Source organism: Dryas octopetala, chromosome 3 (genome assembly GCF_963921425.1).
Source record: "Dryas octopetala chromosome 3, drDryOcto1.1, whole genome shotgun sequence".
Lineage (NCBI taxonomy): Eukaryota > Viridiplantae > Streptophyta > Magnoliopsida > Rosales > Rosaceae > Dryas > Dryas octopetala.
In genome coordinates this window covers 22,692,469-22,764,557 of record NC_141368.1, presented here as the reverse complement: position 1 = coordinate 22,764,557, position 72,089 = coordinate 22,692,469, and the positions used below count along the sequence as shown (strand labels likewise).

The window sequence follows — 72,089 nt, the reverse complement described above, 5'->3', positions numbered from 1 at the left end:
ATCTTAGAACAATTTTAACATGCTCAAATTTGTTTTCAATGATATGAACTGTCCATATTTTAGGACATCATTCAAAGATATTGAGAAAGTCCATGAAACCCAATAAACAAAACCAACATGCTATGCAACGTCACTCACATGTTTCTAATTGTACACTATTACAGAATTACCCATGCTTCATACGTTGGAGAAGTTCTTTTATGAAACATCAAAACATACTCTACGCAGTCTCCTATCACATTGACGTAAGTCACATAACTTGGTAAAAAGAGATGTACCATATAAAATATGTCCCATAAAAGAATTAGCCTACACGTTGATCCAAGTGATTAGTTGGAGTTCGCTAATGGGTTGTGATTTGGAAGAAAGGGCCAAGGTCACTTGCTAAGCACAAGACCCGAGAAGAACTTACCTGCATCCTAAGGGATGCCAGCTGCTATCCCCAGCCCCCCCTCTCTCCCTATCTCTCTCCTCTTTCTCTTTTTCTCTCTCTCTCTTTCTTTCTCTCTTTCTCTCTTCCTCTCTCTCTTGTGACACCACCTGTCCCCCTAACACGGGGGCAGGTAAGTTCTTCTCCACAAGACCCATGCCCTAACACCGAAACCCAATTCCAACAAACTTTAAGCACACATACAAATTCTTCCAAAAAGCCCATTTCCAAATCCTCCTTAAGAAGGATTTGTTTACATTAACAACTGAGAGGCAAAAAGTTATTTGGTATAACCGATATATCACCACCTGGTGTAACCAATCCAATATGTGAGGGTATTATTGGACAATATGTTTATATTTTTAGGGTATAGTATTAATAACGTACACTCATATTATAACACATAAGTTGGTTATACTACGTGACAGTGTATAAGTTATACATAATAATTTTTTTATGAAATGGCCTTGGTGATCATAAAACAAACAAAAACCAACAATGCAATCATCCATGTTTATGCGACTATAATTAAATAATATCCGACAAAGGGCAAATGCTAAACTGATTACTCTATTGAAATAAAATTATGAACCCATCCAGATTCTTATTACATACAAGTTTTGCGCAATTTTTATAACCAAACCTGTCTGTGTTCCACATTTTTATCTCCATCCTTCAAACCTACATGCATGCCTAACTATTTTATTATTAACCTTATAGTATATTCTCATCCATATCAATTAAGGCTGTAAATAAAATTTATAGAACAAATATTTAATTAATATGTACATTATTATATATATATATATATAGAAAAAAAGTTTGAAAGCAGGATCAAACGAGGATAGCTTTACCCTTTGCAACGACAAGGAGGACAAACAAGCACACTATGATGGTGGAAGCCTGTTTCATTTTCTTGGGTGTTGTGGCTTTCGATTAACTAAGACTTAATTGGGAATAGGGATGAATGCACGTTGTGGGCTGCATGGTGCAGCCCATGCTCTTTTTTTGTTTTTTTAGCTTACCTAGGTAGCTTAGCCCACCCAATTTCCATCCCAAGCTCAGTAGCCCACTGCCCACAGTTTTAAGTATGTTTTTTTTCTGCTGAGGAGCTGCAGCTACTGCCTCTTTGTTTAATGAAAAAAAATTACTTTTACTTACTTCAACTCCCCCCGAAAACAGCTCATAGATCCCCACTTGCTCCAACTTCTTTCCTCTGCAGCTCCAAAACTCATCTCCCCGGCCCCACACAAATAGCTCGACCCTCCAATCTCCAAAGGGTGCCAAGCCGCCAAGGTATTATATATGTATTTGCACCCAATCTCTATACTCTTTTTTTTTTTTTTTGCTCTACTATCTATTAAAATTAGAAATTTTTGTAATTTTAAAATTAGAGTTTTGATTATTTTTTATAATTAAATTAGGGTTTGATTCTTTTTTTGATTAAACTATAGCTTGATTATTGTGATGGTTAAATTAAAAATTGATTGGAAACATATAAAACAATATAAAATTCTAGATTGGGAACCTATCAAGTTGGGATTTGAAAAATTGGGAACATATAAACAATAGACATGCAATTCTAAATTTAAGTTGTATGTCTTTTATGTGCAGATATTCATTTTCAAGGTATTAACTAAGTGACTCATACTTATAGGTCTACAAGTTATTATTGTATGATCATCCACATTAAAAGAGAATTTTTCTAATAGTATCGATACTTAATGATTTTTGCTATTTGAAAAAACATATGGCCCAACTTAGATAGTGTTATATTGTATTTGTATTGCATGTTTAATTGTTGTATTGCTATCTTTTTTTTGTGCGATTTTTTTCCTTTATTTAGATATGCATTTTTAGGGTAATGCTCATTATGTTCCCCCTAACTAGATGTAACTCTTTTTGGCTAATGAAATTCATTCATACAGTCGAGTTTCATTCGTAAGCTAAGTTTAGCCCACCCGAAATTCTGGATTCGTCCCTAATTGGGAAGAGAGTATGTGGTAACTAACTATAATATTTATAGCAAAATTCAGCTCTCTTCGTGGTGCATGTTTAGTGACTCTAGAGGGCGATATTTATAGAATGATATCACAATGTTTCTTTTTTTTTTTTTTCTTCTTAATATGCATTACAATGGTCATACACAAATAATTAATTCAAAATATCATGCTAGGATAGTTTTCTAAATATATGCTGGTATGTGTCTATATATGATGGAATCAAATCCAGTTATGTATGCATATATATATACAAAGACGCTCTAAAACTAACTGGTTAGTAAGTTAATACAAAGCTAACCACCATGTTAGGCCCACCGAACAATGTAATCTCAAAATTCGAACCGTCTATTTTTTAGACCCTACTTTAAAGATCATCCTGTAAAAAATCTCTAAAATCGGAAGTCATTTAGTCATTTGATTATAACAATAACTATTTATATGTTTTTATCGAAAACACTGATCGTCTATTTATTTGATCACAATTAGATGACTAAATGATTTCTGATTTAGTTAATTTTTTGCAATGACGATCTTTAAAGTATGGCCTAAATAATTGACTGTTCGGATTATGAGATTAGTTATGTGGTAGTCCCAAAAGCATGATTAGCTTCATATTAACTTGCTAACCAGTTAGTTTTAGAACACTTATATATATATATATATATATATATATATACATGCATATGATGAATCGAATATGGTTTTCACATATATATATATATGGTAATATAGTATAGCTACTTCACATTGTGAAAATAAATCTGGACCTTTTAAGTTTGATCATCCAATTTCACCTACCTCTTAATCTAATCTTTTTATTTTTTAATTAATTACTCATAGGACCCTTCCAACTTCCAAATACTGAAAAGGATGATCAATTAATTGGTTTTGTACTATTTTTTAAAGGACAATTGGTCCGTAACTTTAAGAACAAAAATATGATATTTTTTTAATTTACTTAGAGTAGTTGGAAATATGCTTTTACTTTATTGTGTTATTATTATAATTGTTATTTTTCGTTGCAGTTGCAATTAAGTGGCTAAAAGGTATGATTTGAGCGTATTTCATATTGCTAGTTAATTTGTCCGAAACTTAACGTTAGTCTTTAGCTTATATTTCCCACATCAAAATTTGATCAAAGTAAAACAATTGGACTGAATAGAGAAAAAAAAAAAAAAACTAAAAAATTGGATATATGTACATTGTCTTCAAATGTTTTGGAAACTGTTAAACACGAAGCCTTAGCCTAGAGGGACTCCTCTTCCTTGTAGGACTATAAGTCTTTCCCTTGTATGTTCTGAATGTCTTGCACACCAAGTATTGGTTTCCTAGTTATCCTAGGCTTGTATCTGTATATATATTGGGTTAATCCCTCTTAATAGATCATCAAGTTATAAACTTCTACATGGTATCAGAGGTGCTCACGCACTAGGGTTTTTTCTTCTTCTCTCTTCCCTGTCCTCTCTTTCTTTTTGCCGTGCCTTCCCAGTGCAGCCATGGCCGCCTCTTCTTCCTCCTCTCTTCCTGGTCCCAACGTTGCCCATTTTCTCAAACTGACTGAGACCAATTATCTCCTTTGGGAGAGCCAGATGCGTCCGTTCCTTATCGGGCACAATTTGTTTCAGTTTGTTGATGGCTCTTCTCCTGCTCCTGCTGCTCAACTTCCCGCTTCGGGTGATCAACCGGCTCAGCCTAATCCGGCGTATATTTCCTGGTTTCAGGTGGATCAACTTGTGTGTAGTTATATTACATCTACACTCTCCGAATCTGTTCTTGCTCTTGCTGTTGGGAAATCTTCTGCTGCTTCTATCTGGGAATGCTTGCGACAGCACTTCTCTCAAATTTCTCTAGCGAATGCTACGAACATTCGTTTTCAACTTCTGGGTATGCAGAAAGGCTCCAAGACTGTCACTGAATACCTTCAGGCTGCCAAGTCTCTGTCCGATGCTCTCTCTGCTATTGGTCAACCCGTGTCTAATGATGACTTGGTCTCCGCCGTTCTTCGTGGCTTGGGTTCGGAGTATGCCATGTTTGTGACTGCCGTTCTCAACTCTTCTTCTCTTCCCACCTTCACTGATCTGCGTGCTCGGCTTTTGTCTGCGGAGGCTCAGAATGCCCGTCTACACTCTGACCAGGCTAGCCACGCTTTTGTTGCCACTCAACAACCCCGCCCCATCTCTGGTGGTTCGCATGGTGGTGGCAGCTCCTCTTCGCATTCCCGCTATCACAGCAGTGGCGGCTCTTCCTCGTCTCGCGGTGGCAACGGCCGTGGTCGTCGCGGCTCCGGTCGCGGCTGGGGTCGTGGTCGTGGCTCCGGTCGCAGCTATCCCTGGCTTCCTTGGCATCAACCTTGGCAGTCCCAGTCCTTTTCCGGTGGTCCTCCTGCTGTGCCGCCACCTCCTTCTGCTGCGGCTGGTCTCCTTGGGTCTGCTCCAGCCATTTATTGGTGCTCTTTCTGCCAGGCTCCGGGTCACCATGCCACCATGTGTCCTCAACGCCCTGTCCCTGCTGACTCTCCTTTTGCTGGCTTTCATGGTGCTCCTTCGGTGCCTTTTCCGGTGCCTTCTTCGGCTGCTTCCATGGACCACACTTGGTATTCTGACACCGGTGCTACTCATCATATGACTAATAACGGTGGTGCTCTACAGGATCCCGCTCCTTACTCTGGTACTTCTGGTGTTATGGTTGGTAATGGTGACACTCTTCCTGTCCATCATACTGGTACTGTTCCTTTTCCTCTTGGGTCTCGTTCTTGTTCTCTCCGTCATGTCTTTCATGTTCCTACTCTCACTAAAAATCTTTTGTCTGTTGCCCGCTTTACTCGTGACAATTCTGTCCGTTTTTGTTTTGATCCGACTGGCTTTACTATCTCTGACTTGTCTTCTGGCAAATGCTTGTTTCAGGGCCCATGTAAGAATGGACTTTATCCTATTTCCGCTTCCATCCCTCAAGCTTTAGTTGCGTCTTCGTCAGAGTTATGGCACAATCGTCTTGGTCATCCTTCGGCGGATGTCATTGCTCGCTTAGGTTCTCAGTTGTCTTTCGGTTCTAAATTTAGGAAAACTTCGTCTTTTTGTAAGCCGTGTGCTCTTGGGAAATCTCACAAATTGCCTTTTGTTTCTAATAAAGTTTCTGCTCCTTTTCCGTTTTATCTTATTCATTCTGATGTGTGGATGGCTTCTACTTCTAGTAGTTCTGGTTTTCGTTATTATCTTCTTCTTACTGATGATTATTCTCGTTTTACCTGGATTTATCCCATGCGCCGTAAATCTGAAGTCTTTTCTATTTTTGTTTCGTTTTGTGCTATGGTTGCCAATCTCTTTCGTACCCAAATCAAATTTTTCCAGAGTGATGGTGGCACTGAGTATACAAACCATGCTTTTTCCTCTTTTTGCAAATTGCATGGCATTGTTCATCGGTTCTCTTGTCCTCACACGCCCCAACAGAATGGGCTTGCTGAGCGCAAGCATCGCCATATCGCAACTGTTACTCGTATTTTACTTCACACCGCCAAGGCTCCTCTTTCCCTTTGGGTTGAGGCTGCCTTGACTGCTGTTGCCTTAATTAATATCTTGCCCTCTTCGGTCCTTTCTTGGTCCACTCCCCATGAACGGTTATATGGTCGTGTCCCCTCTTACTCTCATTTGCGTACTTTTGGTTGTGCATGCTTTCCTTATCTCGGTGCATATGTTTCTAACAAACTTCAGCCTCGATCTTTCGAGTGTGTCTTTTTGGGATATAGCCTGCAACACAAAGGGTACCGGTGCCTGGATCCTGTCACCAACCGTGTTTATATCTCTCAGCATGTTATTTTTGATGAGACTTCTTTCCCTTTTGCTCGACAGGTCTCGTCTCCACACTCTGAATATGTGGAAATAGTGTTCCAGCCGGCTACTATGCCTCTTTTGCTGCCGCAGCCACCTCTCCTACAGCCGGCACAGCCCACCCCCCCAGTATCTCCGCCGCCTTCACCTCCTTCCTCTCCAAGCTCCTCCACAGGCTCTCTCTCTGCCCCGGATTCTCCTGAGCTTCCCCCACCTCGGCACTCCATGACTACTCGGCTCCAGGCTGGTATTGTCAAGCCCAAAGTCCACACGGATGGTACCATTCGCTATCCTCTTCCTGTTGCACTCGCCGCTGCTCTCTCTTCCACTGATGTGGAGCCCACTTGCTTCACCCAGGCTTCTAAGTCACCCGAGTGGCGTCATGCTATGTCTGAGGAATTTAACGCACTCTTGAAGAATCAAACTTGGTCCCTTGTGCCTCCGTCCCCATCTCGCTCTCCCGTTGGGTGCAAGTGGGTCTTCAAAATTAAGCGCCGTTCCGATGGTTCCATTGAGCGGTACAAGGCCCGTCTTGTGGCCAAGGGCTTTCATCAACAACATGGTTTTGACTACGACGAGACCTTTAGTCCGGTGGTTAAACCTGCTACCATTCGCACTGTTCTTAGTCTTGCTGTTAACAATGGGTGGTCTCTTCGTCAATTGGATGTCAAGAATGCTTTCTTGCATGGGTTTTTAGATGAAGAGGTCTATATGCAGCAGCCTCCTGGGTTCATTGATCCCTCTCATCCCACCTTTGTGTGTAAACTTCGCAAGGCCATCTATGGGCTCAAACAAGCACCCCGTGCTTGGTTTCACCGGTTCAGCTCCTTCCTTGTTACCCATGGCTTTCGGCAAAGCTTGGCTGATCCCTCCTTGTTTATCTATGCTCATGCTAATCATTTCATGGTATTGCTACTTTATGTTGATGATATTGTGCTTACAGGTAGTGATTCATCTTTTGTCTCCTCCTTCATCGATCGGCTTGGTCGCGAGTTTGAGATCAAGGATCTTGGTCCCTTACGCTATTTTCTAGGGGTTGAAGTTCTTGATCTCCAGCCGGGTCTTCATCTTTCTCAAGCCAAGTATGCCATTGATCTTCTTCGCCGCAATGACATGCTTAACTGCAAGCCGTGTGGTACTCCTATTGCCGCAAAGCGCCAATTGTCAAATCACGATGGTCCATTGCTGGCAAATCCTACGGAGTTTCGTCATTTAGTTGGATCCCTCCAATATCTCACTCTCACCCGTCCCGATATTGCTTATGCCGTTAACCATGTTGCTCAATTCATGGCCTCTCCTACCCACGCTCATCTTATTGCAGTCAAGCGCATTCTTCGATACCTCAAAGTTTCTCTTGACCTTGGCATTGTTTTTCGCCCTTCTCCAGGTGTGTTGACTCTTCGCGGCTACTCTGATGCTGACTGGGCAGGTTGTCCTGACACGCGTCGTTCCACTTCCGGCTATCTTGTGTTTCATGGTGCTAATCTCATCTCCTGGTGCTCCACTAAGCAACGCACGGTTTCTCGTTCCAGTGCTGAGTCTGAGTATCGGGCTCTTGCTCATGTGTGTGCCGAGACCATGTGGCTGTCCTATTTGCTTCGTGAGCTCCGTCAGCCCTTGTCTTGTGGTATTACTCTATATTGTGACAATCTTAGCACCACCTATATGGCCGCCAACCCTGTTTTTCATGCGCGCACTAAGCATATTGAGTTGGACTATCACTTTGTTCGCGAACGTGTCAATCTTGGTACTCATCATGTACAGTTCTTACCTTCTGTCGATCAACCTGCTGACATTCTCACTAAAGGACTTCATAAGGCTCGGTTTCTATTCTTAAGGTCCAAACTTGTCTTCCCCCGGCCGCCAAGTTTGCGGGGGGCTGTTAAACACGAAGCCTTAGCCTAGAGGGACTCCTCTTCCTTGTAGGACTATAAGTCTTTCCCTTGTATGTTCTGAATGTCTTGCACACCAAGTATTGGTTTCCTAGTTATCCTAGGCTTGTATCTGTATATATATTGGGTTTATCCCTCTTAATAGATCATCAAGTTATAAACTTCTACAGAAACTCTACTACTAAGCTACAATTAATTTATTTTGTTGATGAACTACTAAGTTATAATTAGATTAGCAGTTGTTAGGTAGCCCAGTTGAAAGGGCCGTAGAATTACCTATCATGCACCTAAGTTCGATCCCCTCTCTACCCAATTTAAAAAAAAAAAAAAAAAGCTACAATAAGTGTATAAGACTATGCTAATTAACATAGTAAAAAAAAAAAAAAAGACTGCTAATTAATGAATCAATTAACAATTCTTCTACTTCTATCACATTGTGGGTTGTGTTCTAATTAGTCGGCCATGTGGCTGTAGCCCTGTGTCTAAGCTTACTATATTCAAGTGTAAAGCAAAAACATGAGTGAGCCCTCATTAATTGGGTCCTAATGGCTTCTTTTAAATATTGACCACCAAATGAACTTATGCTGCACAGGCTGAAATCAATCTCCATAAAGCATTTCCAGCCATTTTCTAAATTTTTCCTTAAATTTAAATTTGGAAAAAAAAAATATATAAAATACAGGTTCAACCATTTCTTAGAATATCCTCAAATTTTAGATTTCTCTAAAATTTTCCTCAAATCAAGATGAATAAATGAGGCTCCCAAAACTGTCCCCAAACCACCAATAGTCATATTTTAAACTAAACACCCAAACAAAAATAGATTTAGGAAAAATTTTAACTTTAGCATTAGAGAGCTCTTCCCTATATCTAACTTTTTTCCCTAACTTATCATTACTTCAAAAAAAAAAAATATAGGGAAAAGATTGGAGATGCTAAATAAAAAAAAAATAATAATAAAAAAAACCTTTTTGGTTCCTATGTTTTACCCTAAAAACATATTTGGTCCATGTGGTTTCCACATGTGATCCCTGTGTTTGATATATTTTTCAATCTTAGAACAACTTTAACATGTTCAAATTTGTTTTCAATGATCGAAACCGTCCATGTTTTTTGACATAATTCAAAGATCATCCTTGCAAAAAATTAGGAAAATCGAAAACTGTTTAACCAGTATATTACTGTCAACATCATTTTAACCTTTTTTGACGAACTGTATTTGTCCGCAAATGTTAAAAAACTAAACAATTACCAATTTGGCTGAATTTTTACTAGAACGACCCTTAATGATGGACTTAAAAAATGAACGATTCCGATCATTGAATTCCCCACTATGTGGTGAGTGGGAATTCCCTGCTCGATCTATGGTTTTGGTCCAAAAAATGGCCAAAGTGTCATAAAAGTAAGTTTTAAAAAAAAAGTTATAAAAATAATGTGCTCTAAAAAATGGGTTATTTAGTTCAATTTTCCAAAGAATTTCTGCATATTTTATTTTGGCAAAAATTTCATGACTTTTTATTTCATTTCAAGAGGCATCTAATTTTGCAAACTTAGGGAATTTTGATGAATAATGTGAAAAAAATAATTCAAATTGGTGGCACTTCTCTGTAAATGGTCATTCATACTAACACATTCAGAATTTTCTCTCTCCCAAAATTTTGTCCATTTTCTCTGTTTATATTTCGCTTACAAATTTTTCATTATTTTAACCTCCTTCCCAAAAGTCCATTGATTTTAACTACTAAATTTTAATAACTTTTTGGTTTAGGTACCAAAATTAAATACCATTTTAAATTAGATACTAGTTGAATAGTCAAACCTCAATGAAATTAAAAAGCCTTCAACAATTTTATATTTACTTGCTATGCCATTGTGAAAAGTACAAATCTACCCTTCCCTCATCAGCAACATGAATGACCTCCGGCCACTGTTTTTCGGCCAACCTCCGACCACCGTCTTCCGGCCACCGTCCTCCGGCCGACCTCCAGCTACCGTCCTCCGGCCAAGCTCTACTCATTACACAAAAAATTAAATTAACATTTAACATGGAGGGGATTCGAACCCCTCTCATTCAAGAGGAATGAAATATCTTCCACCATTACAGTAAGTTAACTACTATGCAAAAGTATTGCTTTAACCTAATTTATACTAGACTATTGTATATTTTTTTTTTTAAATAATTAATCCAATTAGTCACAACTAATCTAAAGTTGTGACTATCACAATTAAGTTATGACTGTCTTTTAGATTTAATTGTGACTGATTTAAGATGTGATTATCTCACAACTAAATCTAAAGTGTGACTGATTTAGTTGTGATCGAATGATATTCATAACTAAAAAATCCCTAAACTCTAACATGAAAACTAAAGACAATGCACCTAAAGCACCCCCAAAATTCATATAACAACCAATTAACAAAATTTGAAGTTGTGAATGATATTCATAAAAAAATAAGTTTAACATTAAACACCTACATGTTTAATTAACATAAAAGCTAACATAAAAAATCAAACGGATTAATACATAACACCTAAAAATAATAAAAAATTAACTGTGACTGTCACAATTTAGTTGTGACTGTTTGGTAGTCACAACTGCATCTGAAATTGTGACTGCATTATTATGCAATTGCTGAAGCCTTAAAGCATATAATTCCCATTTTTATAAGGCATTATTATGGGGGCCCAATAATTTGGAAACCCATTAGACAAGGCCCACAGATCTGCAAAAATACCAAAAGCACATTCACTGAGTGAGTTTTGTGTCAAATCTCATCACCCGCATTCCATAAATTTCCATTCATGCATTGCAGACTTTGCAGTCACATCTCTCAGCAAACATAACTCATTACAAGGCTTTCTTTCTTCTGCTCAAGGCTGTGGACAGAGCTGGGTACAAGAAACCCTCTCCCATTCATATGGCAGCTATTCTGCTCGGGTTGCAACAGTGGGACGTCATTGGCATTGCCGAGACGGGTTCTGGTAAGACTGCTGCCTGTGTTCTTCCTATGTTGACTTACATTTCGAGGCTGCCTCCCATTAGTGAGGAGAATGAGGCTGAGGGGCAAGATCGGAAAAATAAAAAGGCCTAAATGATTTGTGACCTAATCTAAAATATAACCATATAAATTAGTAGCTCAAATGAAAAATTATAGAGCCTTACTGATTTTCTAAAAGATTATTGGAATTAGATATTTAATCCAAATTTTCTCCCTTCCCAAATATATATATAAAAGAGTCAATAGAAACTAATACATATTAGTTTTAACTTTTAAGAGCGTTGAGTCATCTTGTGTTTAGGACAAAAAAGTGATGATCCATTATAATATGACATAAATTTTCTTCCCTTTTTTTTTATCAAGGCACCTCATAATTTGTGAATATAAAAGACAATATCCGTAAGAACAAAAAAGGTTTGATAACTCAGACAAAAAAAATGTCCGAAAACTTAGACAAAAAAAAGGTCTTTCAAAACGATGGGAAAACTTATTCTGGATGTTTTCCCAATCAATATGAGCATAATTAGCAGCAAAATTAGAAGTAAACTAGTTAATCTCATAAGCTTTTACAAATAAGCAAATAAAAATAAACGAAAAATGAAAAATAGAGAGTCAGAGAGGCCTCAGATCTTGGTGGATAAAAATGATCAGATGGGAGATGTTTCAGATCCCATCAATAGTAGCAAATACTGATCTTGCATCAGCGGCCTCAAATTTAATAAAAATAAATAAATAATCGATTAATATGTATATCAATATGGAATTAATTATATCAATATCAAATAAAAGCAGAAAGAACACAGACATATCTATATCAATTAATACTACCATATATGGAGGGACATTATATTTCCCATTATCTAAAGTAGCCATATATAGTAGATTCCTCATTTCTTGATCCATATGATCAAAGAATCGCAATATTAGGCATCAATCAATCAAGCTCATGCCTTATTACGACACCAAAAAAAAACTAAAAAAGGAAGGAAAAAAAAAAAAAAAAGCTTATGGTGCGGAGAAGAAGAAGACTCCAGCAGCCAAAGAAAAATTAGGTTTCGAGGGTTGTGGTATTTTGCCATTTATATAGAATCGATTACAAGGATAGAGGGTCAGAGGCAGTTCTCTACTGTTCTGTGTGGAACCCCAACTTACAATTTAGCCCAGGCCCAGCCCCCTCTATGTAGGACACCAGAATAGAACCTTAACTAACTGTTTGAAATTTAAAAGAAATTCTGAAGACACCCGAAAATTATCTTTGGACACCCATGTTTTAATTTTTTGAAGATTAGGGGGTAAGTCTAATTTTGGATTGTCATTCAAACTAGAACTAGTAATTGTTTAGATTTTTATTCAAATTCAATTTTTTAGGCTGAGGTTCAAAAACCCATAACACATTACAAATAATTTATTTAAAATAGAAAAAAAAACATAATTAGGTAATATATATATATATTAACCCTCACGTGTCACGTTATTTTTCGATTTTAGCTCATATTATCTCCAAAAATTGAGGTAATTAAAATCAAGGAGGAAAATTTCGTTTTTTAGGGAGGGGGAGATTTTATCAAAATACCAAATAATTTTCGTTTAGATTTCGAAATATTTCGCCGAAATTTCTAAAATTTCTCAAAAAACCTCGAAATTTCGGCAAAATTTTCAAAGGTAGAGAGGCAAAGACTGGAGGGAGAGAGGGGAGGAAGTGGCAAAGCCACCGTCGCCGGAGGGAGAGAAGAGATCAGGGAGGAAAAGGCAGCCCCGCCGTCACCAGAGGAAGGGAAGAGATTTGGCAAGGGAAAGGAGGGAGAGAGGGAGATCGGGCGAGGGAGAGGGAGAGGGAGGAGAGAGAAGAGATCAAGGAGGGACTAGGAGAGAGAAAGAGAAGGTGAGATTTTGAGAACTGAGAAAGAGGGAAGACTGGATGAAGGAAAGAAAGAGGGAAGACTGGAGGAAAAGAAAAGGAAGGAAAGAAAAAAAAGATGTTTATTGACAAAGATTTCTATCATTATGGGCCGATTCAACAAGCTTGGTCCAGAAGTTGATGCCATTGCAAGAAAATAGTGAAGTGTTGGCTGAACCATTTCAAAGCCCAAGCCATAACCAATAAGTTTGATTGGTCCAATCAAGTAAACCACTACGTTATTTAGGGAGGTTGTTTATTTGATATTGCAAAATAATTTACTGTGGTAAATTCAACATTTAATTATGTTGCCCCTTATTTTAAGTCACTTAGGGACTAGGGAGGTTGTTGTGTATTTGATATTGCTCAATAATTTATTGAAGTAAATTCAACATTTAATTATGTTGCCCCCTCATCTTAAGTCACTTAGGGATTAAGGAGATTGTTGTTTATTTGATATTGCTCAATAATTTATTAAAGTAAATTCAACCTTTAACTATATTATTCCTCATATTAAGTCATTTAAGTGAAAAGTTCTACTCAATAGTAAATTGAACCTCATAAGTATATTTTCGTTGTGTTTGATCTGATGGACTACATCATGACTAGCAAACTCATAGAATCAAGTTGCAAACCTTAGTACTTTTTGGAGAGATCATGAACCCCTAGTTAAGTCAACAAACTTTCACTTTATTGGAAGAGGTTTTAAGTTCCAAGTCCTACTAACAAAATCTTTGTGTAGAAATATTTTTCAATAAATCTTTGTCCTACTAAAAAATATTAATTCCCATCTTTTTAACAGTATTTGCTTCTAACGCGCATTATATTCACCTTATATCATATGAAATCTATTATATAATTTAATTTTTCAATGTTTTTTATCAATGTAGTAGATAATATGTTAAATAAACATATGGTCAAGTTTCATTCAAAATTTCCGTATTTTGATAGCAATTTCCATCATTTTAGTCTAATTTTGTCGAAATCAAAATTTCCGTAAACATTTCCGTTGAAATTTCCATTGAAAATTTCCTCGAAATCGAAATTTTACTCCTTGATTAAAATGAATTAATTTAGAATATTATTGAAGATAATGTCCGTTTTGGCTCATATTATCTTCTAAAATTAAGTTAAATAATATGAAATTACTTAAGCATTATTGAACATAATATTTGTTTTTTTAGGCGTAAAGTCACTTTTGGTCCCTGTACTTTGAGGTAAGTCGCACTTTGGTCCTATCATTTCAATTTGCACTGTGTTTCCCTTTCGATGTTGTTTCAATCCAAAAACCAATATGAATAAGAATGGATTAGGTTGTTTCCAAAGAAGGAGATTGACCTGGTTTAGGAATTGATAACACGAGGCTCGGTAGAAATACTTGAAATGACCAAACTATCCTTATGACCTAACTGAAGGTCTAGGGTCCAATCAAATGTCGATCTAGCTTAGATCGGTTAAACTTTAACGGAAAGAATACGGATACCCTTGTTGGTTATATCAAATCATGGTTTCGGGTTCGACGATTAGAATGGCTTTGGGTTTAAGATTCTTGAGCCGACACAACTTGTTAATTAACAACAGACATTCGCAAATGGGCACAGAGTCACAAACAAGATCACATGACCCTAAAGGATTGTTGGAAATTGATCATATAAACGCAACGTAAATAAAATTCATATGATCATGCTTCATATTGAAATATGATGCAATAAAACATGATTTAACGAAGGAGGATTCATACCTTGTTTTCTTGATTGGAAGTTCATCAAAGTGCGAATCCACAAGCTATCCATCATTTGGTTCTTCTAGTCACACAAAGATGTATGACCTCTAATTAGTCCACGCTAGAAGGAAATGGAGGGATTGAACTTTCTGAAGAATGGGAGTGCTAGCTCCCTTTATCAAGAATGGACTTTTGATAGAAAGAACGTAAAGTGAATTCTCTGGAGTATCACCTAGTCAAACATCTTGACTATAAGCCCATCTAAATAGATTTGAGTGGAAAACTATTATTCCACAAAGGGGGGGCCGGCCACCTAGTCTTATGAACCAAGTTAGTTGGTCCATTTGACTACGTAATTAACCATTTAATTAATTAATTATTTAATTAATAAGCCCAAAAGCCTATCCTTTTAGGATCAGGATCCTCTCCTAAGCACTCTAATCTCCTAACCTTCATAACCTTTTAATTATAGAGTGTCATGTGTCTTTTCTAACATCCTATGGTTCACACTAATTTAAAGCTACAATTACCAAATTAAAATAATTAAAAATAAGAAACTTAATTATGTAATCTAACCACATAATTAACCAATGTTAATTCCTTGACCCCCCCCCCCCCCCAAAAAAAAAAAAGAACGATGTTAATCCTTGACTTCGCTCTTCCAAAATCCTCCTCTCATGGTTTCTCTGTACTATCATGGTGAAATTTCCTTCAACTGCAAATTAGTGGTTAGATTGACATAAAAGAGTGGAAAATATTGGTAATTCTCTCTCTCCTTTGCAATTTATATTTTGTATTAGCCCTAATCCTTATTTCTTCATACTTCAATACCCAAGTATTTTGGGGAAAGATTATATTGTAAACTCTAAAAAGGTTGCAGGACAATGATTGTATATATATTTTTCTGTTATTTGTTTCCCTGCTAGTTTGATATTTGGTTGCCCCTATGAGCTTTGATATTTTGTCTTTTCTCTGTCTAACATGATTTGGCCAGCAACATTGATTTTTCTGTGTAAGGATTTATGCTCTTTAGTTTTTTCTTTTGGTTTTAAAAATTAATTTAATTCTAGAAAAGAAATATATTATATAAGATGATGGCAGTCATTGCCCTATGATAGTCTGCTTTACTTTCTACAAAGTTTGATTTATTTTTCCCTCTCAGATATCTGCAAAGTGCCAAAGTCCTTTGCTTTTTCCTTGTCTTAATTACTTTACAATTTCCTTTTTGATAGTTTGGTAGTGCATGCGCAGTTGATATGTACTTATTAGAATAATTTTTGAGAAACAACAAGCATGAAATATCTTTGCAAATTTATATTGAAGTGTAAAATATCGCAGGAGATTATATGTTTAAACATACTTTATTCAGTGCAATAGTTTAAACATCCAGTGAGAAGATATAGTGGGATTGAATATGTTTCATTACTTTTACATGATTTTTTCTTGTTCTGTGAGTTATATGGCATAATATATAATTAAGTGTTTGTATACTTAATTTTGCTTTTTGCCAAGAAGTGTTTGTATACTTTATCATGATAACTTGTATATTGCAGTTGGGTTTATAATCAAATTTCAGTATTGGTTGAAAATGGATGATTCAGCGGCTAGAACAAAAATTAATATAGATGCTTTGGGTGATATAGATTGGAAACCTAGACATGGAATGGAATTTGATTTCGAACAAGCAGCATTCGACTTTTACAATGAGTATGGACGAAAAATGGGATTTAGTATTAGAAGAGAAAGTTATGGCAACAATAAGTGTACAGGAGAAATGACTTCAAGAATAATTGTTTGTAATAAAGAGGGAGTTCGATCCAAAGATAGATCGAAGGGATCGATCATTTGACCGTTAAATGTAGAGCAGAGACAAGAACTGGTTGTCGTGCTGAACTATGTATTAAGTTGAATAGGAACAATAAAAATTATTTTGTCAACAATTTTCTGGAAGAGCACAACCATGACCTTGTGATGGGCGAGTGTGCCCATATGCTACCATCTCAACGGAAAATAGCAGCCTCGCAAGCAATTGAAGCAGAATTAGTGGCACAAGAATCTGGAATTGCTCTTAAGTCTTCATATGAGTTAATGGGTAAGCATTAAAGCACGTACATAGTATTTTTAAAGGTCGTAGTGGGGTACATAATGCTTAACTTTATCAAGGTTCATGGATTATATTGAAGGGGAAGATGAGTTTATATCTGGTTGGGATGATATGCTTGACAAATATAGTGCTCGTGATAATACTTGGTTGAGTAGCATATATGAGTTGAGAGAAAAATGGGCTTATGCATATGCTAAGCGAACATGGACTGGTGGAATGAAAACAACTCAACTTAGTGAAAGCTTTAATGCTTCCTTAAAACAATATTTGCAATCAGACTCTAACATGCCACAATTTTTTACACAGTTTGAACGAATGGTCAATGATAAACGGTACAAAGAGTTAGAAGCGGAGTATGATTTGTGTTATAGGTTTGCTATTGTGAATTAAAGAAATTCCTGACCAATATATCTTAAGAAGGTGGACAAGAAAAGCTAGAGCTGAAAATGTGCAAGATATACATGGGTGTGAAATTCAAGCTGATCCTAAGTTGCAACAAACTTCTTGGTACAGATCTTTGTGTTCAACATATACCAGGATATCAAGTCGGGCTTCTGAGAGTGAAAAAGCATATAATTTAGCAATTGAAAATGCGGATAAATTAGCAAAACAAATTGAAGACTTGTTACGATTAGAAGTACATGAGGTGTGCAAGAAAAGGACCGTGAAAATGCTTCCAATTCTATTGAACATGCACCTAATATTGAAGTGAATGATGTTGTGCATACTAATATTGTCAAAGCAAAAGGGTTGAAAAAAAGGGAGACATCTCGAGGAAGATGCCGATACAAGAGTGGTTTAGATATAGCCTTGGGCAAAAAAAAAGAAGAGACAATCCAATCCACACTCAGCTGGGGTAAAACTGTTTTATTGAACCTATTTTTTTTTTCTTTCATTGTTTGTTTTTTTTTTTCCTTTTTTCATTCAAAATTTCATGTACAGGTTATTCCTAATCCAACAAATAATGAAGAAATAGATGTTTGTAAACCATGCCCTCCACAACATGGTCAGCCTTCTCAGGTGATATAATTTTTTATATGATTGAAACATTCAATTAGTTTACAAAGATAGTTTAACTATATTGTTGGTATTATAGGTTCCGACCCATTCTCTTCATATGGTTGACAATTCTTCAATTATGTCAAGAGGGAACCATCTTTATCATGTGAGTGACTATGAACTTATATATATAATTCTGTTGTAAAAGTATGTAGAAAATAGGGTTTGTGAAAAAGAGAGGCAGAGAGAATATGATCTGTCTATTTCATTCATCTTATAAATATCTTTATATAGAGGTAGGGTTTACTAGGGTTTTGAACATTTACTAGTATACCCCTACAACTAATTACAGGAATAGCCACACATAATAATATATTTACAACACTCCACCTTGGATATTCCATGTCATTAGTGTTGTCTCTGCTATGCGCTTCTAAGTTGCCTCGTTAAAACCTTGCCAGGTAATAAAAACCCTGTGGGAACAAAAACAACCCTGGTCGAAGGAAAAAGAGTGCAACGCGCGTGAGTGTGGAGTAGTCGCATCAGAACCTCAAAAGTAGGTGAAGTCATATCTTCTAGATCATGAGCAGATAGTATGTCAATGGGAGTGGGGTGCATTAGAATTGCTACACCAAAACCTTGCCCGGTAAACCCAATGGGAAAAACCCCTGGTCGAAGGGAAAAGATGAGCAAATGCATATATATCAGATCAATACATCTTCAGGATGTAGTATGAGTAGAGTGACCATGCCAAGATGTGCCTCATTAAAACCTTACCAGGTAACAAAACCCAGTGGGACAAAATAACCCTGTACGAAGGACAAAAGAGTACACGATGGTTAAGCGAGTATGCTTCGGGATACTTCCCCTGATGTCGACTCCCCCTGAAGACTACATACTAGGTAAATCAGCCAATCTACGCAAACCAATACCTCGAATATGCATCAAGAACGTGGACTTTGGCAGTGACTTGGTGAAGAGGTCTGTATGGTTGTCTTGAGATCGGATCTGCTTGACTTCAATCATCTGATGCTCTTGTTGCTGCTGATTGAAGAAGAACTTCGGTGCAATATACTTGGTGTTGTCTCATTTGATGAAACTCGTCTTCATTTGCTGGATGCAAGTGGCATTATCCTCATAGATAATCGTTGGTTCATCAGTGGTGGAATGCAGCCCACACGTAGTTCGAACATGCTTGAAAACTGCTCTTAGCCATATACATTCACGAACTGCTTCGTGAAGGGCTAGAATCTCAGCATGATTCGAAGAGGTAGCAACAAGAGTCTGTTTCGTAGACCTCCAAGATATTGTTGTATTCCCAATGGTAAAGACATAATCAGTTTAGGAATGCGCTTTGTGCGGGTCTGATAGATACCCTACGTCAGCATATCCAACAAGGCGGGCATCATTCCGAGGATCGAGGGGGTTCGATCCATTAATTCCTTGATGCATAGGGATATAATAAGCCCATATCCATCGTACCTCTAAGGTAGCGGAAAATGTCTTTTATGCCATTCCAGTGGCGGCGTGCTGGCGCAGAGCCACATCTAGCTAACAAGTTCACAGCAAATGAGATGTTTGGTCTAGTACATTGAGCCAAGTACAATAATGCGCCTATTGCACTTAAATATGAGACTTCTGGTGCCAATATCTCTTCGTTATCATCTGCGGGACGAAACAGATCTTTCTTAGGATCTAGACTACGGACGATCATAGGCGTGCTAGAAGGCTTTGCTTTATCCTTATTAAAGCGCCTTAACATCTTCTGGATGTAATTCAATTGATGGACTAGAATTCCATCTACACGGTGCTCGAGCTCCAGGCTGAGACAGAAATTCGTTCTCCCAAAATCTTTCATTTCGAATTCCAACTTCAGGTGTTTAGTTGTTTCCTTGATCTCTTCAGGAGTACCAATTAGATTCATGTCATCGACATAAACAGCTACAATAGCAAAACCGGAACTTGTTCTCTTAATAAACAAGCAAGGGCATAGATCATTATTCACATATCCCATCCCGATCAAATACTCACTTAGACGGTTATACCACCTCCGTCCGGATTGTTTCAATCCATAAAGTGAACGCTTCAAACTAATGGAGAGCATGTTCCGTGGTCTGGAACTATTTGCATCTGGTGTCTTAAGTTATTCGGAAACTTTCATATATATCTCTGTATCAAAATCCCCATAGAGATAAGCAGTGACCACATCTATAAGCTGCATACTCAGTTTTTCGGAAACTACCAAACTGATAAGGTAGCGGAATGTTATGACGTCCATTACGGGGGAATACACTTCCTCGTAATCAATCCCAGGGCGTTGAGAAAATCCTTGCGCCACTAGACGAGCCTTGTATCTCACAATCTCGTTTTTCTCATTACGCTTCCTTACAAATACCCATTTAAATTCTACAGGTTTAACATGGGGAAGGTATAGGAACGACATGCCCAAACACCTTTCTCTTTGTCAAGGAATCTAATTAGACCTTGATTGCTTCTTTCCATTTTGGCCAGTCGTCTCGACGTTGACATTCATCAACGGAGCGAGGTTCGATGTCATCGCTAGTTATAATTTCGGTAGCTACCGCAAATACAAATTTATCATCGATGATAATCTCTTTTCGATTCCAGAGCTCACTTAAGCATGCATAATTTATAGAGATCTCTATGTTCTCGGGAGTAGGTTCAAACGTTGGAGCGTCCCCCAACGCCGTCTTTTCTGGGACGAACCCATAATCCAGAACTATTTCGTGAGATGGATCGATTAAGATTGCGATGTCAAGGGGACTCGTTTGTGCCAAATTAATCCTCTTCAGGGGATAAGAGTCCATCGAACCTAGTGGTCAACCTCACTTCTGGGCAGGGACATATGACTGGTTAGCCGCTATGCACTACACCAAAACTGAGCTTTCACCGCATGCGTTGCACGCCGTAAATTGATATTTACGGCGTATAGTTGCACGTCGTTGAAGCGCATGCCGTAAAAAGTATACCTATCACGACGTGCAATGCAAGTCGTAAATACAAATAAACACGCTATAATTGGTGATCTTGCATGTTTTATATTACTATATATGGCATGATCTGCACGCCGTAATTAGTCTACATTTACGACTTACTTTGCACGCCTTTAAAGGTCATCATGCATCCTGTTTAAGGCTTGTCTTGCACGCCGTCTTTGAGTTTTTTTATATATTTATATTTATTCAATTAACTTTCTATATAGCTTCATATTGTTTATACACCTGCCATTTAATTTCATAAAATAAAACAATGCATCAAAGTAAACGTAAGAGAAAGAAACACTTCATTGAAATTATGGTAACCAATTCCAAATACAAAGTCACATTTTTAAGAGTTATAGAAAAGGTAAATAACAAAATGCAAGCCAAAACAAGATATGTTTCATGGGTACCAAAAGTTCCTAACTAAATGCTGCCCTCAAGAATTTGGCACCTCTTTACTTGACAGCTGCAATAGAGAAAAGATAAAAAAAAATGTTAGATATTCTTGAAAAGGCAGAGATACAACTCCAACATGGTAACTCTAAAGTTTAATCAAATCCATTCATCACAAGGGGAAAAGAAAATTTTAAAAAAATCCAAAACACATGCAATTCCTTGTTGGAATTCAATCAAATCCAATACAAATGCATAAACAGTAATAAGCAAAAGCTAATTCGAATGTAGTTGGTATCATATATGCATGTCATGGTATTTCAACTTGCACCAATATTTTCCTTTGGATATTTTTTCATAAAATCCACCTTGAGAATACACAAGAACCAACATGTATGCACAAATACCCAATGCTCACTCAAATGGTTAATCCCTCATGTATACCTACCTATCAGGCTTATAATCTTTGACTCTCTTAAAATAAATTCCTTGTTGGAATTCAATCAAATCCAATACACATGCAATTTCATTCTTAAGAGAATTACAAATTTCAGTGAGTACAATATGCAATATATAAAACGTAAAGATGGAAGACAAATTTTTTACCTCGATAAAATCAGTGAGAAAACAACAAGTACATAACAAGTGGGAACCAAATCAAACCAAACTTTCCATCATTCCATAAAGCCATTAAGTAAAATTAAGTAAAGGAAAATGAATGTACCTCGAAATTGTGAGACTAATATATATACTTTGATATACTTTATCGACCATGCAATTGTACTTCCTAATGCTTCACGAAGAAGAAAGAACTCACGTCTTGGTCGATAAAGAGCCACACTATCATCTAACACATCATGCACCCAAACTTTTCAACACCCAAAATTTATCTGTATTTCCTTAGTACTGCTCTCTAATTAATGTCTAGACAACATTTGCAATTTAAAATTATACAAATGTATTTGTCAATAAAAGAATTAAATGATTCTTACAAAAAAAAGAAAAAAAATGAAAACAGTAATAAAGTAGCGCTTCAAAAGTTTCATACATGTATAAATGCACACACAGAGCTATGTATGCATCACTCCATAAACCAAAGCATACTTGCTCAATATGTAAAATCATACCATGATGCTCAGGGATTGAACTGTCATAGTTAACATCTATATGACTATGTACTCTCTGCAAGCATTCCTTCTGATAGAATTCAAGCAAGAAAAAAGGCATAACAATCATACCATGGACATGCATGTAATTGATTCCCAACAAGCATTTGTTTGAGTACAGATATAGGTAATCATTTATATATATCATAAGGACTTTGCTTTGCTGAAAGTATGGCAGGGAATTACTAAACAATCAACAAACTCTATATTACTTGTCCAGCTTCACAGCTCTATTTTAAGTATAAGGTTACAATATATATGCCACTTCATAGTCGTAATCCACTTGTGGGCTCTGAAAAATACAAGTCCTAAAAACAAGTATCCCTCCATAAACACATTAGATAATGGGTTCACTTCATGACTCTGCATCTTCTGTTTATATATTCTGGTATTACCTCCATTGTTTACTGTTATGTGAAACAAATACCTAGGAAGCATTCAAACTAGAACATACACAAACACCACACACATACACTTCTTAGCTTTACCTTCTTTATCCTACTTTGTATTGATTCTTTAATACTAGACTTGAGAAAGTCAACATGATGATCTTCTTCTAGCAGATAAAAAAATGATTCCACACTACTAAGATTATCAAGTAGCAAATTTCATATAAAATTATGGCTTCCAATCATTAGCACAAAAAATTTCTATAAAAGTAGATAAAATATTCAAAGCTTATGTTTTGTTTTACCTGATTGAAGTACCCAAAAGCTTGGAAGTGAATCTAAGAAAAACATGGCAAATCCATCTAAGTTGAATCTTTGCAAGGAGAAAATTTAAAAAAAAGTTGTCAGTATAACATTCCCGAAATATTGAAAGGAATCAATACAAAAATCGTTAAAATCTAAGCTCCAAAGCAATACAAAACACAAACTGATGTCCAAGCAACCATAAAAGAAGAGAATTATCTAATACCCATTTTCAAGCGGTCACCCAAAAGAATTTTCTGAAATTTACCTAGGAACCAAGTACATACACACAGAAACACATATATAAAGTATTAAAGATGCACATGAATTCAAGAAAGTAAAATAAATGAAACCCAGGTACCAATGAGTTCCAACTTATTCATTATACAATAGGATCATCAAGATTATGACTTAAAATCAAAAGTAACACAAGAATAAAGACTACGTTTACACGTTAATAAGGCCGGTTACCTAGATTCTTTAAGTTGAATCTCTGAAAGGAGAAAAAAAAAAAAAAGGCAGTAAACATTCCCAAAATATTGAATGGAATCAAGATTGTTTATCATGATTTACAAAATGCAATAGAACCCATTAAATTGGCAGAACATAAACGACCCACAAACCCCATAAATTGACAAAATAGAAAAATACCCATAAAATGTATAAAATTTGAATAACAAGAGATAACTCATAACCCATAAAATTAGAGCAGCAGAAAACGAAATTAGTGAAGAAAAGTAAACAATGAACATTGTATGAGCCCTAATCGAGCAAATTACAAAAAGAGAATACCATTATACCAGTACCTTACCCGATTTGGGTGTTTCTTCTAAAAATTCAGCACCCACGCCCAGAAAAGAGTGGGCAAGAGAGAGAGGATGGATAGGCTGAGTGTTTTGGCGAGGGAGACAGAGGCAGAAAGAGTGGGCAAGAGAGAAAGAGAGAGTGATTGAGCCAAGTTCCAGAAACTAAAGAGCCAAAATAAATAAAAACGCGAGGGAACTTTAATTTTTCACGTCTTTTCTTAATTTCGCGGGTAGAAGAGAAAAAAATAATCAGTTTTAATTATGGCATAAACTATGCACGCCATTAATAATAAAATTGCACGCCGTAAAATCTCTCTTATTTAACGACGCACAATTTGTTCGCCGTAATTTTTATACCATTACAGCGTGCTGACAATACATGCCGTAAATTGATGGTTATAAATAAAATATATGGCGCACTACCATAGCACGCCATAAAAAATAACTATTTACGGCGATCACTAAATGCACGCCGTAAATTGCACGCTGTTGAATCTCAGTTTTGGTGTAGTGATGGTTGTACCTCGTCCATCTGGGACAACAAGTCCTCCTGGAACGACACGTCCTTCGGGGACGGATATCCTTGCAAGCACGTTTGCAGCAGGTATATGTGATCTCGTCACTTTCCCTAGATCAGAGAATGCGTCTGGCATATTATGGGCTATAATCTATAGATCTAGAATTCTTCGCACTTTGCTATCACATTGTGCGGTTCGAGGATCGAGATGAGACGTAGTGGGGACATTCCACGTCAATTCACGTCGTTCTTCAGGAACGGTGACATTTTTATCTCCCCCTAACGGCGGGAATACTGTCTCATCAAAGTGACAATCCGCAAATCTGGCGGTAAAGAGATCGCCTGTCAAGGGCTCTAAAAAGCGTATAATGGATGGAGATTCATAATCGACATATATGTCCATCGTTCGTTGAGGACCCATTTTGGTACGTTGTAGTGGCGCAATTGGCACGTAAACTGCATACCCAAATACGCATAAGTACGAAACGTCAGGTTCGTAGCCAGTCACCAGCTGTAACGCGGAGTAAGGTTGGCTAGCAGTGGGCCTCAACCGGACCAACATGGTTGCATGCAAGATTGCATAGCCCCACGCAGAAATTGGAAGCTTGGTGTGCATAACCAAGGTTCGTGCAATCATTTGTAATCTTTTAATGAACGCTTCTGCGAGACCATTCTGGGTGTGAACATGGGGAACTAGATGTTCAACATCAATCCCAAGGGACATGCAATAATCATCAAAAGTTTTCGATGTAAACTCTCTGGTATTATCAAGTCTTTTGGACTTTATAGGATAATCTGTGTGGTGAGCCTTCTGGGCGAGAAGTTTAGCAAAAGCAGCGTTTCTTGTGGACAATAGTGTAACATGTGATCACTTTGTCGATGCATCAACCAAAACCATGAAATATTTAAATGGTTCGCATGGTGGTTGGATAGGTCCACAAATATTACCTTGTATCCTTTGCAGGAAAAGGATGGAGTCTTTACTAGTCTTTGCATATGATGGTCTAGTATTCAACTTTCTGAGCGAACAAGTTTGACATAGTGTGTCACTAAACACAAGATCCTTCTTAGTAAGGGGATGCTCGTGTGATGAATTGAGGATACGGCGGTTTGATGAATTGTGTCACCCTTGAATATTACAGGTACGTGTTTATTTTCAATGGAAAGAAATAATAGTCTTTTTGTAGTGTACGTGGATAAATATGTAGTTGTACATCATATATACCTAATTGTTTTGATTGGTTTTTTTTTTTACTAGGTCATAAATCTAGCATTCTATGATTAAAGATTTTCTAAGAATGAGTGAGAAAAATGAATCAAGATGCTTCTTGTGCACTACTGAAGTTCTTATGGGAGACAACTCAATGACATGTTGTGTATCGAAAATTTAAGTGCAATTGATAGTAGTAATTACAATATTGATATATTCTTGTTCAAGTGCTAAACAAAAGAGTTCTTTTTTTTTTTAATTACATATTTATGTGATTTTGGGTTCTGATTCGTTGGGCTAAAGTGATTATGATTAATGGTTGAATTTTACTATCATCAGAATTTTTTTCAAAGCAATTTCATGATATTGTAGAAGTTTGCATTTGTATGCTTTGGATTTTGTCCTTCATTTGTGATGCTTTTATTTACTCTGTTAATTAAGTTTGATATCAAGCTTATTCCGGGGCAGAAGTTAATTCCCATGTTCGCACATAGTGCTGAGTGATCAGTAGTGTATAATTTTTCGGCGTTGAGTGTTCGGGCCTAGTTTTTCGGCTTTTATTTTAGGGTTTAACTTTGAAATTTTGAGTTTAAACCCTAATATAATGCATCCACAAAGGCCATTCTACACTCTAGAAGGGTTTGGGGTGAACCAGTCGACCTATACCCTAAAAAACAGGCTGAGAAAGTAGCATCGAGCACTGCAAGAAATGATCTCCTATTTTTAAAAAATTTCACCGAGCTCTCGGCGGTGTTATTGAATGCTCGGTATCAGTTTTTTACGAACGTGCACTCATTTGCACCTAAATGGCTTCGAGTTTGATCTTTCTTTAATCTAATATAAGACCAAAATGGTCTGTCATAATGATGACAATAACGATAGGACAATCCCATGCATAATGATGACAATGGATGCTTTGATATATATTTGAAGTTCATTTTAAGAAATTCCTTGCAATTTGAGCATTTGAGAGAATAAATTGTATAGTTGTGGGATATGAAATTGTTTAACATTCATGTAACAGAAAATATGAAAGATACACAAGTGTACAAAAGATTTGTAAATAACATCACCAATAAAATGTATATTAAGGCATAATTTATGTCTATACAATAATGAAAGCACAAAATCCACCTAAAAGAATCATGCTACCCCCACAAAGGCAGAAACAAAACAAAAAAGATGACATGTATTGCAATCCAATATCTTTCTCTGTGCAAAACTTGGTAAACTTTTGTGAATTAATTTGTTGTAGGGTACAAAAAATTTTACACTGGAGATAATCATCATCCCTCAAATGAGGAACTCAGTTCCTTATAGTTACTATAAATATAACAAATAGCACATCCATCCTCATGAAATAAAGAGTCCTAGATGCATATGCGCGAAGGAGATAAAGGATCAAAGTTTCTAAATCTTTCTTTGAGGTCAAACAACCTATAAAATAGTTAACTGAGATCAATGTTAGAGATAATGATAAAATCAAAACAATGATTGAGAACTATGAAAGTAGAAAAAATAAATAATAAAAAATAAAAAATAATGACAATTTGTGTGTGTGTGTGTGTTCTATACCTTACCGATTCCACATTCAACAACTTAAAATCTACCAGCAACACTAGCTTGTGACACCCTCCCAAAAAACTTGAGAGTTGAAATGTGCCCTTATGTTTCTATTTGGAGCAAACTTAAACCCATCATTTTGATGGTGCATTTGTATGATCAATCATCTTAAATATTCATATAATCTCCTACAATATTTTACAGTACTTCAAATATAAATTTGCAAAGATATTTCATGCTTTTTCTAAAAAATTATTCTAATAAGTATATATCAACTGCGCATGCACTACCAAACTATCAAAAGGGAAATTGTAAAGTAATTATGACGAGGAAAAAGCAACGGACTTTGGCACTTTGCAAATATCTGAGAGGAAAAAAAAATCAAACTTTGTAAAAAGAAAAGCAGACTATCATAGGGCAATGACTGATATCATCTTATATAATATATTTCTTTTCTAGAATTAAATTAATTTTTAAAACCAAAAGAAAAATCAATGTTGCTGGCGAAATCATGTTAGACAGAGAAAAGACAAAATATCAAAGCTCATAGGGGCAACCAAATATCAAACTAGCAGGGAAACAAATAACAGAAAAATAAAAAATACAATCATTGTCTTGCAACCTTTTTAGAGTTTGCAACATAATCTTTCCCCAAAATACTCGGGTATTGAAGTATGAATAAATAAGGATTAGGGCTAATACAAAATATAAATTGCAAAGGAGAGAGAGAATTACCAATATTTCCACTCTTTTATGTCAATCTAACCACTAATTTGCAGTAGAAGGAAATTTCACCATGATAGTACAGAGAAACCATGAGAGAAGGGTTTTGGAAGAGCGAAGTCAAGGATTAAAATCGTTCTTTTTTTTTTGGGGGGGTCAAGGAATTAACATTGTTTAATTATGTGGTTAGATTACATAATTAAGTTTCTTATTTTTAATTCTTTTAAATTGGTAATTGTAGCTTTAAATTAGTGTGAACCATAGGATGTTAGAAAAGACACATGACACTCTATAATTAAAAGGTTAGAAAGATTAGGAGATTAGAATGCTTAGGAGAAGATCCGGATCCATCATTTTAATATTATTTTTATTATCATTTAGGCTCAATAATTAACCTATTAATTAATTCTTTCCAAACCCATTTCTAATACCATCTCACACATATTAGCGTGTGACCTCTTAGGTTTTAATTGAATCCGGCAGTAGATTGAGACACGTTCTCAAAATAACCCAATCTGGGTAAAATACCATTTTACCCTTAGGTCTCCACAAGTCAAGATTGACGCCTAGCAGAGTGTCATGGCTATCCGGATTAACCGAAAGAGAGAAGAACCTATTTAGTCTTCAATTGCAATACAATATAGTCTCTTTATTATCCTATGTTCTTGAATCATGGTCAAGTATGGAATTTCGTTAACCCTAGCATGATCCTTGAGGTCCAACACTTATGTATAGATTACATTTGATCATGGAAGCTTGTTTCCATGATCGAGTACTCTGACCAGAGATTCCTGCATCTAGACATATGTTGCCTCTTGAAACATCTCTCCTATTACCAGGAGTGATAGAATTTTTGTTGAACACACATATGCCCCAGTACGTCAGTGACTATGCCCAATCCGTACCTTTAACTAAACTCTAGGAGCCTAGCCTTATGATACGATCAAAGCATAGCGACCGAACGCACATGACAACCATGGTGTCTCAAGTCCAAGGACCAATGGTATTATCAAGACTTAACGGATTCCTATTGACGGGTGTGTAATACTCCATGACATGTATTCGTTACTTTGGTCAGGTTCAGTGAACCATATACTGGCACCCATGATCTTCTTCTAGTGTCTCTATACTGATAATCTGAGGCTGATTATCCTAGACGTTAAGCAGAGATAAATCATGCTGGTTTTACTGGATTTGATATTGTCCAAATATCAATCCTGCAACTAGGAACAGTTTAGACTTCAAGTACTAAAGAATATAAGTCTCATTATCCTAACTTCTTTAGGACATTATTCCTTTAACTTGAAATCATAGACCTCTTTTATGCATACAGACATATACTAGGATATAGTATATATATGAAGGATGGAACATAAAAGACAAGTTTGCTTGTGATGTTAGAAATATACACAATACATTTATTAAAACGATTTGCATTAGGGCATATTCCAACAAGGACACCCTTGCACTCGCCGTGAGGAGAAGAACAAAATGGCGGTGGTCCACCACACTATCGTCGCCGGAAAAGGGGATTCGTCGCCGAGAGGGTTTCAAATAGTTTTGGTTTCGATCTGGATTTTTGGATGGAAATCTAGGCGAGTGATCCACTCACTGAGGTAGAGGAGAGTGAGACGAAGACATAGAGACCAAGAACTCCGGCAACCATCGCTGGACTGCAACACGCGCGCTAGCAAAGCCGCGCGGGAGAAGAGAGAAGAGAAAGAAAGAGAGAAAGTTGGGGGCGGCTAGGTCACTATTAGGTTTTTGAAAAATGAGAGGATTACTTCTGTAACTTGGGTATATACCCATAAACCCTAAGAGTCTAAAATTACAAGTATGCCCCTAGACTTCGCACGTTCATAACTCTCAAATCGTAACTCTGATTCACGCGTTTTTCGAGTCTACGCGCTCGTAGAGTCGAGCACTACGCAACAAGACCAAGATCAAAGTCAAAATCCAAATATTTCAATTTGGTCAAATTCGGGTCAAAAATATTTCCCAAAAATATTTGAAATAAAAACACCAATGATTTGAAAATGATAGAAAACATTTTATTTCTCAAAAAAATTCTAGAAATCTCAAAATAAAATTCTAATAAAATTTGAAAAATTTACGGGCTCTCACAGTACTCCTGCTCTCTAGATTGTATAATTCACAGTAGGCCTTATAACTATCACATAGAATATATTTTATGTTGCATTCAATAGATTATCATGAACACAACATATCTAAAAGAATAAAAATTTCAGTCAATTTCCTGGGTTTTCTCATAAGAACAAAGATTACTCCTAATTCCAATACAATGGGAGGACCAAAAATCTCAAGCTTCAATTCCTAGAATAAATGAGAAAGAACATCAAAAGCTGAGTGCTTGAGTGCCTAAAGGGGGTGTCCCCAACTTGGATTTCATTGGATTTTAAAAGTTCAATGAAATTTAGGTGTCGCCAACTCAGATTTTAATGGACTCCAAATAAATCAAAGTATCTCCAACTCAAATTTTAATGGATTCCAATGAAATCAGGTGTCCTCAAAAAGTCATGGATTTCGTTAAGTGAATGATTTTAATGGATTTTGATGCATTTTTACACATAACAAATTACATGAGAATTTCAGCTAATTCCCTTAGATTTTGATGGATTATATGGATTTTAAAATCTATTAAAATCTGAGTTGCGGATACCCCTTAAGAGAGAGAGAGAGAGAGAGAGAGAGAGAGAGAGGTATAAGTTACTCTCAAAAGGAGTGCCACAAACCCAACACCTTATCAATTAGAAAGAAAGAAAGAAAGGAAAAAAAAAAGACATCACCCAACTAGTAATGTCCTTCAGTTGAAAAGTCAAAACATTAAGTGCGAAATTGAAATTAAATAAGTGGTGCTACTGTTACATACCTGACTTTAAAATTCGGCTCCAGATTTATAGTTTCCCCCGGCCAACACACCAAACTACAAGTCTTGGGCGACCAAGAAGCTAGCCCATAGCTCATTCATACGGTCAAGTTGAGGACCCTCGGTAGGCAAGCCAAGGGATAAATCCAGAACAAGGAAAGTTGGAGTGGAACGGAAGAGACAAAGATGAAATTGGTCCTCTTTTAGGTCAGATAACTCATAGAAAAAGTTGAAACAATCATCTACCGAATGACTGGGGATCTCGGTTGTTGCCAACGAATGGCCGAGAATCCAGTTAACTGGTAAAAGATCAACCAATCGACGTTCGGGAAAGTAGACTTGGAGCCAGAATTGAAAACGCCAAAATGGACAGGCAATATGGGGATCCATGTCTCCAGTCACAATATCACGAAGGCACCTATAAAGATAGGACAAAATAAATGGCGTGAGCGCCAAAGGCTCCTTGGCTTAAGCTAATCTATTGGCCAACCAAGCGAATTCCAAAAGACCTTTCCCAAACTTGCTAACAAAAATAAATTTGCAAAGCCAATAAAAGAAGAAGGCATAATGCTCATACTCTTTGGGCGGTTGCCATTGTCCGGTAGCGAGCTCGGCTGCAACAACTTGATGGCCGTAGTTCTTAGCCAAGGTGCTATAGTTGCAAGCGCCTTTTTGAGGGTTCTTGGCTAGCCCATTTAGGTGTGCTCTGAACTTAGCCTCAGTAGGATGGCTTTAAAGTTGAGCACTTACTTCGACCCTGGTTGCTGGTAGACAAAGGATCGCGCATACATCCAAAACCGTAAGGGGTCATGGACCGAACCTAAGGTCCATAGTATTGTTGGCTAAGTTCCAGAAGCACAGAGCTTCGGCTAGCTATAAGACTACGGTCAATTGGGAATTCATCCTTACAAAGCATTATGGCATCATAGATGCCTAACATCTTCCAGTGAGCACTGAAGAAGTGCTCCATTCTCGGGAGCCACCAGCTCCACTCCTCGGTCACAGTTGGCCATTTCTGTTGAGGCCAGACCGAGTTCCATCGAGGCCAGCTGGCCTTGTACCCATAGCAGGACTGATCTCCGCCTTGCATCTTTAGCGCCACCGCCAAATTAGCAGGTGGCACATCTATGAAACATCTATGAAACATGGTCCGAGAGTCAGTTGATTCTCTCCAAAAACGGTTTGTCTGATTGACCACTGGAGGATTGGTAGAATAGAGGACTCGCTGCACCTTCTCAAAGTAAGCACTGGCAATATCTCCTTCAACATTCGTTGATGACATTATGAAAGAAGAATTGAGAAAATGGAATAAGAGGGGGAGATGGAGATTAGAGGCAGAAAAAAGGGAGAACCAAGAGTAAAGGAAAGTTGTAGAAGGAAGTTAGAGACGGAGAGAAGGTTTTAGGGTTTCTGGAGCAGGAAAAAGCAAGTGAGAGGGAAGAGAGAGAAAAGAGATATTTATAGGAGAGAGAGGGAAGACAAAAGGTTTCAAAAGTTGTTGAAATTAATGTTTAATAATTGGGAACTGAAAAGACATTCCCCTTTTGGGATAAGCGATCAATCAGATACGAGGAACGAGAAACCAATCGCCTCAAATTCTGTGCAAACGGCAGTTTGAAACCTCAAGGGTCTTATCACACATGATAAGTGCATTTAATGCTTGAAAATTGGTAATTGTGCTTCCTCAACCACTCGGTTTATTGGACTGAGGCTCTAGGAAGTAGAAGAGCAATGTTTAGGCCTAATTTTGCACTTTTTAGTAAATGGGTCAGGATTGGACATAAAGTTGGGTCACTGCAAGGTCGACCCAATAAATTGAAGAAACAACCAAAATAGAAAAGCCTAATAAAAAATGGGCTGAAAATAAGATAAAGGCTCACAATAAGAAGCAACGTAAGGTAGCACGGGCCGAGCCCAGTCACGAAGATCAAATCAAAAGACGACAATTCCTATCAGAACAAGGAATCGAAATATCCTCAAAAGATCAAGAGTCATAAGCATTCACGATTCTTGCCGTTTACAACCCCTTGAAGAATCGTGACTCTTTGGATCCAAGGCACCCGTTAGGGTTTTACCACTATAAATAAAAGCCTTAAGTGACCAAGAACACAACTTTGACCCCCAAAAAATTCCAAGAGATCACAAGCATCAATAACCTTAGTTCTTCATTCGTCAATCGTCCTAGGTTTTTATTATGTTTTTTTAGTTTTTCTTTTCAATTTTTTAGTGTTCTAGAGAAAATTTTATGGTTTCTCTCAAGAACTTAGGATCAAAACCATTGTTTTCTTCAGTTTTTGTTGGAATTAATATGAGTATGTCTTTTTGATTCGCATATTGATAATTTAGTTTTACATTCTTGTTCTTTAAATTCTACATAAGTAGGTTTATTGCTTTCTTATATTAGATTAGTGATAGATTATGCATTTTACAGTTCATACTTGTATTATTACAATTAATTTCGAAGATTGTTTGTGTTTTGATTTTGTTTTTATAGTTAATTGTTATTTGTTTGATTTTGATTTTGTACCCATCACTCGCACATTCACTTTCACTCACCATATCACCGTCACACCAACCTCGGCCACACTACCTTAAGTCCTTGCAGCTAAGGCATCAAAACCTTTGTGACCGAGATGTGTTCTTTCTCGGTACACAGTCGCCTGATCAGAAGTCAGTTTCGTGCAACATCATCATTTGTATGCTTGGCCATCGATTGCGTACTGGCACGCCCAACACAAATTTGAAGAATGTGGTTTATTTGATCCGTTGCCTAGACAACAAGTGCTAATAGAGATTTTGAGGCAAACAATCTACCAACACACATTGCCACCTCTACTTGAAGAAACATGAAACTGCCAATAAGACAAAACAAAAGTGGGTAAAACCAAAAGTACTATTTTGCATCAATTATAATCGGACAATGTAATGCAATGTAAAAAGCAAAAAGGAAATCCCTAATATTATTAAAAAAATAAAACCACTGGCCTGTACTAGTTGGTGGTATAAAAGGTCACTCCCGCTCCAAACCGAAAAGGACAGAAAGGACGGACTCCGAACCACACAACACCAACTTTGTCAAATCGACAAATCCATTTCTTTATTCTCTTCTCTGATCCAAAAACCCGTCTTCCACACTCTCTCTCCCCCTGTGCGCACGTCAAGGTCGTCCTTCTCACACACACTTTCTTTCTCTGTATCTGATCTCCAAAACCCATATTCTTTCAGCTTTATGCTTTACTAACTGACACGAATCCTACATTTATTTAGTTCTTCAATCTTTGTCTGATTATTTTTTCTAGGTTTTTATTTTTATTTTTTTTATTTGGTTTTCAATGGTATGACTATGAACTGTGTATTTGGTTTCTCAATTCTATGTACATTGGATATCTAAATTTTTATGTTCTGGTTTGACTTAATAGAATATGTTTAACTTTCTTATAATAAAATTTTACAATAGCTTAGAGTTTTGAGTGTGTTTGATCTATGTTTCTGACTATTCAATGTTTTTGAATTCAATAATTCACATTGTTATGCAAGTAATCCATTGCAGTTTTCTTGTTAGAGTTGAATTTTTGTATGTATGTTTGTCTTGAATTGTGGATGCTGCTTTTTCCCCCTCTTTTTCGTAAGGATGTTGTGCTAAATTATGCTTTGGACTGGTGGAAAGGAGCGATTTGAATGGGTTATATAAGTTTACTGATTCACTTTGAGTGTCCTTAATATTCAAATATGACAATTATCATCATACTTGTTTGAAATTTGATTCAAAGTGGACCGCATGTGCTCTTTTTTTACATAATTAACTTTGATATACTGTCCTTAATTTGGTGTAAATTGCTTATTAATGCTTACACTTTGTCGGTGTTTCCTGAAAAGTTATCTTGAAATTCTGTAATAGAAAGTGTTCATTGCTTCTATATCATGTGCGCAACCTATGAACTATGAACTGAAATGGGTTTGATAGATTAAGAGTTTCTTAAATGTGTCTGGGTCAAGTCATATTCCATTTCCTGTAGATCTTTTGTAAACCTTTGACCTGTGAAGTCTTGAATTTTCTTTTGGGCTAATTTGTGTGGAGTTTCTTATTGGAGTTTGCAACTTTGTAGGTATCTCTGAATACATTTCTGGAAGTTGTACAAGATAAAAGAAGAGTTTAATGCTGCTGCTGCTGCTGCTGCTACATTATGTTCTGAAAAGCTGAAATATTTTCTTTTTTAGCTGTTATGGAATAGGAAATTTTCTGTGTTATGAGTCTGGGAAATCAGAGATTATTTTTCATTTGTAATAAACAATGATTGGGAGAAAAAACATGGGACGAGCTTCACCATTACTTCTAGTTCTTTTGGCTTTTGGGTTTTTCTTTGCCACATATAATTTGTTAACTATGGTAATCCACTATAGATCTGTTGGGAAGTGGGTAGATGGTAATTCGAATGGTGGGTTACTGCCTGACCCCATTATTGAGATGCCTGAGAATGTGAAGAAATTCAAGAATTCCAAGTCACCATTCCATGTTGCCTTAACAGCAACCGATGCTCCTTACAGCAAATGGCAGTGTCGCATTATGTACTATTGGTATAAGAAAAATAAGGACTTGCCTGGATCAGAGATGGGAGGATTTACTCGAATTTTGCATTCGGGAAGTCCCGACAACTTGATGGATGAGATTCCCACTGTGGTGGTTGATCCTCTACCTGCGGGTCTTGATCGGGTTAGGCTTCTTGCCTTTTCACTTATTGGCTACTTATATTCGATTTCTTTTTATATTTTTCATTCATGCTTTTTCTACTTTTTACTTGGGAATTCTTATTTCCTTCCTAAGGGAGCACCTTCATTATACCAATCGGCTGTGATGTTCTCTATTTGAACCATTCTATGTTTTCATCTAAGTCAAAACAAGGGATCTTGGCAATATGAGATACCTGGACTGCTCCAGGAGTTGAGGGTTATTTGAGAATTGACTGAAAATAGAGAGAAAAAAGGAAAAAAGACAAACAAAATGAAAAGAAAAATAAAAAGTTAAGAATGACATTGAGTGGAGAAAAGCAATATATTGGAGAAGAATAACGTGAGTTATCATTTGAAGGATTGAAGCTGATCCAGGTTATCAACATTTTTAACGGTTTTCTGTTCATTGGATGATGGCATGCGAAGTTGCTGATATCAACATTATTTTATGTTTTGCATCTAATACTTAGATCCTTTGTGCAAAGTTGCTGATATTGTATATGCAGAATTTCAAAGTTGCTAATAATCACATATTAGTTATTTCTTATGAATTATGATAAATGAGTTTAACTGTAGGTTGATCCATGTCCAAAGCTCAGACCTTGCATGGATATAGTTGAAGTTATTGTTAATCATACGTAAACTTTTATGATATTGTTTTTGTTAATGGCTGAAACTTTTCCTTACCTCCAACCTCAATGTGTCCATATAATGTTGATTGGGCTCTGTCGATTTAGCAAGCAATCAAATGTGTTTAAGGGTATAAGTAGAACCCACTGAGGGCTTTTTCAGTAACTTTTATTTAATTATAAAAAAAGTTTGTTTACGTAATCATTGCCATTCTGAAAAATGATAGTATGTGTTTTGTAATTTTTTATATAATTACTTTCTCTGACATGATTGCAAATTTTGTATGCAGGGATATATTGTCTTAAATAGACCATGGGCTTTTGTGCAATGGCTGGAAAAGGCTACAATTGAGGAAGAGTGAGCTTGTGCATATTTGATGATCTTGAATTTTTCTATGTTTTACCTTCCACTTGAGTATTGAAACCTTTTCGTTCTTCTGTTGTTGCAGATATATTTTGATGGCAGAGCCTGATCACGTATTTGTAAATCCTCTTCCTAATTTGGGACAGGGAGGATATCCAGCTGCTTTCCCATTTTTCTACATTAAACCTGCTCAGAATGAGAAGATCTTAAGAAAGTATTATCCTGAGGAGAATGGCCCAGTCACAAATATTGATCCAATTGGCAATTCCCCTGTAATTATCAAGAAGGTAATTTCTTTTGGACTACTATGCTTTGTTTGACTTTATCTAGTTTCGTGATGGCCTTTATTATGTTTGAGATTTAAATGTTGATGTGCCAATTTATTTTTGGGTTTTCTAAATTTTAATGGTATTGCTAGTTTTCTGTGCTTGTGTCTTCTTCACCATTTGTCATTTCATCATATATGAATTTTGGAGCTATTATTGATGATTTATATATTTATATATATATATATATATATATAGATATGTCTTGTTTCTGTTGGGAAAAATTGAGTCGTGATGAATAAATGCAATTATTCAGGATTTGCTAGAAAAGATTGCCCCTACATGGATGAATGTTTCTTTGAGGATGAAAGAAGACACAGAGACTGATAAAGCTTTTGGATGGGTGCTAGAAATGTAAGTTTGACTGTGACTTTAATTTTTTGAATTTAATTTATTCCAGCAGTTAGAGGTATCAGCATTAACGTGTCTGTCTGCTTCTGATTTTCTTTGATGAGCTAAGGTATGCGTATGCTGTAGCATCTGCTTTGCATGGTGTGCAGCATGTTCTTCGGAAGGACTTCATGCTGCAGGTTTGGCATCTTACCTTGTGAAGCTCTTCATATGAAAGTTGATTTGCATTTTGGAGTTCATTAGGTTCAATTACAACATTGATATATATATAAATTGTGGGTGGTTAACAAAATCTCGTTGTCTTCAAATTTTCAGCCTCCATGGGATTTGGAAATCGGTAAAAAGTTTATTATTCATTATACTTATGGATGTGACTACAATTTAAAGGCATGTATCATCCCCTCCCTTTTTGTCTATTCCTGTTATTATTTTCTGCATTTAAATGCATTGGTAAAGTTTGGACATGTTTTGAGGTTACTAAGTCAGTACTACAACCACCTTCTTGCTCTTCTGTTTCTGGTTTTGTACTAAACAGCTGGACTTGGAAAAATGTTTTAATCTATTAACATATAAATACTATCTAAAGTTGCTAACTCTTTAGGGTGAGCTAACATATGGCAAAATTGGGGAGTGGAGATTCGACAAGAGATCATATCTTCGTGGACCTCCACCAAGAAACCTTCCCTTACCCCCTCCTGGGGTTCCTGAGAGTGTGGTACGTCTAAGAAATGTTGTTATTGTTACAATTGCCATCTTTTGTTTTGGGGCATCTTGTATTTTGGATGATAGTTGGTGTACCTTTATATTTTTATGTATTTGTCTGCACTACTTCTCTCCATTTATAATTTATGTGAAGTTTCATTAGTTTCAAATGCTTGTACTGGCAATATGCTTTCTTAATGTTATAGCTCTTTGAGACTTAAGGTTGGTAGCATTTTGTTTCTTTTAGTGTTGCACTCAGATAAAGGTTAACTTGAGGGGGGGGGGGGGGGGGGGTGGGGTGTAAGTTCTAAGGTTCTATTCATGGTGGGTGCATGTTAAAAGACAGAGGAATATTGGGGTTACCTAGAGTATGAGCTCAAAATGGTAATTGTCCTTGGCATCTTTATCCAGTTTCTCTTTGCTAAAGCTCTATGTAGGATGCAGCATGTGGTTGTGTTAGCTTATTGATCATACTAAGACCTATGAAATTGAAAATGAATTTATTAAAAAAAAAAAAAAAGAGATGCTGAAAGCTGTATTTTAGGATTAGTTTGTCGGTAAAGACGTTGGGCCTGTATCAATATCAAAGTTATAGTTGTTTAATCAATCTCTTCTTTGTTTTTCAAGTTTCCAATTAGAAGCAGCCTCCAAGTTGTTTAATTTGGTTAAATAATTGGAAGTTTTTGCAACCAATTAACTTTTCAGACTGACTGACTCTTTGTTCATCTATAAGAGTTCGGGTATATTATTGACACCCTCCAACTCTCCAACAAAATATCTGTAATTTGCCACTTTCAAATTTGGTCCTCTCTGGTGGGAGCAATGTAGTCCCATGGGGAGATGTATTGTACTAGTCAATTACAAAAATTATTGGATTGAAGTTTACATGGTTTGTCATGTTGTATTAATAAAAGTGATCTCTCTCTCTCTCTCTCTCTCTCTCTCTCTCTCTCTCTCTCTCTCTCTCTCTCTCTCTCTCTCTCTCTCTCTGTGTCAATTTGTGACTAGGTCGTTTTGTCTGCAGGCTACCCTTGTAAAGATGGTGAACGAAGCTACTGCTAACATTCCTAATTGGGACACAATAGAAATTGGCGGCACTCAAGATATTACTGCTTTATAATGGTACACTGATATATTTAGAGAAAGAAAATTCTGATTGAAGTGTAGCCTCCTAGAAATAGTAATGTACACAAATCTCTGATCGTAAGTAGATTATAAGAATGTTGTGATGTCTCGAATGAAGAAGATTCTGGGTTACACTTGGACTTCAGGGAAACTCAGTGTGTTTGGAGGTTAAAGGTTCACGTAAGAGCAACATGGTTGGAATGTTGGCTTTTGTAATTGCTGCAATTTGGATTGTATCGATTATATGCAATCAGTCAGTGTAATCCATGAGCCAACAGCATACAGCTCAGGGTCATTTGGCATAAATTTTGGATAAATGAGGGCCTTCCATTTTGCTGAGATTGTGTTTATTTCTTGGGAAGAAAACGATTTCTGTTTTCTTTTTCTCGTTTGAAAACATCTGAACAGATGGTTCTTTAAAATGTGGATGTAGACTCTATTATGTACTATTTATGTGGGATATATTTTTTGGTTTTGGTCAATTTATGTGGGATATTTGAACATATGCATTAGCGTGGGACGTAAATACAATGATTGACTGAAAACGAAGACTTAATTGAAATCATTTTCATCTAACAAAATTGGAAATTTTTTAATAAAAGGACTCCAAGTCTCCAACTATACCCTTATTTTTTGTTAAAAATTATGTTTTCATTTTGATCCAATTAAGGACTATATAATTAATGTTAGTCTCAATCAAAAAATTTTCGTTAACACTTGTTATAACTTCCATTAAAAATTGATTATGTCAAGCACACGATAATTTTAAAAATAAAAGTGTCTATTCCTTTTAAAACTAATTAAAAAATAATAAAATTAAATAATTACAAAAATAATAAACTAAGACAATTAAAAAAATATAACTAAAATCATTATAAAAAGCAAGGCTTCCGAGATTGGAGCCAAAACACCTTGTCAAGAGTAAACAGCAAGGTTTCTGAGACTATTCAAAAAATGGTCGAAAAGAAGGAACTCGAGTTTCCAACTAAAGATAAGGGACCAATGCCGATCAAGAAAGCTCCTTTTGGCGTAAGCGCTCATATGGCTGCCCTAGATTTCCCTGAAAAGCGACTAGGACCAAATGAGAAAGGAAAGACGAAATGATTGTGATTCTCTATAGCTGTTGCAAATGTTTAGTCAAGCTCGAACATTTGGTTCAGGGGAAGCTAGTTGAAATGATTGTGCTCACAAAGGAAGATAGTAAGGGCAATCAAGAGAATAACGTAGAAATTTTTCGGCCAAAAGAAAAGGTCGAAAATAAGGAACAATAGAAAGAAGAAAAGGAATTCTTGGCACCCGAAAAGTGGAAAAGAGAAGCACTCAGAAGGGTCCCACAATGGGTACCTAAGAATAAAGATAGTTACAGGTCTCTAAGTCGGGATAAAGAAATAGAGGCTGCAGAAGGCTCAAGTCGAGGTCGTTTTTTTGAACGATTATGACGGTCGCCAGAACGTATGCATGTGCGCCGAAGGATCGGACCCATTAACCAACCACTTGAGTATGGAGGCCTAAAGAACCAAAAGGACCAAGGACCGAGAAAGTTGGGTGGCATCCGAACCTGGACCGAATCCCAAAGACCTACAAGCCACCAGTTCCCGAAGACGACCGATGGTACCATCATCGGCCGGGGATGATTCAACCAATGTGTAACTCACAGAAAAGAAGGCAATAGAGACGGGCACAATATGCTAGAGAAGCTGCGGCAGGGATCGATAGTCAGACAAAAGAAAGTGAAGAAAGACAACGTTGAATCACCAGCACTTGGGAGGCAAGGCGAAGGGAATCCTGAAGAAGGGGACGAAAAGTAGCCCCATGAATCATCAACCTCGGCCGTTTCGACACCAAGAGTTAGAAACATCTTGAATAAAGGTTTAATCGTTGAAGAGAAGCTTAAGGCAAAGGTTAGGGAAGTAAAAGTACCAGAAAGGGGAGTGACGGCCATGATTTCGACCGAAGAAACTCCCATCAAGAGAGGTTTGCCGAAGTATCTCTTGACTAAGGATGGACCACGGTCGATCGAACGTAAAGAATCAGAGCCCATAACTCAGCCACTAAAGAAAGCCTAGAATATCCAGTTCGGCTCGTTCACCGAAGCTGAATGTGGAATGGTGTTCACCTTGCCTCTAAAGTTCGCAGCACCTCTAAACCAGCCAAGTTATTTGGATGGGGATGAGTGGGACGAGGAGTCTCCGACCATACAAATTGTAGATGACCAAAACATAAACGAGGAAGTAGTCGAAAGGTCGGGGACCGTAGCTGTAACCCGATCGAGAAAGGTGGTGATTGAAAAACCTCCGGCCCACGTAGCTAATCATCTTGGGCCGATGTATATTACGGCCCACCTTAACGGTGTCTCGGTCAACCGAGTTTTTATCGACACTGGTGCAACGATCAACATCTTGCCTCAAAAAGTCATGGAAAAGCTCGGAAAGAGTGATGATGATCTAATTAAGACCGAAATGAATATAACTGATTATATGGGTCATCCTCACAAGGCAGATGGATGCCTTCTGGTCGATCTTAAAGATGGAAGGAAGACCCAGAGGACTCCATTTTATGTCACAGATACAAAGTCTCCATACAATGCCCTTTTAGGCTGAGACTAGATTAATTCTAACCTATGCTTCCCGTCCACATTACTTTAATTGGTCATGTGGAATGGGTATAAGGTTGAAGTCATTGAAGCCGATCTCAAGCCTTTCCAAGTTTTTGTGAATTTTTCCTAAGCCAGAGCCTATGACTCTGATGTTGGGGTTACTCGTTTCAGAGGCTGTGACAAGAATGGTTGGCCAACTGGGGTGATGAACACCAAGGCCGAAGATTTCTCTTCGGCCTACGAAGAGCTCTTCAAAGAACCTTTTGATGATTGATACAACCGAAGAAAAGGCGACCGGGAGAGTTCCGTGTTCGATTTAGGTATAGCAGTCATAAGGGCATCATCAGAAAATTGATTGATGATAACCCAAGGGTTTGGCATGAGAAGCTTTATGAAGCACTTTGGGCTATGAGAACCATCAAAAGGACGGCCACCGAAACTACCCCATATGCATTGGCCTACAGTCACGATGCAGTTCTCTCTGTTGAGCTTAAAGTTAAGTAAGCAAGAGTAGCATTCCAGCACGGCCTAAAGACGGCCTAGTATGATGAAGCAATGTTCCTTGAATTAGAACAACTTGATGAAGAAAGAATGAGGCTTTAGATTAGATCAAAGTAAAAAAGTTGCAAGCCGCAAGAGCCTATAACAAGTCAATTAATTACAAGGCTTTCACCGAAGAAGAATTGGTCTGGAGGTAAGTTTTGCCTGGCCGCAAGCAATGAAACAAGTTTGGAAAATAGAGGCCAAATTGAGAAGGTCCTTTTGTTATACATAAGATTTTAAATGATGGGACTTATCAACTTAAAGATTTAGATAAGGACATTCATCACCACCTCATCAATGGCCGTTATCTTAAGAAATATTATGAATGGTTACCATATTAAAAATCAAATATAATTCATAATTGTGACTCATAATCATTTTCAATACAGTTCTCTCGGCCTGAAAATTACGGCCGAGACTTCCTAAATATAAAAAAAAAACCCTACAAAAAATGTTAATCTAATTCATTCATGTGATGATTCTCTTCTCAGTTGTCTTTGTTATCTTCGCCTACGACATCCTCTTCTTGGTGGTCCTCTTCATTAGCCTCGTCTGGAACGGTCTTCACTCCCATTTGAATACCCACGAAGGCACATAACGCTTCCCAATCAGCTTCAACAGAAATCAATGATGCGTATAGATTCGGTTGGACTTTTAGAAAGTCTTCATATTCTTTCTTCAGGGCATGAAAACTTTTGACTGGAGTTGCTTTCTCCTTGATCACTGCCGAAAGACGGTTGACTTTGGCTTCAGCCTCTTTCTATTGAGCTTGAAGACGAAGGATTTCACCATAAATAAAGTTACGTTGTTTCCGGGCATTTAAGAGTCTAGACTTCATCTTTACGAGGGAATACTTCTCGTTGACAGGCTATAAGACGTTGGCTTAACTCTTAACCTTGAACCCATTTTCTATAATTCTCTAGCAGCTCAGGACGGCTGGCAAGAACCATATATTTCCATTTAGTTATTTGAGTTATTGCTGCTGGGAGGAAGATGCGTCTGGACAAAAGGAAATCCATTACCGAAAGGAAATGCGCGAAGACTTCATCCGAAAGAATGTCTGTATAACCCGTCTGAATGGTTCTCGCTACAACTTCCTAAGCATGCTCTTCATCATCATCGTTCAATCGAGGCACTGGAGAAGGTCTGAATGAATCGGCCCTTCGTATTTGAACGGTGCGAACGGCTGAAATCAGCTTTAGTTCTTCATGAAGTTCAAGATCAGACTGCATTAAGAAAATGGGGAGGGATAAGAGTTTAGCAATGAAATCTTCAGCAAAAAATATTTCTAAGTGTAAAACTTACATCAGGCGAAGAAGGTGGAGGCATTTGGATGGTCAAAATTTTGGGGATGGGCTGGTGATGTCTTCGGCATTGGCCATTGGAGGTTTCCCTCAGTTGGTCGCCTCGGTTGGGATAGGTACAGTGTTTGCAGTTTCTGTTGTTCCCACTACTACAAAAAACGTAATACACAACGGATTTTATCCGTTGTGTAAGTTGCCAAAATACCGTCGTCTAATCGACCGACGTCTATTGGGGTACCATTACACAACGGTTATTTTCCGTTGTCTTGATTACATTAACACAATGGTAATGACAGAAACACCGTTGTATATACATCCTAAAAATCCCATGGTTTAAAGGCTACTGTTGTTGAGTATATATCTACACAACGGTTTTCTCCTCAAACCCATTGTTTTATGCTCTTAAGACAACGGTTACGTTTACTAATACATGTATTGTACAACTATTTTAGTTATAAACACGAGTTGAAATACTCATTCACACAACGGTGTTTGGATCCTAACCGTGGTATAGGCCATTCTAAAAATAGGTGTTTGAGATGTGTATATGTCTTTCATACTACGGTGTTTATATGAAACCGTTATCTTCATTACATTAACACAATGGTAATGACAAAAATACCGTTGTATATACATTCTAAAAATCTCATGATTTAAAGGCTACTGTTGTTGAGTATATATATACACAATGGTTACGTTTACTAATACATGTATTTTACAACTATTTTAGTTATAAACACGAGGTGAAATACTCCTTAAAACAACTGTTTTTGGATCCTAACCGTGGTATAGGTCATTCTAAAAATAGGTGTTTGAGATGTGTATATGTCTTTCATACTATGGTGTTTATATGAAACCGTTGTATTATGAATTTAAGAACATCGGATTTTAACTATATAACCGTTGTGTAAGATACAAATTTTTCAAGTTTAATTAGATGTCTATAGGTATTAGATACATCGGCTTTCTAAGGTTTGTGTGGTATTGTTATGGATTATACAACGGTTTTTGATATTGAACCATTGTAAGTTAATGTTACAGACCACGATTTCGTCAGAAAAATTGTTGTAAAATGTTTCTGTTTACATTTGGTTCACATAGGCACGTAGTACCTGAAATAGCTAACTAGGTGTTTTTGTTACAACATCATTGTTCCAAATAGCATGTTTCCCTTTATAATGTTAACATTCTTAATAAATTATACATTAATTCACAAAATCACAATTTGTTCAAATTTAAACTAATCCACAATAAATAAGGATTTTGGAATTGATAAAGTACCAAATATTAAAAGGAATTTCAAGGTAGCTAGTAATTGTATATATGTAGTTTACTCTCTTAACCCAATGCTATTCACACAACCAGCCATGCCATACACAAAAATCATCTATAACACAAAAATTAACCATCAAGTTTCTAATCTACCAATTTGCTGCCATCAATCTAATCTAGCAATTAATTAAGCCTAGCTATCAATCTTGGCAGCACCCAAAAAAAGCTAGCAAAGTGATCAATGATATATATATACCCCAAGCTAGTCTAGCTAAACACATGGCCTACAAAATCAAGTTCAAAAATGCTATACGTCAAAAATCCACCTTCTACTCGATCTACATATACTGCCCCACAAAGTTTGCCCATTCAGCCCGGACTTCATCGATATCTTCTTGGGTATAAGTGTTATCCTTCCTTCGCTCCCACTGAAACAAGGCAAAAATGGAGTAGTAATTAAAAAGAAAATTCAACCCAAAATGAAAACATAATGAATTCAAGAAAGAAATAAACAATATGCCCCTTATGTAAAAAAGGCCAAGACAACTCATGATATAAGTGCACAACTACATTAATTAAGAATCAAGCACACATATATAACCAGCAAAATGTCCTAAGCTAACTGCACCCAAAACAGAATCCCCCAATGGCCTAAAGAAATTGCACCAGACCACTCATGAATTTGTTATTAATAATATAAGTGCATAACTACATTAATTAGAATCAAACTGAAATCAACCTCAAATTCACACAAGTGATCATCAAACAGGGGCCTAGCTATATAACATGGCCACTTCCACAAGTTTGAAAGAATCCACCCAGTATTCTCAATTTGCATACACCCAAAACAGACTCCCCCAAGCTAATTTGTTTCCTTTTATTCCTTTAGTACATTTCCAATTTTTTAGCCACAAAACAAATAAAAGAATTTCAACATTTCCAAGTAAAAGACAATTTTCATATCACTACTCAGAGTTCACATGACTAACATAATGCCAAGTTACTTACACTTCACTAATGCATACCTTACTCACAAAACGCATAATAAAATAGCCACACTCCTTATCACTTGGCTGTTGAGGAATGCCCTAAATGCAAATAAATATTAATTAGAATGAGCACATATACAGTCCACTTAGCAATCTGTTATTTGAGTTTTAAAGCAAACTACAAACAAGCCAACCTACCGCCATATGTTTCCAGATTATTGCCTTACGCCCTTGTCTATTCCCTTGAGCATTGAAGATTCTAATCCCACTATCGCATGAAAAACCAAATGATTTTAACACTTGCTGATATATGTAAATGAACTTAAAAACTGATGAGACATCTAATCAACTTATTTGTCAACCACAGTTTTCCATTCATCACCGATCAGACGTCTTCTCATTGGGTCCATGAAATAGACAATCTCCTTGTCCGGATTGATAACAGTCAGCATCCAATGATTTCTACACATTTATAATTCTCATTAAATACCTTATCTGGCTGGAAAGCAGTATTTACAATGACCACATAAATGATTAACTTACTCGGAATTGTAAGGGACCAAAAAAATCTTATCATCACGAGATCCAGCGAACCTATCTGCCAAGTATCTTGATATTTCAGTTACATTTCCACACCCTATCGCACCAGTTCTCGCAGGGTCAACAAAACCAACCATACTTAGCATTTTTGACCTCTTTACCACATCGTAGAGGTGCCTAAAAAAATATTCCGTAAGTAATTGCATAATCTCTTTTGCTGGATATAAATATGTATAGAAAAGTAGTCTCATTAAATACCTCATGTAAACCACAATGCAGGTTGCTGACATTTCAACCATGCCACCAAATTGGACAATATCTTCACACAGAAGGTGGGTTTTACGAGTTGCCCCAAAAACATCCGCCTCTATTAAAAAGTTGATTGTCTGAACATCATTCAATACATTTTGTGCATACATGCACAACAACTTCAATGGCATAGGCATTGTTTGAAGATTCAACACAATCTCTTTCCCCCTATGTTGCTTCTCACCCTTTCCTTTGGCACGTTTCTAGGTTAAATTATCAATATATGTTAGAGGTAGCTTTTAAAAACACCCACTACTACAATAAATCAAATAGACGACACTTCATGCACAACGGTTTGTTAAAAACTGTTGTGTAGTTTTGACACACAACAGTTATTAAATAACCGTTGTATGTATGCATGTAATCCAATGGTTTTTTGTTGGGTAGATTTTATGAAATTCTCTAAACATCACTTATTAGTTGTGATTGTTGTGTAAGCGAAAGAGATATCAAAAAACCGGTGCTACAGTATTTTCATTAACAAAATGCACTGTACACTTTCCCTAACACTTTCTTTTTTTGGCCAATCCACTCTATCACTTTCACTCGAATCACTCCCTCTATTCCCTCACTTTTTCTCACCGTTCACTACCTCTCATCTCTGTCGCTCTCGATCTGCTCTCTCTCTCTCTGATCGAGTCTCTATCGCTCTCGATCTGCTCTCTCTCTCTCTGATCGAGTCTCTATCACTCTCGATCTGCTCTCTCTCTCTCTCTGCCTCCGAGCTCGCCTCCCGATGCACGGCTAAGCGAGGCCTCAGGACCCAAAGCGAGCCTCGATCATCAAGGCCATCGACGCCTTGGCCACTCTGGGCAGAGATAGCGTCACCACCAGTAGCTCACTCTCGGCCATGTGGCGGCTGCTCTGAACCACCGAGAAGGAAGTAGCAGCTCTTCATCGTCCAGAATGTATCCTTGTTCGGAACCAAAGCCGGCAACGTTTGCAGGTCATCGATGTCGGCAAAAGGGTCCTCAACAATGTCATCACTTTTCCTCCAGATGGGGTCTTCTTCGTTCGCTCCAATATCGATGTCCCTTCAAAGCAGAGAGTGAATTTTAGGTATTGATATTGAAGTTTAATTTCACAGGGGCACCAGTTTTGGGTCTCTTCGTAATTTGAATTTCAATTTATATATGTTATTGTGAAAAAACGAACAAATTTGAAACTTGGTATTAAAGAAAACTAATTTGAAAATTTGGGAATTTTTTTTTCTCTGTATTAATATTTATTTATTTATTTTTAGGTTTTAATGAATGATGTTGGTTGTGTTGGATTTACAAGTGCGGTTCTACGAGGGAAAAACTAGGAGATTCCGTTGCCACCGTTCGGGCAGGGTTGGTGAGTGCTTTGTTTTGTGATATTAATCAATAACAAGTGATTGCTGGTTGTATAGCTACAAATGTTATAAATTTCCATATGTACTGTGGCAACCTTGCAGATATTTGATAGAATTAGATGGTCATATGAGGTTTAATCTATTTCACAACCATCACCATCATCCTCATCTTTGTCTTAGTTAATGGGGTCGACCACATGAATTTTCGTATTGCATTTTATTTCTGTCATTGTGTAGTGTTTTATTATATTCACTTTTGCTAGTTCTTTTCATGTTAGTCTTGGTTGACCTCTTAGTTTCATACCTTTTATTTTAACTAATATTCCTTTGATTATAGGTGCATCTAGTGATCTATGTTGTATATGTCCATACCATTTAAGAATAGTTTCTCTTATATGGGTGTCACTCTCAAGGTTTCTCTAATACAATAGTTTTTAGTCTTATCTTTTCTAGTCACTCCTATCATCAATCTTAGCATTTCTCATTTCATGGATGCATTGCGCTTACTTTTTCTTTAATTTCTTGCATTATGTCCCCTAAATGTATAATCTACTTAGTCCAGCCTATTATGACAACCAATCTTCATTATGTGTTATAGGAACGCCTAGATAACTGGAGAGACAATGCAGTGCCTGCTCAACGTGTGTTTGCCAAGGTAGCATCTGCAATCTCAAAGTTTGAGCCTGTGACTGTTTGCTCAACTTGATACATACAAAAGACTGTTAGAATTTTGATGTCTTAAGGGTATAATTCAGCATTTTAATGTTTACTCATGGCTGCATTTTATCATGGACCTCTTCTTGGATATACAGGTTTTGATGATGGTTGTTATTGAGATTGGTCATGACCTTCTTGTTGCGCGGAAGGTTAGATCATTGTTTGATTGTACATGATCTGTAGCTCTGTGGATGATATGGTAAGAAATCTACTTGGTTGCAATCTTACATTGTATTAGATTAATTTTCTTTTCTACTGAGCTGCTCTTTGGTCTTGATCCTCTTTTCTTTATTACTTATGCGTACACAACTTTAAGAAACAAACCAAAAACTAGGAAGAATAAATGGATTTCTTTTGTTCTCTTTTTTTTTCCTCATTTTTCCATTTGTTTTGGGTTTCAGATTTCAATTAATGTTCTAAATGGATTTTGTTTAAGCTAGATATGTCTGTTGTTTTTGGTAACGTACTGTCATTTGAATACGGCAGCCATTAAATATGATTGCTTGCTGGGCTGAAGATCCCTATGGGGAATCTTATAAGAAGCATTTTGCAAGGGTTTCAGATTACGTATGGGTGGCAGATGATGGAATAACAATGCAGGTTTGTATAACTGTCTCCCCTTACTGTTTGCTCAGGTTTTAAGTTCAAATTGGTTGGAAGTGCTACTTGGGCCACCAAAGTACTGATTTTGATACTTTCTATTCATATGCAGAGTTTTGGTAGTCAGGCGTGGGATGCTAGTCTTTCCATTCAAGCTTTGATTGCTGGAAATCTCACTGATGAACTTGGACCCGTACTTAAGAAAGCACATGATTACGAATTACCTGAAGAAATCTCATGTTTCTGTTATTTTCTCTACTTCTCTGTTTACTATATAGTATATACTTTGTTCATGAAGCGTCTTATTTTCTCCTTCTACATTTTTAGGCAGCTAAAATATTAATTTACTTGTAATGGTCTAGGTTAGGGAAAATCCTTCTGGTGACTTTTTACTTTTTTAGCCCATTTTCGTCACATTTCTAAAGGAGCATGGACTTTCTCTGATCGAGACCATGGATGGCAAGTTTCTGACTGTGCTGTAGAAGCTCTGGAGGTATTGTTTTTTTACTCACATGCTTTCAGAAGTTGAGGGTTGAGCTTTAAACATAACAATTATATATTGCTTACAGCATATACCATTGTATTAGTTATCATTGCTTACAGCCATAGCATATATCATAAGAGTCACAGCCTTATGGATATTGTGGAAAAAAGCGGTGGTCAGTACCGTGTATTAGTTATCATTGCAGATGACCAGGTTTACATCTAGAGCCCTCTCTCTACCTCCTCTTTTTCCGTAATGCATGTGAACAATCTTTACTAAGTACGGCTTCCTTGATTTCATGAAGGTTATGGTAGATTACTGTAAAGACTACGCCTATTCACAAGGCTATCTAGCATTTGATGAAAAAAAAAATGGAGGCTGCGTTCTTATCTTTTGAAAAAGGAAAAAAAGGTAATTTCATATACACACATATTATAATTTTGAAAGGTCAACAATTAATTAGTTTAGAAAAGCATTGTTCTCAAGAAAAACAATGTTATAATAAATTCAAGTAATTCTTTAACTTAAGACCACATTATACAACATAGTTCTGATTATAAGTTTTAGATTGGCCTTGAATTTCTTGTAATTTTCTTATCACTTTCACTACCATTCAAGGTTTAAGAAGCACTCTTGTGTCCTCAACTGCAGTAGCTTATGAAATTGAATAGGGTCATGGCATATATCAAATAAAAAAGGCAAGCATTACCCCCTACCCTCTGTTTTGTCTAATAACTAAATGGTTGCATGTACTGTATGTAATTATTTGTTTTATTTCATTTACTTAACCACATCTATTATACACTTAAATAAAATACAAGTTTAAGCTTCTGAATACTGAAAGTGTTAATAGCATTCATACTTCTGTGGTGGTGTTTCTAAAAAATAAAACAAAAATGGGCATAGGTATGCTAGTGTTAGCTCTTATAGGATGGCTTTTTAACTAATTAGCTCAAGTATATATATCTTTCCATTTTGTTCATTAGGTTCCAGGAAGTCGAGGATGACTGAAAGGAGGCCTTGAATTTGGATAATCCCTATAGAAAAGGCATGACGTGCAACAACTAGCAGAAAACTTGGAGAATTGAAAGAATCCATTGAGAGTATGTATAAAGTGAACTATGAATTTGTTTCATGATGCTATTATTGCTGATTATTGCTGTTTCTCACCTTGCAGAGTGGAAAGTCTACAGCTATCTATGCTTGTGCATAAGATGAGGGTTTGTTACAAGCCTTGTAAAAAGTGCAAGAAGTATGGGAACAATGCAGATGTAGAAAGGTTCAAAAGTTGGTCTCAAAGTTTTTAAACCATGTCATGCCTTTATAGTTTGTGTAACAAGTACTTTTTTCTATGTATAGCTCATCAAGCTACTTTACAATTAATTTATTGGGGTGTTAATTGGCAATGGATGTGTGAATGAGTTTGCTGTGACTTTGTAAACTTAAATTCCAATTTAATGAATTCATGAATATTTTTGAGTTGTCCATATTTGTGGATTTAATTGGATGCAAGCAGGGATTTAGTGAGATTTAATTTCAATTGGATCCAAGCATAGATGTTAAAATGTGAATCATAAATAACAGTTGTCAATTTAAAAATATTGTGTTAGTCAAACCTAGACAACAGTTTTAGTTGATTAATCATTGTGATAATCAAACCTAGACAACGATTTTAGCAGAAAACAAGTTGTGGATAATTAAATTAAATAACGATTTTTAGTTATAAACAGATGTGTATATGTGATTAAAACAACATGTTTTAGCTAAACCTGTTGTTTGGAGATGCATTACACAACGGTTTTATATAATCAACAGATGTGTATATGTAATTTAAACAACATTTTTGAGTAAAAACTATTATTGAGTATCTTTGCTAACAATATTCCTACCAATTTTATACCTAATTATGCAACGGTTTTTCTTAAAACTGATGTTTAACAGTGCTTTGGACAACATTTATAGTAAATAAGCATTGTGAGATCATTACTAATACAATAGTTTTATATATATTAATGTTGTGTATTGTGCTTCGAGACAACCGTTTTCGACGAAAATCATGCATTTTGGTGGACACTAGACAACAGTTTTAAATTATAACTGTTGTATGAAACCATTTAGACAACAGTTTTTTACCGTTGTCTAAATATGCTATAGATGTCACTCGCCTAGACGACGAAATTTTGGGTAAATAGACAACGGTTTTTTACCGTTGTCTATTAACTTCATTGTTGTAGTGACCCAAATCAGTTACAATTACAACAATACAATCAGGTGAGACATAAAAACATACCTCTTTACCAACTTCCTGCTGATTCTGATATGTTACAAGGATTTTCGGCCATGCTACAATTGTCCCAACAGCTTGACCAACAGTTACAACTTCGTCTTTAATTTTGGTAACTTTGGTCAACCCCATTAAAATATAAATGATCCCTTATAACTCCAATCCCAAATTGTCTCATATTTCCACATTTTTGGCAAGGACAATGAATGAGGTTTGGGTTTCTAGCATGCTGTAATGCAAACTTGAAGAATTCTTGAATCCCTAACTCATATGCTCTTGATCTTCTATCCGCATACATCCATGACTTTTCCATCTTTGACTTGTCCATACAAACATGCATGTCATTTATAAAATCATACCAAATATTGACTCTAGTGAAACAAAAAAAATACAAAGATAAACTAAACACAACCACTATACCATTGAACATGGGCATGCAATTGAAAACTAACTGGTCTTAGTAAGATTGGTGTTTGAAACCTAGGCTTTAGGTCCGGACCTCACTCTTGAGGACCGGACCTCCAGTAAGATTGGTATTTGAAACCTAGGCTTGAGGTCCGGACCTTACCCTTGAGGACCGGACCTCCAGTAAGATTGGTGTTTGAGATCTAGGCTAGAGGTCCGGACCTCTCCTTTGAGGACCGGACTTCTAGTGGCGAACTCAGTTTTCTGACAATATGAAGCTGAGCAACCAAGACTAAACAAAAGGAAACAACATTTTGAACAACCAAAATACTGATTCAACTAAAACCAAATCAATAAACAAACCCCATATCAATAAACAAAATCAATAAACCCATATCAGTAAACAAAAACAATAAAGATCAAGCAAAATAATAAGCACATTTCAGTAAACCCATATCAATAAACCCATATAATTTACAAAATCAATAAAAAAACCCCATATCAGTAAAATCAATCACAAACCAGAGAATTGAACACAACCCATGAATATTAACTAAACCCAGAAAAATACCCCAAATTTTTATCAAGCCACAATAACTTCACCTAGAACCAAAACAAGAATAAGAGAGACAGAGCAGGTGAGAGAGAGGAAATCAACACTAACCTGCAGGCTGATCTAAATTAGGTATTTCAAGCTAGCACAATGCATCTTAAAAATTATCCACCTAGTTCAGTCTTAGTAATTTCCTCAATTGAAATAAAGCAAACACAATGGAGTGAATGAACTCATATGATTTCTATAGGGTAGGGGAGGGGTAGCAACTTTCCACTTCAATATACAATTACTTACTCATAACTATTTTTCTCATCAAAATCAAACATTCATTATAATGAGTAACAAAAGTTAATCAATAGCATCAAGAAATCAACATCATCCTTTCAATAGTCTACAAATAAAACCCCTACCATCAAAATAGAAGAAAACAAGATGCCAAAACTAACAAAACGGAAAAAAAAAAAAAAAAAAAAAAAAAAAAAAAAAAAAGGCCCTGATGAACTCACCTTTCCAATTCAATCAGTAGCCTAGCTATTTTCTTTCCCCAAGCTCAACAATATCACCAAATATCACCAATATGAACTTCACCTTGAGCAAAAACACAAAACAAAAAGGTTTAGAAGAACCTCAAAGAACAAAAATCAGAAATGCACAAAAAAAGAAAGAACAAAATCTAATGAGGAAAAAATCCCCCAAAATCAAACCCTAACCCAACTGTACCTGAATCAGAGTGCAGAGATGTGCAAAGATGATTCAAGGGAGTGTAGAGATGGCCGGGCGATGAGGAATGGGCGGAGACGATGAGGATGAAGATGGAGATCGATGACGTCAAGAGACGTGCAGATGGAGAGCGAGGGACGACGTCGAAGATGGAGATTGATGCGTGATGAGGACTGAGATTGATGCACGAGAGGGAAGATCGATAGGTGAAGCCAGAGGACTGAGTTGAGGAGGGAAGATCAATTGATCAATGAGGACTAAGTTGTGGGCTAAGTGTGTGTGAGTTTCTAAAAGGTGAAGTCAGAGGGCTTTGACCCAAAAAGATCTAAGGCGCGCGATAAATTTCATTAACGCGGTCATGCGCTTGTCAAATACAAAGACCCGCAAAATTTTATATTTTTGTAAAACTTGCCCAACACAACGGTATTCCCTAAAACTATTGTCTGTTAATTGTTAGGAAAAATTATCAAACCAAATACCATGGGATAATATACATTTATATAACGGTTTGTTAAAAACCGTTGTGTGGTAAATTAAGATAACGGCAAAAATACAAAACGTTGTCTATTGACCGATGTCTATTACGTTTTTTGTAGTAGTGTCCGGCCGAGGCTACTTCTTCAGTTTCGGTTTCCTTTCCTTGGTCGAAGCCACCGGGACTTCATGGTGAAGGGTGGTTGAGAAGGGTTAGTCTGCGAAGGATCAACAGGTATAGCTTCATAAGTAGGGTTATAAGGGACAATCCTTATGGGATAAAGGAAACCCAATAAACGCACGATTTCTTCCAGCATATACTGATGAAAGCATATAAAAAATGGTGTTCAATGTTTCTAGGCTGTTTAGTAAAAGTGGTTTAAGCCAAGTGGTTGAAGATGTACCTTAGAAACCCCAGCCCTGGCTTTCTCCAACTGATCCCGTTTCTTGGCCTCAGAACCTCCTGGATGAGAATGTTCTTCTTTTTGGCTCTGCTCCTAAGTCCCACCAACAAATACTGAACTTTTGACGAAGGCATCTCGGCCGTCTTTAGGTTCAGTCTGAAAACATGGTTGAACTTAGGAATGGAAGCTTTCATAAAGAAAATTTCTAAGTGTTGAACTTACATTTTCCTCATCCTCATCGTCAGAAATTACCTGCGGTCCTCAGACCGTTTCCTCGCCGTCAAAAGGAATCATCTCGTCCAAGGGCATGGCATCTTCCACGACCGCATGTTTGCTTCCGATTCATCTCTCAAACCGGCCATGGTCTCTTTCGGCTGAAAGATAACGAAAAGTCGGTACATAAAGGATTTTTGTAAATAAAAACAAAACATGCCTAACAAAAAGAAAGAAACGAGGCTATACCAGTTTTGCTGACATTTGACTAATTTCAATGACGGGTGGCTCGATAAACATTACTTGGGCCAGTGATGCCAGTTTATCGGCCCTACTCATCAATCGTCTAGGCTGAAGGACAAGGGATGATGTTTAGTTATGGTTTGCAAGGTCGAAATTTTCTAAGTCTGGGATTTAGGTCAAAAGTTGAAACTTACTAGAGGTGTTTGAAGGCAGAAAGATGAAATTTCGGCCTAAAATTAGTTTTGGTGGCCAGAATGGATTTTTCCAGAACTTTATTTTGCCTATTAAAAATGAAATAACTCAATATTTGAGAACCTGAGTAAAAAATACGAAAGGAGGAGTGGAGAAATTACCTGAGCGGTCGGACGGTTTAACCTTCGGCGCTTGATTTGTTGTAAAGCTTCCTCCCGTCTTTGGGATTGATCTTCCTCTTCTCTTTGTCTTTTGTCTTCAGCCGGTTTTTTAGTCTCGACCGAAGATGATGCAGGCACTTGGGGTAGGATTTGCTCGGCGACAGGTATTTCGGCAGTTGAAGGCTCAAGAGGGTTAATGGGATCTCCTTTTGTAACAACTGTGTTTTGGCGGGCGGTTGTCATAGTCCGAGGAAGTAGTTGTATTATGGCCCTTCTTCTAGCCAGAACCCGTCTTGAGGCCGGTTGGGATGGAGAAACGGTTGCATCACCAGTCGAAACCACTACTCCATCTTTCTTTCGAACTAAGGAAAAACAAAACTTTCAAAGTTGAATTTTTCTAAGTATGAAATAAGAAAAAACAAAACAAATGATGGGAAACTTACTTTTTGCTTCGATTTTCGGTTGAAGACTGCTAGGTGTCGACCGGATCTCAACATTGGTTTTCTTCTTCTTCTTCCCAGTCTCATTTTGGTCAAAGGGAAGACTACCGACTGCTTTCGCCTTTGCATCAACCCACTCTTGGCCAAAAAGGTTTTGGGTCCAACGTCCCCACCATGATGTGTAAGCGGTTGAGGCAAATGTCGACGGCCGAAACTTGGCAAGTTCAAAGCGATCAAAAGCTAGTCGATTGGGCGCCAATACTTTATTAGAATAAATCGACCGAAGCTTGTTACTGCTCAAATCCAACCGAAAGGATGAACATCGGTTTAAAGAGTTGAAGGGAGGGACTGGAACGGTCTAAATGTAGCCAAACTGGCGAGCACAAAAGTGAGGGTTGTAAACCTCGACCCCTCCTTTGTTCTCAAACCCAGCGTTGCCGAAAATAAGGTCTCGGCTAACCAAAACACTTTGCCAGAAGCATTTGTTGTGGAAAATTTCTGACTCGATGGTTGGAAATGCATTGACAAATTTTGGCCGATGAACGGGGGGAATTAGCAGAACATGCTAGCCTACCATTGATCTAAGGAAATTTCCTTCATGCTGAAAAGATATATGGTCGAAAACTACCTTTGCAGTCGTTCGACTAGAGGATATTTGCAAAGGTGGGCCAAGATAATTTTGTCGGCTGGGAAAGTTATAGGCGCAGTTCGGAACTTTGGAAAATAGGCTTGAAGCCATATTTGAAACATCCACAAGAGGCCTCCCTCACTTGCATATTCTATGTAGTAGCTTCATGAAGTCCTCGATAGAGATGGGCTAGAACCCATGGGCCAAGAGATAGTTGCTTTCCAGAAGCCAACATGTCTCCCAATAGAGCATACTCCTAGGTTACCTAAGCTCCTTTTGGAAAAACTAAGAATTTGCATATCCAGAAGGTTAAGAATGCAGCATATTCTTCTGGCGTGACGGCTGCTGGTTCTATCGGCTCTAACTCTTGATCGTTCGGCCGATACAGCTGGTAGAATGTCCCATAGTTGCCAACATTCTTGTCGGCCCTGCTATCTCGGCGAAAGGTTGCTCGCCAGTCAACTGTGATGCTTTCATCGATTGCCTCTACCTGGTTTGGGTCGTCTATGTCACCGAGAAGAGGGGTGATGTCTTCACCAAAAGTGGGGAGGCCGAAGATTGCTGCCATGTCGAGAACAAAATGTGTTAAAGACCCTGGCATCAAGTTAAGTGTGTTGGTCGCGTTCGACCAAAAGCAGAGTGCCAAAGCTAGCAACAGCCGATCCATGGTAATATCAACCGTGCATGCCATAACAGCATCATATATTCCAAGTTGATGCTAATTTGCCCCAAAGGCTCCAAGCGATGAACCCACTCAAACCACTTGTCTGACACTTTCGGCCAGACCTATCCACACTTAGCTTGTATCGAGTGAACAAGCCTTCATCTACCTCAGGCATCTCGGCCACATAACATGGACCGAGAGCAATAATGCTCACATCTTGAGTAGAGGGGATGAGATAATCTCTAAAGATGGTTTCCCTCGACGGAGCACCAAGGGAGTTCAAATTAACCCTAGATGAGCAAATTCGAATCTTTATCCAAGTTCTTGAAAAACGAAGGTGGAATATGCAGTGGGTTTCGATTTGTAGAAGAAGAAGAACCCTGGATCTGGGTGGTCTGGTTTTGAGTGTTTTCTGTCTGAAAAGCCATTGAAGTAGAAAGGAGAAGAGTTGGAGAAATCGAGGTGAAGAAAATAGCAAGTGTGAGTTCTGGGAAAATTTTGGCAGGGTTTCTCTGAGATTCTTTGAAAGCGCAGCAATGGCGTTGGTCTAAGAGGATATTTATAGTAGAATTTAAGAAGAAAGGTTTTGGGATCTCGGGTTTCAAAATGGGATATGATTTTTTTATTATTTTACATACTTTAAGCAACATTTATATGGATTTCAAATGGCCCAATATTTCTCTTCCACGTGGACGATGGGCCATCTGCTAGTGGCCGACAAGGTAGGGTAGGGCAGGGGCCAGCTTCTTCACGAATCAAAGCTTGCCACCTGTTCATTATCTTTCCTCACATGGGGTTGATTTCTCAAGTGGGGCGGTTGTTCTCTTGTAAGGTTAATTTGCAATTTTCATATCAATTTTTTAACATGCATCTTGACTTTTGACATCCATTGCAATTCCCTGGCAAAAAGAAAAAGAAAAAAGAACATTCATTTCAATTCAATTTTTTAACACTGACACTCCATTGCAAACTCTTTTTCTTTCATAAAGTCAATAAATTGAAATTAACTTGACATTGACACTCCCATTGCACATTGTTCACTTCTCATTCATATGATAAATTAATTGAATTTGTGCAATCATGGAACATTGAATGGCACATAAGATATGGAGGAGGATTTCACTCATGTGGATGTGGATGTTGTTGACCTCGACGAAGCCACCGGCGCCCCTTGGGGTCCAGCGGCGTTCACGCCTTGTAGAGAGAGAGAGAGAGAGAGAGAGAGAGAGAGAGAGAGATGGGGCAGAGGAGAAAGGAGGACCGCCACGGGGATGGGGTCATTAGCGATGGCCGGAAAAGGGAAAAAGAAGGTGGGAGTGGGGAGGGTGAAAATAGTATAATGCCAATAATCAGTGAGTAAAAACCTTTGCATGCTTACATAGCTTTCTCAGTGAAAAACCGATCTGATACGCGTATCAAAGTTCAAAAATATACCTGCTGACCGATCACATAACGACCAACTATCAATACCGGGATAACCTCCACAATATGGTAGCGAGAGTAACCATTTTTGATAATATCACCTAGGTTAGTCTTCCCAGAAGGACATTTGACTAACCTATCTGTATCACCGTCTCCTGAGGTTTAGGGGATCGAAATCCAAAGTCAACACCACGTGACCCTATACTCTCAGGTTGCACAGGATACCACACACAAATATGCCATACAAAAACAATGCACTTTTTTCTGTGAAAAACATTTTTATATATATAGTACAAAAATAGGTATGAAATCCACTAACCGAAATGTGGTACTTCCCCCTACATGTTTATCAAAGTGTGTTCCTTGCTTGATCATTTTTCTCTGTCTGGGTCCCACTTGTAACCTACTGGGAAACTGGAGGTCCGAGTCCGACAACAACTAGCATTAGGAACACTTCCACTACAAGAAATTTGGGTTTTAATGATGGGCAATTTGGTCACTAAAAGTCCTATTCATTTAGTGACGAAAAAATGTTTGTCACTACATTATCACTAGAACTAAGTGACTAAAGCACTTTAGTGACCAATGAGTAAAAGTTCATCACTGAAACTATTACTGTTAGTGATGAAGGGTTTTGGTCACTAAATGCATATGCTTTAGTGACCAAGTAAAATTTCATTACTAAACCCTAAGCATTTAGTGACCAAAACAATCCATCACTAAAACTATTAATTTAGTGACCAAGTTTTTCATCCCTACAACCTCCTAAATCTTGGTTACTAAAATCCTTTAGTTCATCCCTAAAGCCATTGGTCACATACACATGCTAGGAGGACGCATACAAGAGGCTAATGCTCTTAAGAAGTTCCGACTCTAGACTCTAGTGTAACTTTTAATAATCTGAAAATGTCCTTTATTAAAGAAAATAATCAAAAAGTACAATTTAATTTGAAAAAACTAAAAGAATTACACAAAATAAAAAAAATAATAATAACTGGCCAAGAGAGTAGTGTAACAAAATGGAAAACACAAGCAGACGTATCCACCATTCTTTTGGATTATCCATATGAAGCACCCAAAAGGGCTATAAAAGCTTACTTCCAGATTTATTCAATAAATAGAACAAATTCAGAAACTTGTATATCTCATTTCCTTTCACTCACCCTCAATAATCCGGTTAAGAATAATGTTCTCCTTGTTACAAAATGGGGCAATTGGATGCTTCAATTTTACAAGAATATTAGGAAAATATAAGTGAGTAAATAAATAAACAAAATGTACATCGTAACCCGCCCAGTTGATTTATCTCAGCTATAATTATTCCTAGGACTGTCCTGATGAAAATTGACATGGTCCTGAGTTGGGTTGGGGGTCATCCAGTAAACAATCACTTGCATGTGTAGAAAGTTTAAGTTGTATGTTTTGAGAATCAATGGGAAAGAATGGCTTATTTTTTACTTATTCTGGTCCTCACTGAAAGCCAAATCGAATATCTGACTGTAGTCATCTACAAAGTGAACATCAAGGCCTTCCTTTACATTAGGAGCAAGCTCATCAAAATCCCTCCTGTTGGCCGAAGGGAATATGATGGTCTTCACTCCGCTTCTCCTTGCTGCTATCGTCTTCTCCTTAACCTAAATTGTTTGCACAAGTGAAATTTCCATGAGTTCGAGATGCACCCAAACACAACAATAACAAAATACGGAAATAAAAATCAGACATCCATGCAAACCTATAGGAGTCAGAGTGATAATTTAACTCTTTTTTACATGGTTTTTTAAATTTTGTTTGTTTTTGCTGAGATTTTGTTTTTCTTTGAAGTTAATATCACAGAACAGTGAGAAACTGCACGCATAAGCTGGAAAATTCATTACAAGGAAACAAAGAATACACCATAAAGCATATCATCACTCTTACCATAATTTCCTAAATAAAGAATAGGGAAGAGTCATAATATATAATATTTCTATTACTATACGGTTCAAATCATTGAACTAAATTATGAGGTAGCTCCAACAAGGACGTCCACACTATTCGTGAATGCGGATGCCCATTTAGAAGGTCCCTCTATATGTAAATGTCTATATTAGAGAGAGAGGGTGAGAGGGTGATAGAGAGAGAGAGTGGTTTAACATACCCCACCAATTGGAAGGATCCTGCTAGTTAGTGTTACTTCGCCTGTCATTGCTAAATCTTTCTTGACAGGCTTCTTCATGGCAACTGACAACATGGATGTGATCATGGTGCAACCAGCACTAGGCCCATCCTTGGGTGTGGCCCCTGCAGGAACATGAAGATGAAGCTTGGAATTGGCAAAGAAAGCGTTATCTGGCTCTTTATCATGCAATATCGCTCTGGCAACAGTGTGAGCAATTTGGGCACTTTCTTTCATAACATCTCCAAGTTGACCGGTGACATGAAGGGCACCTTTCCCCTCTACTTCTTCAACCTGTGTGGTCTCTATATACAAGGTGGAACCACCCATGGCAGTCCAAGCAAGACCCATAACAACTCCAACTGGAGTCTGATCATAGATGCGGTCAGCATGGAAAACAGGTTTGCCAACAAAATCAGCCAAGTTTGATGCATCAACCAACACTTTCTCAACTGTTTTTGTTGCTTCACTTTCCTGAATATTCTCAGTTTCTTTTGTATCCTGTAAATACGGCAGCAGAAACACATAAATTCAGACAGCAGAAATAGATGGCATGAAAACATCGACTTGAAAGTAACTCACAAGGCATAAGATAAGTACCAAAAAAGGCACTTTAACAAGTAAGCTGTAATCATGGCCAAAAAAAAAATAGTAAGCTGTAATATTATGCCGAACTTGTACATCTTCCTCGGCATCTATATATTTTCCTTTTATAAAAAAGGAAATATTTTCTTTTCCCATAAACAAAAAAGTACTAGAAAAGATCATAACAATTTGTTCCCATTTCATTTTACATATGTAAGATAAAATGAAGATCTTGAACAGGGTAAAGGAATTCTAAAATATAAATACCCCAACTGAATAAAAAGTTCAAAAGAGAAACAAAAAGGAATTATTCGACTGCATTCAATTTACAACATTTCTCATCCAGTGCCCATTAACCAGTAGCTTCTTAAATTATTAGATACCTTTGAATCCATAGGTTCATCAGTATCTGCAACCTGAACTTCATCAACTGCAGGTTCATCTGGGAGATCAGTCTGAATAGTGACATTTCCTACAGAGGTTTCAGCACTATGCTCATGATCTTTTCGCTCAACTGATTCAGCTGCTGCCTGGTTCTCCTTAGCAACCAGGTTTTGACCTAATTTATCAACATCTTCTAATTGGTTTTCATAAGTATCAGCAACCTGAATTTCAACAACTGCAGGTTTATCTGGGAGATCAATCTGATTAATGGGAGAATGTACTTCTTCAGCTACTGCAGGGTTATCTGATGCTCCTTGTCTAACAAGTTGCAGAGCTATCTGCCAGGTCATAAAACATAGGTTAAAGCATATCTTCATTCAAGGAACATAGCGCATAACATTGTTGAATAAGTTCGTAAATCTGTTCTGCATTTCCAAGCAGTAGCTCTCTGGACCTAAGAAAACCATTAGGGAACCTTTAAATCATGTGGATATATGTTTTCATTGTTCATCATCAGTGGCGGAGCCACGTGAGGACGAAGGGGGACACAGGCCCCCACTCAAATTTTGGCGTTAAAAAAGGATTGGCTTATGATATATGGTAGTTTACTAAAATACCCTTAAAACAATCAGGTCTCACACATGTTAGCCTTTTTTATTCTTTATTTTTTTGCCACTTTCCCCTTTGTCTATTCTAGAAGGTCCATTTTCATATTTTCATTCATCTAATGTCAATCTCTGTTTTCTTTTTCTTGTTCTTGCACAATTGTCTTTCACTTCAAATAAATTTCTCTACTTTTCAATTGATATGGGTTTTTACACATGCAAAAATTAAAATAACTACTAAACCTAAAGCAATTTTATTGCGGGAATTTGATTTAGGGTTTATTTATTTGAACTTGAAGTTGATTAATTAGGTATTGAGAAGCAGAGAGAAAAAGCTACTACATTTGGTAATTACAAAAAATGGAGACTATATATGTTTTATTTTTTTAAAAATTTGTTTGGGATAGTTTTGTTACTTTGCAAGATTGCAACAGAGTTGGAGGGATTTATTGGTATTGATAGTGAAGTTATATATGCAGGGATTTTTAATTATGTTTCTTTGTTATAATATTATGTGATTTTTTCTTGTTCATTAACCAATCAAAAGTTTTCCTTTAAATTAATATTATTTTCTGTTTTGATTTAAAAATTTTGAAGTCATAGGTGAGCTTCAAAGTGGAAAGGCCTCAATGAAGATGAACCGATGGTGCCCCCATAGGAAAACATTCCTGGCTCTGCCACTGTTCATCATCCTATAAAATTTAAAGTTTGTGACAATTATCTAACTCTAGATGTTATATGACAAACCTTGCGGTAGATCTTTTCTATGTGCTTTTGGAGGTTTCGAACACCTGCTTCTCGGCAATAATTTTCTATGAGAGCAAGAAGAGCTGCATCGGTCACTTCAACCTGAAAGCACAGTAATGTTAATATAAGTAAAAAGTAATACAAATATAATATACAAACACAAAAATATCAGTACCTGTTCAGGTGCGATGCCACATGCTTCACGTGTGGTCTTCTCCAAATAGTCTCTAGCAATGTGCATTTTCTCATCAGTAATATACCCAGCAATGGAAATGACCTCCATCCTATCCAAGAGAGGATTTGGTATCATCTCCACAACATTGGCTGTACAAACAAACAGAACCTACAATAAAATTTTAAAAGCATGACATATCAAGTTATCAGAAAAGAGTTTTGTTGTTGCATTTTTTTTTTTATTTTTTTTAAGAAAATGGAAGAAAGAAAGAAACCATCCTTGATTGTTATACATTTCATTTCGTCCATGCCACAACTTACATGGACACTCATCAGATGCATCATGTACAAAAACGAATGTGTGAGGAGAAGACATCCATCCTAATGTGTCTAACACAGGCACAAATCTACCACAATACGAACAATGTCCCAAACTCACAGTGTCCCAAACTTCATTTTAGTGTTTAAAGTAACAAGTTGGAGATAATATACTATGCATACACTTATCTTGCACTAGGTAGAGACAGTACAAAAATTGGACAAGCATTCCCTTTTATCACCATATTCTAAGGAAAATTCTATTTACACACCCCTCTCTTTTAATTTGTGAAATTACAAGTCTAGCCAAATACTAAAAGACAACTATTAGTTTTTTAAAAAACAAAAACAAAAGGAAAGCAAGAGCCACCCAAGATCCGATCCCAGCCCCCTGCCTCCTGCCACGTGAAGAGAGAGAGATGGGGAAGGAAAGAGAGAGAGGGAGAGAGAGAGAGGGAAAGAGAAAGAGGGAGGGAAAGAAAGCGAAAGAGATAGAAGAGAGAGAGAGAGAGAGAGAGAGAGAGAGAGAGAGAGAGAGAAGGGAGGAGAGCCGCATGAGGTGTGGGGTCAGACCACCGGTGGCTAGGGCAGCAGCGTGGTGGCAGGAGGAAGGGGGCTGGATCGGGTCTTAAGTTCCTGTTCTATTTTTTTCTTTTTTTCTTTTTTTTTTTTTTTTCAGTTTTTTCTTGTGTAGTGAGGGGTATGTTGAAATGTGGTGGGGTGTGAGAAATTGTTTAAAAATTAAGGTGGGATGAGAGTGTTTGAGTAAGAGGTGTGTAGTGAGAAATGTGCAGATAGAAGCACTCTATTCTAATGATTTTAAATTACACCAATTAAACATTAGCGCACACATACACTAAATGGCTTGGGCATGGCAATTATATTACTGGAGAAAGTAGAAGGTAGAACATCAAATGACTTTAGATCACCAAAAAAACCAACCTTTGATAGGTCAATGGGAACATCAAGATAATGGTCTAGAAAATTAGCATTCTGCTCTGGATCAAGAAGCTCCAACAAAGCACTTGCCGGATCACCAGCATGTCCCCTTCCCAACTGCCACATAAAAAGGCAAATTTAGATATTAAATCCATCAATTTATTATGAAACTTGAGAAAATTTATGGTCTTTGTAAATAAGCATTTTATATACCACTCACTCTGGACTACAAAAGAGACACAGGATATGATGTCTCTCACTTACAATATGAAGCAAGTCAACAAGCCATTTATTACCTTGTCAATCTCATCAATTAGAACTAGAGGGTTAGCTGTTCCCACATTTTTAAGGCATTGCACCATCTTTCCTGGCATAGCACCAATGTAGGTTCGACGATGCCCCTGGATGAAACTTTCAAAGTTAAATATCATACGATAGAGCTGCAGGATGTACAGCTGTTTATCAATACTTCCAGTGTAAACATGTTTCCAAGTACCTTAATTTCAGCAACATCAGCTAACCCTCCTACAGAAAATCGAAAGAAGTTACGGTTCAAGGCACGTGCAATTGAACGACCAATGCTGGTTTTGCCCACTCCAGGCGGGCCAGAGAGACAAATGATTTTTCCTGCAATATACAATCAAAACATCAATGATTCGTCCTGTTTTAATGATAGCACAGTATTTCAACATTGCTTAAAACCTTTATATAAAATAAGAGCTAAGATCAGTGACAGAAAGACAGGGCCATCCATGACATGCAGTGAGGCAATGCCCATAAATTATGTTTGACATTTATGAAAGAAGAAAACTATACCAACCTTGTGAGATTCCTCTGAGTTTTCCAACAGCAATAAATTCCAATATCCTTTCCTTTACATCAGTTAAGCCATAATGATCTTCATCAAGAATTTTTTGGGCCCGAAGAACATCAAAGTTCTCATCACTGCATTTGGGATTGAGATAGGAGATCTTATTATCTTGGAAAACAGCAAGAAAGGTAAAAAATCAATAGGGGACATATTTCTTCAATAAAATAACAGAATAACAATAAAGAAACTCAACAAATATTCTTCTTATAGCTTCTTTAAAAGCTTCTCACGCTAGTATCCATAATATCCCATTTCAGATTTTTAAATAAATACTCATGCATTTTCCTATTCAACAATATACGCTAGTATCCACAGTATCCATAATATCCAATTCAGATAAAAAAAATCTTTACATCAGATCAGTTTCACCCTATCCTTATTATCCTACCCTCAAATATAAAAAACTAAGGGCACACTGACAAGATGAAATCCTAAAGCATTACCAAAACTCACAAGTGTGTCAACCGTCTTTAATAAATGGTCAACTAGTCTAACAAAACCCCACTAATAATATAGTCCCAGAAAATTATTGGCTTTTTAGCACTTTACCCACCTGAACTTTAGGCCCGATCTCACTTCACCACCTAATTTACCACCTAAATTTAAAAGTTTTTGCTATGTGCAGCCTCCGTCCGATTCCGTCACATTTTCAGTTAAAAATTAGGGTTTACGGTCTTTTCAAATCAGTTATATATTTTTGGACAAAAAAAAAGTGCAACCACACCCAACTCCCACTCTCCCTCCCTCCACTCACCTCCGGCAACTACCCATCGCCGGCGGTCCCTTGCGCCAACCACCCCATTCCCCCCTCCAGCCCCTTCTCCTATTTTCCTCTTTCTCTTTCCCTCATGCCAACCACCCCATTTTCCCTACTTTTGGACGCGGAAATCTTGACGGAATCGGACAGAGGCTACACATTACAAGAAAAAAAATTAAAATCTAGGAGATAAATTGGCACAATTTTTTCATTAGATGGTGAAGTGAGGTCAGGCCCAATATCCAGGTGAGTAAAATGTTGAAAAGCCAAAATTCTTTAATCTTTCAGAATCCTAGCCACAGATATGATGTGAAACCAATAATTTTTAATAAATTGAGTTGTGCAAAAACCTGTAATTTCCCCAGGGAATTGAAGTCAACCAATCAAGGTAATTACGTGTCACATTAAATTCACTCGAACTGGCCTCCAACAGCTGCAGTTTTGTAAGTTCTTCTTCTATAACTTGCAAAACATGAGGAGGACATTTTTCCCTGTTTGGTTCAAGCCTCTCCCTAAACTTTTCTGCACCACAGGATCAGAAAAGTGATGCAACAGTTACCTTTATGTACATGAACAATGATAATTTAGAATAACTTATCAATTTTTAGCATGCTAGTTACAAAATTTAGCATTGGACAAAGTCTACTCAGCCCTAGATTAATATACATCATACAATCACACCCGCCGATACCTATATATCCCACATCGTTTTGTATTCCTAAACACGCATTACAATACAAAGGGATCATAACAGATATTATCAATTGATTAGGGATTAATTACAACATAAAAGCTTTTGATTTTATCTAATCACTCAACTGAAAACACCAAACGTTGAAGCACATATCTAAGTACAATAGAGACCTCCTGTGTGCAAGCAAACAAATATATCAAGTGTGACTTTTGAAAAGGTGGAGACAAGTATACACACACACAAACACATATCTATATATATAGTATCTAGGTTTATGAGAGGGATAATTAACCAGAAAGTGCTGTTTTGTCATCTGTCTCCAATCCCAGTTCCTGCATCATGTAAAGCCAAGTCAATTCCAATAAGGCCCAAGGTTAAATAAACTAACTGATACAAAACCCACCATAAAGTAAACATATCGTTTAATAAATTATAATACATAGCCAGTGGAGAAGCAGTACTAAAGGGGCATGACATAAAAAACATTTATGTTGATGATGGAGACAAATACCTTCTTTATGGCTTTAAGCTGCTCATTCAACAAGTAGCGGCGCTGTTCACCACTAATCTTCTCTTCAATTGCTTTTGCAATAGATTCCTAAATTCGACCCATACAGAAAGATTAAAAGATAATCAAACTATGATGGAGAAGAGATGTGAAAAACAATGGCATATAGGCATGGACTACCTGAATCTTGCTGATTTCTATCTCTTTCTTCACTAATTCTAAGCTGAGCTTTAAGCGTTTATACACCTGAGCAAAAAATGCATAGTTACAAAGCATTCTGAATATAAGAAACTTGAATATAAAGGTTGGATGGTAGATGACAACATGATTCCAAAGATTTACATCTTTCATAACATACAATGCTTGACTAGAAATGCTCTCAATAAATATATAAACATAAAAATTGAGCTGTTTAGTATATCAGCAACCCCAGCTGAGCTTGAGTAATACTTACATCTAGCTCTTCAAGCACTTGTTGGCATTGCAATTTGTTTGCACCAGATATTGCAGCTCCAAAATCTGCTAACCTGGGAAAGTTAAAATCACCTATATGCTGCACAAATTGAAATAAAGGAAGAAAGTTAACATGACCATATCATATATCCGAATGATCAAATATATCAACACACCAGAACACATATGTATGCAAAACACTAGTTTCCCTATGTTGATCGCTGTCGTAATAATATGAGTCACATGCTAATTGTTTCATCAACTCATTTAAGAATAAGGGAGAAGTAAAGGAAGAAAGTTAACATGAACATATCATATATCCGAATGATCAAATATATCAACACACCAGAACACGTATGTGATGCAGGAGCATCTCCTAGGGTTCCAAGACTTATTATTATTTTTTAGTAGCTTTTTAATTTTTATTTCCTAGCTGGATTTAGAGTCTAGTTTCCTTATTTCATTAGGTCTTTATGGTAATTTTACTTTATGTTTTCCTAGTTAGTTTAGGTTTATGCTTTTCCTAGTTATCTTAGGTTTATGTTTTCCCTATATAAGCTTAAGGCTTAGGTTGTAATAGACAATTTTTGGCATAATATTATTCAGAGATTTCTGATGTGAGAGTTTCTTTTGGGTTCCTAAACCATAGAACTCATCTATCTACGTTCCAACTTTGATTCTATAGCTTTATTCTCTCTCTTTTCTACTGTTATTGCTGGATTTTCCTTTCCACTGTGGTTTTTGCCCTATTACTACAGCTGGACAGCAGCCTATGCTTCTGTCCTACATCAGTATGTATGCAAAACACTAGTTTCCCTATGTCGATCACTGTCGTAATAATATGAGTCGCATGCTAATTGTTTCATCAACTCATTTAAGAATAAGGGAGAAGCCAAGATGAGGGACAGCAAGATTTAACAAAAGTTGAAAGCAGAGAAAACCAGTGACTAACCAAATAAGCATACAAAAACAAAGACCTTAATATATCTCAACATTATGAAAAACAGAACAAACCTGAGTGTATGTTTGAACATGATCTCTCCAGAGGGAACTAGTCTTCAAAACATCTCTTAAGGTTGATATAACCTCAAACGATGTTGCCTTTATGACATCATCATCCTTGTTATATGGTTTATCCTACAATGTAAAGTATAGTCCAATCAGATAAAGGGAAGGAAAAATCTATCATACATGTGTAACCTCCTAAAGTTAATAATTGATTTGGGAGAAAATAAAACAAAATATGGACAACATGCCTTGAGATGGTCAACTTTTACAGTCAGGGGATCCTCATCAACCTGTAGAGAAGTCATAACTTTGCTCAGATTAACAATCTTTATCGTAAAATTAAAATACTAATTGAATTATAAATGTGTGTGTGTGTGTGTGTTTGCATGTACATAATCTAGAGGCATATACTTGAACTCTGAAAAGGTTCACTAGACTCAAATGTTTTAATCAGTTCACTGAAGTATTTGTAAATGAATCATGAGCCATATGAGGTTATGAGAAAACGGCGCTAGATATGACTTATCAAGACATTAATCCAGAGATCATGCCAACTGATTATTTCCACTCACCATCTCTGTAATTCGAAGTCGCCTATGACCGATAAGGACTACTTGGTCTCCTTGGATGCTTGAAATCTGATAAACAAAGATACAAGTAAAAACATCATAACAAAAATTGAAAGGAAATTCTAATTGCTGCATGCCAAGTTAATCAACATAATTAACGACACATGAAACTTGGGAGCAAAAATTAGATACCTGGGCAAGTGTACCAACTTCATGCAGACGATTAAGCAACTCTTTCCCTTTCAAGTCATATATGCTTTTCTCTGTTTCAGAACCTGATACCAAACTAGGATCAGTCCCTGGCTCATCCTTGAGAAGGAAAGCACCAGCGTACGGAGCATGCCGTTTCCGGCTTTCCTGTAAAGCTGCTAACAATTTGGGATCCTGCATGGAAACCAATACATTATTTAGTTTCAATTCCCTTCATTGCCACAAAGTTAATGCTACTGCAAGTGCATGGTCAAAGGAGGTGGTTATTGATATGCTTCAGTAATTTAAAATTAACTTGCAGTAGCAGTAGCAGTAGCAGCAGCAGCAAAATTGACCCAGCAATGAAATCAAATATACCAACACTTAAATGTTTTACCTTCACATAAATTGGCATGTAGAACCCTGGAAAGAGTGGTCTATGCGGCAATGGCAAAGCTAAAACCTGCTCCAAAGGACATAGGAAAAAAAAAAAAAAAAAGGAGAGAAAATTGATAAAGAATAAATGTGGAAGAATAAGCTGAACATTTTCTTTCATTTGCTTATAGGATATATTGCTCTATTTTCTCAAAATCCAAACAGACCACTGAGCAAGACCAAAGCTCGAAACCAACCAACCGTAAGATAATCTTCGGGTCTAGGGTTTGTGGGAACAATAGCTGAAGAAGACTTGGACTCGGCCTCAGTCCCCTCCCCCTTGACCTCAATTTCCACCACCTGATCAGACCCGCCGTCGCTGGCGTCCGAACAAAACAACGCTCGACGAGCCGAGTTAGGGTTTGGCCGAGTCAACCCGGTGAGCGAGCCGAGAACTCGGAGAAACGGCGAGGCCAGTTCAGTGGTCCCGGGTCGGGGGCCCAAGCTGTGGAATCGGGTCTGGAGGCATGATGAGGAAGAGGAGAGGAGCTTCAGCATTTGTATATGGTAGTAGCAAATACACTGAGAGTGTGGGGACAAAACTCAGAATTCAATTTAGGGGAACCGCCATTGCTGTGCAAATTGAAGGCGTGTCTTGCGTTGTAAAGCCCCTCATAAACCCTTGTTTTCTTTTCAGACAAGAAACAAAAATTAAAAAATTGAAAAAAAGATTTTTTTTTTTTTTATGGCTGCTACTTACACACCTTTTATTTTTTTTTTTTTTTCACACCATTATTACTTAATTAGTGAAAACTCTAAAGCCCCATTGTAAAAATACCCTAAAGCCCTCCCCAACCCAGCCACACCACCCTCCTCTCCTCTCTCTTCTCTCTCCCCGACACCTTTTGTGAGGCACCCATAATTATTCTATGTGAGCTTGAAAGGGCAGAGGGATTCTGTGTTCTTGGTGGAGGGTTTTGAGAAGTGTTAAATGGAACCTAGCTTGGTAGCAGAGAATGTCAATATTGTACATATTTGAGCTTGAAAGGGCAGAGGGATTCTGTGTTCTTAGTAGAGGGTTTTGAGAAGTGTCATATGGAACCTAGCTTGGTAGCAGAGAATGTGAATATTGTATATATCTTCCCAGAAAATGATCAAACTGAGGAGGACTATTTTTTGCAGTGATATAATTATGAATGAATGGAAAAAGAAGTGTCATAATGTATATATATACATATATTTTTTCTTACATATGGCCATTCAGGTCATGAAGTTGCATGCCCAGCCGCGGACATCGCCGAGCACAACATGCCGAGCCCCACCCATCTTCTCCGAGCATGTAGTTGGTTTGGCGAGTACTTGCTGAATGGGTCATGGATGTTTCAGTGGGTACCTGCCGAACGACACTCACATTTTCGGCGGATGACTGCCGAATGAGTGTGACATTTTCGGCAAACCAGTGCCGAACGACACTCACATAAAGCTTTAATGACTTAATTACTAATTGATGAGGACAATCAGTAAGTCCATAAGTCAAGTGATCAATTTGGGTTGATTAGTTGACATAATATTTTCTTAAGTAGGATTAATTAACTAATAAATCTACTTATAGAGTAAGGGGGTTGTACTCAATTATTTTAATGACTTTTGTTAAATAAAAAAGTTAGGGGGTATTCAATCAAGACTTCTATAGACTTTCTTATTTAATCTACTTATAGAATTAGGGGGTTGTACTCAATTCTTTTAATGACTTTTGTTAAATAAAAAAGTTAGAGGGTATTCAATCAAGACTTTCATAGACTTTAAGAAAGTCTATAAAAGTCAGGGAGTACTCAATTAATACTTTTTTAAAGTCTATGAAAGTCATATGGTACGGTATTCAAAATGTCAATGACTTTCATAGATTTCCCAAGTTAATAGACTTTGAAAAACTTTTGGCATTGAGGTATAAATATCAAACCTCCTTATTTCTCTCCCATTCCCCCCCCCCCCCCCCCACAGACTTTTGACGTAAAACAATGTGGTAAGATGAATAGACTCATGAAGATGAACAAACGCACAACACTTCTCTGAACGAGTAAGAAGCCCAACGTTGCTAGTGAGGGAGGAAGCTAAACGCTAGTACTCAACCCCGTCAACCAACACCCTTCTTTCTCATCCAGCATTGCTTTCAAGGTATTTCCTCTTCCTTTTTTGCATAAATTCA

The 72,089-nt window shown here is 37.1% G+C and overlaps 3 protein-coding genes and 3 long non-coding RNA genes across 7 annotated transcripts; 3 read left to right on the top strand and 3 right to left on the bottom strand.

Annotated features, from left to right (window-relative positions):
* Positions 1-21,161: 21,161 nt before the first annotated feature.
* LOC147291844 (uncharacterized) lies at positions 21,162-24,410 on the bottom strand. The gene is made up of 2 exons (XR_015121276.1): positions 23,937-24,410; positions 21,162-23,195 (listed from the first exon to the last, which is right to left on the bottom strand). It is a non-coding gene; the product is annotated as an uncharacterized LOC147291844 (long non-coding RNA).
* A 9,447-nt stretch (positions 24,411-33,857) lies between these two features.
* LOC147291843 (Hyp O-arabinosyltransferase-like protein) lies at positions 33,858-39,538 on the top strand. Of its 2 annotated transcripts, XM_086236958.1 has the most exons (9): positions 33,858-33,993; positions 34,938-35,542; positions 36,479-36,546; positions 36,638-36,839; positions 37,135-37,232; positions 37,339-37,408; positions 37,545-37,616; positions 37,831-37,944; positions 38,956-39,538. In XM_086236958.1, exons 2-9 carry the CDS (start codon positions 35,123-35,125, stop codon positions 39,049-39,051), a joined length of 1,140 nt encoding a protein of 379 aa, XP_086093084.1. In that variant the 5' UTR covers positions 33,858-33,993; positions 34,938-35,122; the 3' UTR covers positions 39,052-39,538. The 2 variants fall into 2 exon arrangements, with proteins under 2 accessions (XP_086093084.1, XP_086093085.1); XM_086236959.1 differs by lacking the exon at positions 33,858-33,993 and having other exon boundaries at positions 34,065-35,542.
* Positions 39,539-42,682: 3,144 nt separating this feature from the next.
* On the bottom strand, positions 42,683-46,599 carry LOC147291842 (uncharacterized). Its single transcript, XM_086236040.1, has 9 exons — positions 46,559-46,599; positions 46,304-46,477; positions 46,115-46,222; positions 45,959-46,028; positions 45,797-45,859; positions 45,120-45,199; positions 43,501-43,648; positions 43,332-43,421; positions 42,683-42,955 (listed from the first exon to the last, which is right to left on the bottom strand). The coding sequence occupies exons 1-9, from the start codon at positions 46,597-46,599 to the stop codon at positions 42,683-42,685; spliced, it is 1,047 nt and encodes a 348-aa protein (XP_086092166.1).
* A 3,856-nt stretch (positions 46,600-50,455) lies between these two features.
* On the top strand, positions 50,456-51,230 carry LOC147291841 (uncharacterized). Its single transcript, XR_015121543.1, has 2 exons — positions 50,456-50,849; positions 50,924-51,230. It is a non-coding gene; the product is annotated as an uncharacterized LOC147291841 (long non-coding RNA).
* Positions 51,231-58,552: 7,322 nt separating this feature from the next.
* Positions 58,553-70,538, bottom strand: LOC147291839 (lon protease homolog 1, mitochondrial-like). The gene is made up of 20 exons (XM_086238739.1): positions 70,145-70,538; positions 69,906-69,971; positions 69,512-69,703; positions 69,323-69,388; positions 68,999-69,040; positions 68,757-68,879; positions 67,744-67,842; positions 67,470-67,535; positions 67,293-67,379; positions 67,074-67,113; positions 66,438-66,609; positions 65,280-65,404; positions 64,956-65,086; positions 64,756-64,860; positions 64,463-64,576; positions 63,204-63,371; positions 63,029-63,130; positions 61,676-62,014; positions 60,690-61,208; positions 58,553-60,186 (listed from the first exon to the last, which is right to left on the bottom strand). The coding sequence occupies exons 1-20, from the start codon at positions 70,439-70,441 to the stop codon at positions 60,007-60,009; spliced, it is 3,033 nt and encodes a 1,010-aa protein (XP_086094865.1). The 5' UTR covers positions 70,442-70,538; the 3' UTR covers positions 58,553-60,006.
* Positions 60,972-62,423, top strand: LOC147291840 (uncharacterized). The gene is made up of 3 exons (XR_015121535.1): positions 60,972-61,108; positions 61,729-61,843; positions 61,918-62,423. It is a non-coding gene; the product is annotated as an uncharacterized LOC147291840 (long non-coding RNA).
* Positions 70,539-72,089: the final 1,551 nt, after the last annotated feature.

Excerpts from the sequence above, each read along its gene's own strand:
- LOC147291842 (XM_086236040.1), bottom strand. The coding sequence starts at position 46,599 with ATGGTTGAAATGTCAGCAACCTGCATTGTGGTTTACATGAG. Across the intron at positions 46,478-46,558 it reads TGCATTGTGGTTTACATGAG|GCACCTCTACGATGTGGTAA; the intron begins GTATTTAATGAG and ends ATATTTTTTTAG. Across the intron at positions 43,422-43,500 it reads CTCCACCTTCTTCGCCTGAT|TCTGATCTTGAACTTCATGA; the intron begins GTAAGTTTTACA and ends TTCTTAATGCAG.
- LOC147291839 (XM_086238739.1), bottom strand. The coding sequence starts at position 70,441 with ATGCTGAAGCTCCTCTCCTCTTCCTCATCATGCCTCCAGACCCGATTC. Across the intron at positions 67,114-67,292 it reads AGCTTAAAGCCATAAAGAAG|GAACTGGGATTGGAGACAGA; the intron begins GTATTTGTCTCC and ends TACATGATGCAG. Across the intron at positions 66,610-67,073 it reads TGACAAAACAGCACTTTCTG|AAAAGTTTAGGGAGAGGCTT; the intron begins GTTAATTATCCC and ends CCTGTGGTGCAG.
- LOC147291843 (XM_086236958.1), top strand. The coding sequence starts at position 35,123 with ATGATTGGGAGAAAAAACATGGGACGAGCTTCACCATTACTTCTAGTT. Across the intron at positions 36,547-36,637 it reads AAGGCTACAATTGAGGAAGA|ATATATTTTGATGGCAGAGC; the intron begins GTGAGCTTGTGC and ends CTGTTGTTGCAG. Across the intron at positions 37,233-37,338 it reads TTTGGATGGGTGCTAGAAAT|GTATGCGTATGCTGTAGCAT; the intron begins GTAAGTTTGACT and ends TGATGAGCTAAG.